Source organism: Staurois parvus, unplaced genomic scaffold, assembly GCF_062004578.1.
Source record: "Staurois parvus isolate SC_StPar_1 unplaced genomic scaffold, SC_StPar_1.0 ptg000194l, whole genome shotgun sequence".
Classification (NCBI taxonomy): domain Eukaryota; kingdom Metazoa; phylum Chordata; class Amphibia; order Anura; family Ranidae; genus Staurois; species Staurois parvus.
The window spans coordinates 1804016-1876104 of record NW_028317990.1 but is presented as its reverse complement, the minus strand read 5'-3'; positions in this window follow the sequence as shown (position 1 = coordinate 1876104).

The window sequence follows — 72089 nt, the reverse complement described above, 5'->3', positions numbered from 1 at the left end:
TGCATGGACCCTAGAAACATAATTGATAATCTCATCTATTCTGGGGTCTGCAGAATGGACCAGTAGGTCAGGCTCTTCAGGTTTGCAATACAGATGCTCTCTCTTCCTTTGGAATCCTTTCTGAGAGAGAATGTACAAGTTGCATAAGTTTGAACTCACAGCAAATATGGGCAGATTGGCTAGATTGCTTTGAATTCACCAAAAAGAAGCAAACCTCAATTCACTCAAAGAATTCCCTTTGTTTTCACAATTACACCAAGGGAATAAATATTCTCCCACCTAGAGTAATGCCCATCCTGCTGAATCAAGGGTGATGCAAACGTTCTATCTTTTATTCATCATCATTACTCATCAAGGCTCAGTATTCATGTTACGATAAACCATGCTGAAATGAGCTTGGTCTGCAGTATTAGTCCATATGGATGTTGCAACTTACATTCTTTTTATAATGTATTTTTTAGATTAAATAAAATCTAACAGAACAAACCCAGAATCTGGTTTCTCTATCACAGAGTGCAATGATAAAGTGACTGCCATGTACAATTTCCACTCTGTGTTGTCTTTATTTTGGAAACACTGGTAGTTTAAAAACATTAAGAAAGGGTTTTTTTTGGACTGCTCTGACAACCCAAGCAGCATTGTCAGCCCTGCCTGAGTTTTCCTTTGCAGAACTATGTCAGCACACTATTCTCCCAGTCTCCTTAACTATTTCTTGGTTAATTTTTAAACACCCCCTTGTCTTCTATTCTGACTGCTACTTCTAACCATCTCATGCTATTGCAGCACAGTAGTAGCAGTGTTCCTAGCCCATTACATGAGTTTTGGAGCCAACTGCATCTCTGGCAGGATCATAAGGTATTTTTTTCGGACCTGCTACATTTTTAAAGAGGCATACCGTGGAGAAATGTGCATGCATTGGAGAGCTTTGCTATACACGCTATAGATTTTTTCCACACATACTTTTAGCTGACATTGATAGGTTTTTTTCATAAAGATTCTATTAAGGTTTGAATTGTTACAGAATGGCCATGATGGCGTCCTTATACAAAACATCATATATAAAAATGCAGCGCTTAAATGAATATAATAAATATCATAAAAGAATAAAGATTGGTGTAAATGTGACAATAGGCGCAAACTGATGCGCTGATATGTGACTGTGGAATTGCCTTAAAAAGGCGAAATTTATCGTGAAAACACTATATAACACATAAATACAAATGACATGAGTCCATAAAGTGTGTCAGTGATTCAGATAGGAGATTTGCAATCAATCCTATTCAGCATCCATCAAGTAATCAGGTGCTCGTGACTTCTGTGACAGATAATATAGGGTGTGCTTGCACTCACCGGACGTATATCAAATATACGCATGTAGTATATAGATACTGGTGACCAACTGGAACCCAATGCAGATGTAGTATTTAAATGACACTCATACCGTCTATGGATGTTCTCCAGACCTCTTATTGGACCCTCTTGGGTGATGAGAACCACTCACAATTGAAGCTATTACTGGTCATCAAAGATATGCATCATCCCAAAGGAATTCACCTTGTGAGGCTTTGAGCAGTTTTAGAATCATGCAGATGCCTTGTAGATGAAGTCAGCTGCCCAAATGAAAAGCATAGTTAACAGAAGGAGGATCTTCCTATGCATCCTACTTTGTCTATCTCTGACTTACTTTTTTTATGTAAAGTCTCTGATAGCCTCACAAGGTGGATTCCTTTGGGATGATGCATATCTTTGATGACCAGTAATAGCTTCAGTTGTGAGCGGTTCTCATCACACAAGAGGATCCAATAAGAGGTCTGGAGAACATCCATGGACGGTATGAGTGTCGTTTAAATACTACATCTGCATCAGGTTCCAGTTGGTCACCAGTATCTATATACTACATGCGTATATATACGTCCGGTGAGTGCAAGCACACCCTATATTATCTGTCACGGAAGTCACGAGCACCTGATTACTTGATGGAAGCTGAATAGGATTGATTGCAAATCTCCTATCTGAATCACTGACACACTTTATGGACTCATGTCATTTGTATTTATGTGTTATATAGTGTTTTCACAATAAATTTCGCCTTTTTAAGGCAATTCCACAGTCACATATTAGCGCATCCGTTTGCGCCTATTGTCACATTTACACCAATCTTTATCCTTTTATGATATTTATTATATTCATTTAAGCGCTGCATTTTTAGATATGTATATGTCCAAGGATTATAGAGGTTTCCTCATGCTAGCAGCTTATATTTAGGATTGGGAAGCACTCGATTTATGTTTACATACATTATACAAAACATCAGAGAAAGAAATGAGGGCAGATAAAGATACAATGGGGTTGATTTACTAAAGGCAAATAGGCTGTGCACTGAAAGTACCGTTGCTTTTGATCTGAGGGGAACATGCAAGGAAAAACAGCATTTTTGCTTGCACATAATTGGATGAAAGAAATCAGCAAAACTTTGGCTCACTTCAGAGCTTCCTCTTGTATATAAAGCAACTGCACTTGCAGTGCACAGACTATTTGCCTTTAGTAAATCAGCCCCATTGTGTCAATACAATGCTCATAAAAGGAAAAACAGAGTATAATAATACAAAAGATACTGTATATGTTAAGTCCTGTGTACAACAAGTATAGGAGATCACTTCATGCAGGCCTTAAGAACATAAACCTTAATACTGAGGGAGCAAACCTCACTCATAATTAGAGGGTGTAGGGAGCCAAGTTCCTGGTGCTGCCTAAGAGGTTTCAGTGCCAAAGTGTGCCAGCTCTCAGGGGAACAGGTGGTAATCAAGGAGCATATGGGAGGTTGATAAATGAGCTGGTATCCCCCCCCCCCCAGGGGATTTGAGGGATTAATCAAGAGTTAATCAAGGGGAAGGGGAGGGAAAACCCTCATGTGGGATGGCTTTCTGTCCTCTCCTCCAACCCCATCCCCCCAAGCCCACCACCTAGAAAACATGAGGAGGGCAGCCAAGTACAAGCATTATCAACAAAACACGAATGTAAGGGAAGACATCCAATAGACAAGTATATCCTATTGTTGTTAGAAAGTGGAGCCAACAGAACTTTGTAAATTGTACAATTTGAAGGGGTAATTGTAGCCGTATTAGTGCACTTGCAACAAGAACAGTTGAATACTGTTCATGATAATTTTTTTATTATTGTACAATAATAGTGAAAATATAAAAAGCATCATGGACAGTACTCAATTGTAAATTTAGAAGGGTTATCATGTCAAATATGCTATATATGGAATCTGCTATATTGTGGAGTCTGGAGAACCACTCCTGGATGGTCAAGGCCTGAGCTGAGCCCCAGAGTGGGGGAACACAGAGCTTGGGGTTACTTGCCATGTGTATCGCCAAGGATTTAAGATAGGATCACTTGGAGACAGAAGTATGGTGCAGGACAAACTGGGCTGGGGTTGATGTCTAGTCCACACTAGACTATAGATGTAGTGACCATAGATGTTAGACAGTGGACTTCGATACTTTATCTTTAGTGCTGAGGGTGTAGCCATGCTTGAGGTTGAATACAAACATGTGTTTTTAAATAAAAAATCAAATAAATAAAACACCTTACATCCACAGGACCCTAAACACAATTTGCTCTAACAGGGAAAAAAAATCTTTGGATAAGCCAAGGATTACCAATATACAATTTGGCCAATATTTCCTATAAATATGAATCACATTTTTGTCTGTGCACTTAGAAACACATCCACCTCTGTAGAAGAACCCTTTTTGTACATGGATGGAAAACTTTAGAGATGCATTTAAGTTTTAAGTGATGTTACAAAACAGTGCAATTCTCACAGAAAGCTTCAGCAATACCATATATGTCATCGCACGTTTTGCATGTGTAATAAATTGTTTTTATTTTACATGAATGATTGGCTAAAGTGCAGCAGCAACCCCATCTGATTCACTACATGTTTTTTTTTGTAGTGTTGGTTGTGACACCTGATTTTTTTTTTTTTTTTTTTTTCATCAAGCAGTAATACACCTGAATTGACAGGTGGAAGTAGCAACCACAACAGATTTAAAATCTATAGGAAAGTGTATTGTTAAAATAATAAAGCTAGAGCCTTTAGCATCATACTAATTGGTCATTGGCAAAATGGTTTCATATTATAGTTTGTGAGCTTTTTATTGCATAAAATGTGGTGCAAAAAATAATCAAGGGGGAGGGGAGGGAAAACACTCATTTTTCAATTAATGTGTGTGGGGTACCCCTACCAGGGTGTGGACAGCACCCAGGTGACACCTGCCAGAGGGGAGACACCAGGGGGTTTATTTACTAAAGCTGGAGAGTCCAAAATCAGACTCCCTTCTGCATAGAAACCAATCAGCTTCTAACCTCAGCTTGTTCAATGAAGCTTTGGCAATGAAACCTGGAAGCTGATTGGTTTCTATGCAGAAGGGAGTCTGATTTTGGACTCTCCAGCTTTAGTAAATAAACCCCCAGGTGTCCAGAGCTCTAGGTCCTCAAAGGCAGCAGTACGGTGCTCAATAACATAGGCACCTAGGGCTCCAGCCGGGGCCCTGTGCCGTTCTATGTGTAAGGACCCCCGTCCACCTCTCCTCCCTCTCAGTCCTAGCTGTGTGTTATCCAGCAGCCAGACTCACTGCCTATGCCTGCCCCGGTCTCCTCATCAGTGCATATACTCAAGATCATGGCAGTCCTTGAGAGCGCCCCTTAGTTTGAGGCAAAGCATCCATATGGTGAGTTAGAGGAGGGGGCCAGCCACTGGCTGACACTATGCGGGGCTCACACCTGCAGCCACATCTGCCAGGCCATGGGTATGTTGGAGGGGTGATACAGGAAGGTGGCTAAACCCACTAAATTAGCTTGGGTTCTTGGGAGAATACTCAGAAACTGGTGGGGGGATAAAGGGGGTAGCAGACTGACTGTGCCTGGAAGCAGCTGTAATGTCATATGTGTAAGCAGTGTACAGAGAGGGCTGTACACTGACATATTTATCACAGGGCTGGACTTCTGATGTCATGGCATAGGGAATTACTTTTTTCACATTTAGGCTACATTAACACCAGTAATCAAGACTGAGACAACTTCTTCTGATTCCTGCTGTGGCTCTGAGGTGGCCCCATTCACTAAGACATTAACTCTCTGCACAGCCAGCAATTACCTGTGGTGATCACTGCAGGATGTAGTTTGTGTGCGTCCAACAGTGATCACTGCAGGTAATCGCTGGCTGTGCAGAGAGCCGCAAATAGCTGTGGCTGACGGTGACCTGTCATAATGAACGGGGTGGTGGCTGCACCAGAGCCACAACAGGAATCAGAAGATTCCTGCCATTCCAATTCGCACCAGCCTAAATCACATGTGTGAATGTAGCTTCAGCATTGCCACCTGTCTGGTTCATTGTATGCAAAATCATGTGTAACTAGAGTATTAATTTTGAAAAATGATTGTGTAGAGGTTTATACATTTCTGTGAGAGTCCTACATGTTGCTTAGCAATCTACACAAATTTTATGGGTTCAAGAATTGCTTAACCATGTAATTTTAAGCCTCTTCCACTGCTAAAGCAATTTGCTCACACTCACTGTTTGCCATGGCATACGTAGCTAAAGGGTTTAGGTCTGGATTCAAGATGACAACCCTAGTACCAAGGCTGGATCCAGGTGGGTGCTGGTCCGAAACTATTAAATGGGGGGTGTGGCACCATGTTTTACAGCACAATTTGATACCAACTTTAGTGACACCACTGACTCCTACGGAGTACCCCTACTTATTCCCCCTAAAAACAATTTCACATAGAAATAAAGACACCTATATTTTTGATAAATCCTTTATTAAAAATAAAAATCCTCCAAAAGCTATCTCATTGTAATCTATTGTTAATCACATATCCCTCCAACTAACCTGGAAAAAACTGATCTCAATGATACACCAGCTAAGTGACTACTCCTCTCCCTATAAGGGAAGGGGTAGTAATTACATCATTGACCAAATATTGCCAGTGATATCACTGCTATCCGTACTCCTTAGTTAATTGTGAGGGACTGCTTGTGACATCAGTGGTTCCTAGGGATGCAGCTGGTAGAAGCATCTGCAGATTCCTTAGGAACCACTGAGAGTTCCCAACATTGGTTCCCACCGAACATGAGGCCAAGCGAGCAAATGTTTGAGCATTTGTCTGAACAACCATTCAGTCATCCATAGCTAGGAGTGCATGTAAGTGGGCAAGAAAGTGGCTGCAACAAGGCTGCAGAAGATCCGCAGTATTTATATGAAAAAAAAGGTGAAAGCAATATTTTACTCTATTGAAAAATGAAAGGTGTTTTTGTTGCACAATGCTTTATTGATCTAAATATCATCCACTTAGGGTTTACACCTAATAGAAAAAAAATCAGGGCACTCCTGGGCACATAAGTGGTTGAACTAGATGGACTTTTGTCGTTTTTCAGCAAAACTAACTATCTAACATCGGCAGCTGAGCCATGGCAAATATTGGATCAACAAAATGTGGCTAAATACTAGAGATTATTAATCAACATGCCAGAGCTAGTCTGTTTATTTGACATATAGGATGGGATAGGTGATTATGGGTTACTGTACGTGGGAGTCAAACTAAAAGAAAGTCAAATGCAATATGGTCTTAGGAGCTTTCAAGAAAACATACATTTTTAATCTTTGGCATGTTATTGTTTGCACTTAACTTGTAAGAATCGAAAAATTAGCCTAGAAGGCACAGAAAGGAAAATGCAGAAATAAACACAGCTCCATAAGATCCAAGTAAAAATTTGAGCTAGGTTGTGCTGATGAGTTCTAGACCTGATTTGTTGAGCGGTGACAAAATGACAGTTTTGGATATTGGGTAAGGACGTCTTAAAGGCTTAGGTCCAGAGGGGTATGAACTTCTTTATTGACCAAAATGCCTCTTCATATTTGGTGTAGTACACATCTGTATCAATAGGTGCCTTTGCTATGTAGGTCAGTTCAGGATGTCCTGCTGCATACACCATCTAATACTACCATCCTACCATTTAGTACTACCATCCTCATGCTGTACTCACTCAGAGGGACCAGAGCTTGGCTCTTCTTCAAGTAGTGATAGCGACCAAGGAAGAATAGAAATCTGCATGAAGACAGATACAGACACATAAATATATTCTACACAGGCTCTTGCTCTAGGTTTCTTTACCATCTACATGGTTTATTGCAACCTTTTCTGACATTCAGTGTGATTTTTTTTTTTCTGATTCACCTTTCTTATCAATATCATACTAAAGCGTAATAACCTATAAATGGCTCTCCTACCTTCTCCTATTTTTCTTTTGAACTCCCGATCTCATTTCTTGAGAAAGACCAAATATTAATATTCAAAATTCACCTGCTGCACTTCAAATTATACAAAACTATTTCACAAACATAGGTAAGCAGCAACCAACAAGTGTCCATGTACACAGACACTAATGGGGCGATTTACAAAAACTGGAGCACTCAGAATCTGGCACAGCTGCGCATTGCAGCCAATCAGCTTCTAACTTCAGCTTGTTCAATTAAAGTGATACTAAACACACTGTTTAATTTACATTGTCCCTTATCTTTATGTATGTTGATGATGGCACAGTAATTATTTTAATTAAAAAAATAAAAAAAGAATACATCTAAGTATCTTTTTCCTAATTGATAAACAGCCGTCACATGACACAAATCTTTTCCAGCCTATCTGCAGGGAAACATAAGCAGGAGGAGCTTCTAGTCTTCTGCTGCTGATCACATGTTCAAATTGAAAAAAAAACAGCCTTTGGGATTCAGAGTAGAATAAATAATTATAATCAAACTTTTTAAGTGTCATACAAATATATATTTAAAATCAAATCTTTATTGTTTTTTGCAATAACATGGTGTGGGTATATTTCAGCTTCTCACAGGTGTTGTCATGTCCCTCCAGCCTGTGTTTTAAAATAACAGGAAGGTGAAGCCACCATCTATCAACATGTAATATCCTACCCCATTGTGTTTGGATGGTTAGTGGTCATGGAGGAGGAGGGAAGGAGGGAGTGTCATTTAACACTTGTATACACCCACATGTGTGATTCTTTAGTCACATGGGCTACACAGATATGATAGGGAGAATATGCTCAGGATATAAACTCACTGGAAACTGAGCATGTGCTCTAGCTGCTAACACTGCTTTGCAAAATCCCAAAGTGCTTTGTGGACATGGGCAGAAGGTGTAGATAGACAAAAACAGGATCAACCAGGTTTTTAACAAAAAACAGAAAATGAATCCCATATCAAATGAGTATGAACACCATGGAATACAGCATTTATGTATAGTTTTTTTTATAATGTGGGTTTAATGACACTTTAAGCTTTGGCAATAAAACCTGAAAGCTGATTGGTTTCTATGCAGAGCAGCATCAGATTTTGCACTTTCTAGGTTTAGTAAATAACCCCCTAAGTACCCATTCACACCACTGTGCTTTAATTGCATTAAAAGTGTGTTCACCCCAAAACAGCAGAGAAAATAGTTTCCATTATAGTCTATGAAGCTCTGCATATCAGTGTGTTGTCTTACAGAACAGTGGTGTGCTTTTCTAAAACAAATTCCTGCATATATCTTTAGTGGGCCTTTGAAAGAAATCGCATAGTAACATGTTAAAAATACATGACTTTATAGAAGGAAATATTTTTTTGAAAAGGAAGGAAAATATACCCAAAACACTCATACCTTGTGTTACATAAAATTTGAATGCATTAAAAGATCAATATGTGTTTTCTATTGCCTTGGTGTGAACGGACCTAAGGCCCATGACATACCAGCAACCCCTCACCTGATTCTACAGTGATGCAACCTTACTTGCCAGGACAGGGAGACATTACTCACTCACTAGTGAGAGGTATTCTACATACCGTAGAAGGAGAAAAGTGTTCTGTCTAGCAATCCTGTTGCTAATGAGTTGTAGACAGGACACCGATGTTATATAACACCCTGCCGTAATACTGGTTGCAGGATGTTAAATGGACAGAAGATGGCAGTGTTCTGCAGCTCAAATGTACAGACCCTGTTGGAAAGCTTTGTGGGACTCCTGGGTTGAATTGCAGGACTTCACTATTTGACAGTGGGCTGGTAAACTACACTTCCCAGAGGAGCTGGAGGATGGGCAGGGGAAAATAAATACAGAAGCCCAGGAACTCAGGGGAGCAAGTGGACAGGGTGAGCAAGAGAGCAGGTGTGACGAGAGGACTGTGTGGAACGCTGAAGGTCCAAGTGGGGCCTAGCTGCAAAGACTGAAGGAGAGAGAAAGAGAATGACTGCCATCACTGCTGACAAGCTCAGCAGAAAGCCCTGTGAGCAGGCAGTCCAAAATGCTGTTGTCCAGAGCGATCTCTGACTGAGAAACCATGAGCACCCAGTGGATCCCCATCTACAGGCATTCACTGCCTGACCGAGGCCACGGATCAGGTGAGAGAGTCCCAGATTCAAGTTAAAGTGTACAAGACATTACCAAATTCAGCTACTTTCTACGCAGTTGACTGCTATCATTTCTCATGTTACACATTTTAAGGCCTGGGTTGTCCAGCTTACTAGTTAGCACATTTCCAGCATATCTAATCACAAGAGCCTACTGTGACATCTGCCCTCTGTAGGTTAGGCTGTATTCTTGCTTCCATTGCAGCCTGCTCCATTCACCAAGGAACCCTCTTATTGTTACAGTTTGCCACTGAGATCCAAAGGGCAACTTCTCCCTACAGCAGCTCATTTTGGTAGTCCTTTAATCTTTATTCTTCACCTAGTCTTACATCTCACCCCGTGTGTGATAAAGGGGTACTATTCAAAATTCAGTATCACTTAGACAGGCAGTTCCAATCCCTAGTTTCCAAATGCACTAATACGGCTACAATCACCTCAAGCACTCTACATTAAGAAACTTCTATCTTTGCTGCAGGGAAGATTTGCATCCTCATGTGCACCAACTAGGGCCCCATCGAGCACACAGAAGAACAGATACTGCAGTTTAAAAAGGGACATTGACTTATCTAATTGAAGAGCTCTTCTTTCTTCAGAATCAAACTCAGTCGTACATCAATGAGACCCCAACGTGAGTGAGCCTTTCTAATTGTTAGTTTTTTTTAGTAGCTCACTGGGCAAGAAACATCTCAGGGCTGGGCCTCATTTAAATTTTTAACTGCAGGACATCTAAAACTGATTGAGATTGTGCTGTTTTGTGACCATTACTTAGCGTGACAGTAAGTATTTCATGCATATAATTTTCTGTTGTATTACTGTGCCCATCTTTGACTTTAATACAATCAAGATATCAGTTTACTCTAAACTGTTTGTGAGTCTATTTTGTGGTTGCAGCCAAAGAGTTTGCCTAACCAGAGGCTTAAAGTGATGTCAGCAAGGGTTGGGCTTCCAGAGCGGGGTCAGGAGAGACAGGAAACCTAAAAATTAGAGCAAATAAAAATTGTATCACAGACAGTCCTCAATTGTTCTTTTTTTCAAATAAGTGGTCTGCTGTGCCCATGCAGATGTGAGTTGCACCACCTGCACAGATCTGATCCCAGATGTATTATGTTTGTTTGTTGATGTTGTTTGTTGCTTCTTGAGGAGTTTTGAACCATACATTTGAAAAAATGTGAAAATAGCACCTTCCTTTTTTTCATTTTCTTGTTATTTGATATTTATATATATATATATATACATACACTAAAATACAAAGCAAGGAAAAAAAAAAAAGGATTACCACCATTGTGAATTTGTACTTTTTAAATTTTGTATTGTGTAAAAAAAAAAAACCCTAACTTAGACCTATGCCTCTACAATTAATAAACTCTTACTCCTTGTTGATTAGAGAGCTGGAGCTGTGATTTGACATGTCAAACTTCTGCAGAGAGGCCACTGCTTCCACACAGGAAGCAATAGTCTTTCTATGCAGCATTCTGACAGGGGACAGGCTTTTCTACTCAAGAAAACAATGTGTAATGTTCCTGGAATGTATTTAGTTCATTCAGTCTGCATTCATATGATTTTGGCTGGTGATTGTCACTCAATTTTGCATGTCGCATAGGGCAGCCCATTGTCTTGAATGGGCTGCCCCTTGCGCATTTGTCGCTCAAAATGCAGCTCCTGCTCTTTTTCAGGCGGCAAGCTTCACACAATTTTGAAAGGTGTGGTTTGCTGTGATTTGGGGTACTCTGGAAGGGTAATGGGACCCAAATACCTGCAGAACATTGTGCTGCAATTGCCAAATAATTTGCGATTAGAAGCAGAATCACAGTGATTCTGACTGCAGTCCCAAATGGCGAGATGTGAATGAGGCCTAAAGGTTCATATAGGAGTTTTGCATTTTTTTTTCTACTACCTGTAGAAGCAGCTCAATGTTATTGTGTGTTCATACACACTAGAGGGTTTAGAGGCATATTTTAAGAGGAGTTTAGAGGCAGAAAATAACATCACAAGTGCATTTTTGAGAGTAATTTCCAGGCAGAAAAAAACGCTAAATGCTCATAAATGCTGTGTTTAGGGGCGTTCAGCATTTTCAAGTGCAACTGAAATGAGCAGACTGAAATGTTAAAAAAAAAACGCTTATAAAAGTGAATGCCCATAAACTCTTCTAAACTCTGGTGCAATGTGAGCCATTGAGCATTTTTATGCCGCTTTTTCTGTCAGAGGTTTCGGCATTTTTTTCTGCTCCTAGTGTGGACCTTTAAACTGAAAGTTCATTTTTGTTTTAATAATATATGTTGGAATGGATTCTTGAGTGGATGTCCTTTAGATTGTAAGCTCTATGAGCAGGGGCCTGTATTAAACTGTATTGTAATTGTTCTGTCCTCCTATATTTAGTAAAACGCTGCGTAAACTGTTGGCACTGTATAAAGCCTGTATTATAATAATAATAATGTTAAGCTGTGTAGTAAATGGCTAGAACATGCTTAATATTTTACTCCCTCGACAATTAAGCTCTTGTATCTTCCATATATAGGTATACAACATTTTATCTTAGAAAAATAGATCTTTGGGATGTTAAAATTAAACTGCATTAGTTGAAATAGCTCCAATTGGAGCTTTAGTGTTTTTACCATTCACACACTCACTTTATTGATTTTCAGCTTCATTTGGCTCTCTCAAGAGTTGCACTGGCTCCATCACAAACAGCGAGCGGTCTAATTTCCCTGGTGAGTTGGTATATTGCATGTATATGCACACATACAGGTCTATTATTATTTCACAGCAATCATTTGGCTATAGAATGTTTGTGTACTATATAATGCCATGAGTACTGTGATTACTAGTAATATACATTATAACAGTTCCTAGCATTACTGCTATGGTTAATACATTTTTGCTCAGTTTTTCTCCAAATTATTAAATCCAATGATCATATTTTTTAGGGTCAGTCCTTGGAAAAGTTCTTGTATTACAGTAATGAGGTACTGGATAATAAAATTTTAATAAGTTACTATAATAAGATTCACAGATTTTTGAAATATAATTTTTTAAAGAGCTAGTTAATACTGTGAGGCCAAAATTGGGTTGTCCGCTCACAATCGATTGGCCATCGTACACCCATAGCCTTTAGTAAGTAAGCTCTGCCGTATGACAATTTAACTATTGAAACCCTATATTACACATGGCTTGGTGTTTAATCTCAAAAAGTGTTTTTATTTGCAGTTCAAATTGCCACATTTTCTGCTCTCCTCAATAGGTACTTTATAGAAATTCCAAATTAATACCAGCCAAAAATGAGTGGTACTTTAGGGAGCTATAACCTGTGATATAATCTTTATGAATTGTATTAATATAAAAACATTGATAACATGCATGCAGTAAATTCAGATGTTCCATGCAATAAAACCTATAGTGAATTATGAACATAATTTCTGATTATAAAAAAAAAAAAAATAGCAAATAATAATGAGTGCAATATACAAAGGCTGTACCGAAAGTAATGCAAAAGTGGGTATAACTTTTTTAACCACTTCAACACCAGGCACTTTACCCACTTCCTGCCTAGGCCAATTTTCAGCTTTCAGTGTTGTCGCATTATGAATGACAATTGTGCGATCATGCAAACTGTACCCATAAAAAAAGTTATCATTTTTTTCACACAAATAGAGCTTTCTTTTGGTGGTGTTTAATCACCACTGAGTTTAAATTTTTTTGCTAAATAAACATAAAAAACCCTGAAACGTTTGAAAAAAAATGCGTTTTTCTTTGTTTCTGTTATAAGATTTTGCAAATAAATAACAGTTCAAAATGTATTCTGCTACACTGCTTTGGTGAAAATACCACAAATTGGTTTATATTATTTAGTCTGTAGGAAAGTTATAGAGTCCACAAACCATGGTATATCTGACATTTGATGAATCCAGATGTACTGACGACTTCATTTCTTAAGGCCCAAAAATGCCAGGATAATACAAATACCCCCAAAATTACCTATTTTTGGAAAATAGATAGTCTAAGGTATTTAGTAAGAGGCATGGTATGTTTTTTTTTTTGAAGTTGTAATTTTGTTAGAATTTTTTGGAAAATGAAGAAATTAAACAAAAATTCACAATTATTTATTTTTTTTAACATGTTGTCACCAGTTCAGTACAGCGTTATTATATAACTGGCGTGGCGGTGATTAGGGACACTTACTAGTGACGGTATGTAAAAAAACATTTTTATTTTTTTATTTTCTATAACACATTGTGACAAAAGCAATACAATGTTACCATAGTAACATTGAAGTACTCTGGGCAAGTGGTCATCATCATCAATGTATGATTGTTAATACCAATGTATTTCATTGATATCTGCAACCATTGTTACTGAATGAAACTGAATGTGATTAGCTGATTGGGCAAAGCTCATCACATGATACAGATGGGCTGTGATTGGCCCTGTATGTACCATGTGACTGCTTTGGCCACAACACAATTATATACAATGGATGGCATGAAAGGAAGCCATCCATTGTATACCATTGTCATGGGGTCTTCTGTGATTGGTCACAGTGGTCACATGACACTGGCAAAGGGCCGGTGTAGTGATCTGTGTCTCCTGGACATAGCAGGTGAGAGATCGTGCTTCTGTGCGGCCCCTTCTGACAAGACGTCATATTACGCCCACTCAGAAGGAGGAGTGTCCCGCCCCGCCTATAACAGATTGAAGGTGTTAATAAAGCGGAACTATACTCATAGCCAGTCCAAGACCTAGGCAGTCTTTTCCCCCCATTTGCTTATGTGGGGGCGCTCCCTATATCTCTCTATGATGGACTTTTGCTGTTACGCCAGTTCCTTCAACTAGAAGTTATATGAGACGGAGTTGACTTTTATATCTTTTTAAAGTACTGTAAACTGCTTTATGGGTTCCTAGCAAAATGGGTGACATCCAAGTCAAGCATAGATGGGCTCATTCATGTACCATAAATTACAGGTTAAATTCACCTGGTGACCTGAAGATACTTCTGAGGATACTGTACAAGTTATATTTTTTTTCTGTTTCCTGTAGAAGTCCACATATGGACCAACAGTTGGTTGCATAACAGCTATGTTTATAGTTTTCATGTTAGATTTCAATTTTCCTGGTAGCCCTGAAAGGTAGATATTTTACAGGAGTGGTTTCTATATTTAAATCCTCAAGGTACCTGAGTGTCGGAAGGAATATGGGACCTTAAAGAGACTCTATCACTACAAGGGATTTCTACAGGTTTAATCTGTAGATACCTAAAGCTTCCTGTATATACCTGCAGTAGCCTCCCAATTATTCCTGTCATGGGATGTTCTAATAGACAAAGCTCCAGTGCTTCCAAACTTGACTACAATAGTTTGTAATGTATTTTACTTCATTATCAGATATGGGGCTAATTGTACCCATCTGACTTTGTCTTCTCATTGGACCCTTAACTTAAAATGGTTCTTAAAGCCTGAAGGCTTTTTACCTTAATGCATTCTATGCATTAAGGTAAAAAAAAACTTCTGTGCTGCAGTATCCCCCCAGCTCCTGCTTATACTTACCTGAGTCTGATCTTAATCTAGCGATGTGCACAAGAGCATCAACTCTCCTGGCTCTTTCTCCTCACTGGGCAGACTGACAGCAGTGGGAGCCATTGGCTACTGCTGCTGTCAATCAAATCAACAGACACAGACAGGGAGGTTCGGGATCAAGCCCACACTAAGTGCCCCTATAGAAAGAGTCTTTCTATGGGGGCAGTCACTGAAGAGGGGGAGCCAGGAGTGCCAGCAAGGGACTCCAGGAGAAGAGGATCAGGGCTGCTCTGTGAAATATCATTACATTAAGTATGATGTTTATGATGCTCTCTCCTGATTCTCCTCTTACCTTTGTCAGCGCACTTTCAGTGTCACATACAACTCCTCCTCCTCCGCTCCGCTTCCTCTTTCTGTTGGGGTAAACCAAGGTTCTGTTCTTGGGCCCCTCCTTTTCTCTCTCTATACCTCCTCCCTAGGCAAACTGATAACCTCCCATGGCTTCCAATACCACCTCTATGCTGATGACACCCAGATCTATTTCTCCACTCCCCAGCTCACCCCCTCAATCTCCTCACGCATCTCAAATCTACTAAGCGACATATCAGCATGGATGTCAAATCACTACCTTAAACTCAATCTTTCAAAAACTGAGCTTGTAATATTTCCTCCTCCCCGATCCCCCACTTACGACTTTACCATTAAGATCAACAGCACAACCATTGGGCCTTCCCCTCATGCCAGGGTGCTAGGCGTAATCCTAGGCTCTGACCTCTCCTTTGGGCCCCACATCCACTCACTGGCTAAATCCTGCCACCTCAACCTCCGAAACATTTCCAAAATCCGCCCCTTCCTGACCAATGACACCACAAAACAACTTATCCACACCTTGGTTATATCCCACCTCGATTACTGCAACTCCCTCCTCACTGGTCTACCGTTACACAGGCTATCCCCCCTTCAGTCTGTTATGAATACTGCTGCTAGACTCATATATCTTACCAACCGATCAGCGACTGTTGCCCCTCTCTGTCAATCCCTCCCCTGGCTTCACTAACCCAACATATAAAATTCAAAATACTACCCACAGCTTACAAAGCCATCCACAACACTGCCCCTAGCTACATCACCAACCTCATCCACAGATACCTCCCAAATCGCCCACTCCGATCCTCCCATGATATCCTCCTCTCTCCTCCCACGCTTGCCTCCAGGACGTCTCTAGACCCTCTCCCATGCTCTGGAACTCCCTACCACAGCATGTCCGGTCAGCCCCCACCCTGTCTGCCTTTAGGCGATCTTTGAAAACTCACTTCTTCAGGGAAGCCTACCCCACCTTCACCTAAAAACTCTACTTGAATCACCTCTACCAGATCATCCCCCGCAGCTATCACCTTTTGTATCACCTCCCCCTTCCTTTAGATTGTAAGCTCCACGAGCAGGGCCCCCCTATTCCTTCTGTACTGAAATGTATTGTAATTGTACTGTCTCCCTTATATTGTAAAGCGATGCGCAAACTGTTGGCGCTATATAAATCCTGTATAATAATAATAATTTAAACAAATTTAAGTTTTAATACCACCTTAATATCATATTGACCCAAATGGCAGAAAATACTAAAGGGAAATTTTCAGCAAAGAAATATAACAGCTGCTATTGTTGACTTAAAATGGGCTGTCATCTGTGTCCTTACTATGTTCGATCAAGCATGCAGCAAGTAAAGTTCTGAGACATTAGGACATTGGCTCTCTAACATAAATGAAAAACATCAGGACACTATGCTCATCATGTATTTTATCATCACTGAAAACCAAAGCACCTTATGAGTCTAGCTTTCAAACTAGCACTTTGTAGTCATTGCAGATACATTTAAAATACCTTGTATCCTTAATATATAATTGTAACCAACTCCTGCCTCCCAGGCTGCACAATTTCCATACAAACTGAAAGCTCAAAGAACATCACACTTTAATTAAATAGTGTCAAATGTCATCATATTTTGTAACTACCAATATTAATCATGACATAACATGTAATCCATAGGTATATTGAAAGCAATTGCAAAATATAACATAATCAGAAAACCAATGTCCCCAGAAATTTCTTCAGGGAATTGGCAAAAATAAAAATAAAAATTAAATCCATCAACAATGAATTGATATCCTATATAAACTGAGCCGAGCAGGATCACAGACAACCAAACCAAAATTCCAGTTGACCTTGCATTGTATAGATGGCCCCCAACATTCTCCACATCTTCAGCCGAAAATGACTCTCTTTATATAGTTAACATTCACAACATGAAGACATGCCTAAAAACTTTGGACATACATACTGGGTTTCATTTATTAAATAAATAGAGGTTGTTTGCTTTGTAAAGTGAATATTCACTGAGTTTAGTAGATATGGTGGAGCTGTGTTTATTTCAAACAACCATACATGTGCCAGCAAAAATCATTTGTTTTAATTATTCTCACACATCATTAGGCAAATAAAATAAACACAGCTTTAACTTATTTACTTATCATTTACTTTGCAATGGGAACAAAATCTATGCCTTTAGTAGATTTTGTTAATCTACAAAATGACTATTGCGTAATGTACATGTGGGTGAAGAAACTTATAGGCTGCCATTCATGATCCCTCCTTCCAAACATGCTGATCACCCAACTTTGGATTTCACATTTTCTTGCCCACTGGCTAAGAACAAGCATACAGATAAGAAAACGTGACTTTTTTGTGACTTTCTTTTGGGGCATGATTTTTCCAACAATAATAGCCCCAAAATATTTTTTCTGATGGTGAATGTAATTTAAGTACATAATGTTAATTTAATGCAACATTCCCTTCCTGTAATTATTAATTACAATCTATTTTATTAAATGTGCAAAATCCACATCTACACATCTGCATTTAGCCAAGCAGGTGCAAAGTGCTGATATGTGTGGGACAAACTGGCTCACTAAATAAAAAGCATCAACAGGACCTCCAGAATTAGATTTATCTTGGGCACCATGTGGAAAGGAGAGAGATAACAGGAACCAAGAGGGCACTAGAGCTGCTGTCACGGTCTGGGTCAGGTTCAGAGACTAGTTGCTACAGCAGTGTAAGGCTTACCTGAAACCAGCAGGGTTGGTACACCAGCGGATCACCCTGGGAATGACGCAGGCTCACCTGAGGTGCAGGGTCTAAGTATTAGCCAGTTTTCCCCAGAGCTCCTAATGGTGGAGATAGATTTGGCTACGTGCTAATACCAGGTCGCAGATCTCAGGATCACCCCACCAGGGAATGACCAAGCTGGAAACCAAAAGCGGATCAAACAGATTAGGGATCAAACAGAAGCGGAGTCAGTCACAAGCCAAGGGTCGGTCACAAATGGTAGTAGATAGGATGAGGCAGAATCGTAGTCAGTAGCAAGCCAAAGGTTGGTAACGAAGATGTAGACAGCAGCAGGAACGGTAAGCGGAATATTGGCTGGGAAGGCACAATAATCTGGCAAGGAGGAAGTGCATGGACATGGCTTTTATAAGGAAGTTCATGGGAAGAGCAAGGAGTTCAAGGTTCAAGAGAAATCAAGGCACAAGGCAGGATTATCCAATAGATCAGGCAGATTGTTGTCTAGCATCCCAGGTAGCTTAGTGAGAAGAAACATTGCCTCTCACCGCAGAAGGCCCAGGTTCGATCCCAGGCTCTGACAGCTGCTCTTCATGAGTGGAAGCGGACTCTGGCAAATAACAACAAGGAAGATGCTTCTGCTGTATTCTGCTGCAGTATTGCAGGGGTTTATTAGGACACAAAAGTAAAAACACTTACAAGATATACATATAATATAGGCTCATCAGTAGTCTGGTTCCAGGCACTGTCACTCAACCAACCAGCAGTTGCAAGGAGGGTGGGATGTACAGGCAAGATGGCTGCCACACTTCTGGGAGAGGTGTGGAATGCACAAGCCAGATATGACATCAAAGGGGGTGGTAACATGTTTCGGAGCACGCACAGAGTCCCTTTCTTCATACCAACAGGTCTGTAATGGAAGATGCTAGATATAGCAAGTGAGGGCGGGAATGTTGGTGGTATTATCACTAGGGAACTAAGAAAGGATCCAATCAGAACTCAGTAGATGCAAGAAGGTTAACTCAATCATAGGACTAATTTTTGTATAGGCACCAGTGCAAACAGCGAAACCTAAAGTGAAAATAATTATTGCCTGTCAGAACCAGAATAAAAAAGGTGGATGTAAATAATATTTAGTAGCACAGCAAAATTTAAAAAAACAGTTAAGGCTTAGAACTGAATAAATGTATAATAATAATAATAATAATAATAATATATGACACATTATCACAAAAAAAAACATGTAACTGACAGTTTAGAGAAAATGATGATATAGATCCCTCCAAGTCTGAGGCTTGTTTCTTTACCCAACATCCCAGGTTTTCCTCTCCGATCAAACACACTATTTTAAGACCCAATCTAATTTCTATCCCACACGATCTAAAGGGCCATGCCTGGAAACTTTCTATTGCATGGTATATTCCGAATTGCAAGCCATGTGTGTCAGTAATCCTAAAGTCAAACGCAGGGATCATAACCTTTCTTTAGATAAACAGAAAGCCCTGGCATCTCACCACCATCCATGACTTGGTTATAAAATATGCTGATAAGGGTGGGGGTATAGTCGTACAAAATAGAGGTGATTACATTGCTGAGGCACTTAGACTATTTTCTAATAAACATACATATACCAAACTAAAACAGTGTCCTAAACTAGTCTTCACAAATTAAGCTAATATATTGGTCAATCAGGCTGTTACTGATAAGATACTGTAATTTCCAAAGCAGAAGCCTCCTTCTTAGTCAAAGAATTTCATCATACTCTATATTTCCACCATCTCCCAAAGGTTCACAAAAATACTACACATCCTCCCGGCCAACCCAAAGTTGCAGCTATAATTAGCATTATGAGTGGGTTTTCACAGCATCTTGACTTTTTTCTACAGCCCTTGGCTCAAAACTTACAGTCATATATTAGAGATGAGACCGATTTACTGGAACAACTTACCTCCTACCAGTGGCATCCCACTTATGTTTGGGTGTCTCTTGATGTTTCACCATTCATTCTAAACAAGCCATTTTCATCTTAGAGGACATTCTGTTTTGTCTCGCTCATAATTATTTTCAATTTGATGGAGACTTCTAAGAACAACTACAGGGCACTGCTATGGGGGACAATTTTTCCCTTTATATGCAAACCTTACCATGGGGGTCTGGGAGAACATGTATATCTGGCATAACAACCCCTATGCATCACATATCGTATATTTTGCTTGATACATCAACAATATTATCATCTGAGATCGGGAGACCTCTCCTATTGATGACTTTGTCTTTCACTGCAATAATGAGATGGGCCTATCTTTTACCTTTGTGGTGGACAAAGACCACTTAGCCTTCCTTGATTTGGATATGTATCATGAGAACAATCAGATTCATGCAAAAAATTATACAAAATCCACTGCAATTCCTTTTTTACACTATAAAAGTTGCCACCATCCCTGCTGGCTTCATAATATCCCTAAGAGCACGTTTTGCAGACTGAGACATAATTGTACTCAGCAAAATGATTACATTTAAGGAACAAATTCCTAGAGAAGGGGTATCCATCTGCTCTAGTTGATCAGGTCCACGCACTTTGCATGACTGGTTCCAATACATCTGATATTCCACCACACAACACGGCATCTGATATTCGTTTTATTACTCAAATCACAGTCACCATAAAGAAATGGAAAACGTTGTACGAAAACATTGGCACATACTACTACATGATCCACACCTCAAACACCAACTATCAGAAAAAAATAAATTTGCATATAGAAAAGCACCAAACATAAAAGGGAAAGTGGCCCCCCAGTAAACTCAGGCCCAAAGCTAGTAATACACCTCCCCTCACTTTTTCCCCTTTTATTGGAATATACCAGTGTACAAAACCACAGTGCTTGACCTGCAAGTTCATTCTCCATGGTCAAAAAAAGTTCACCATAAAAGGGAAAACATACAAAATAAAAGAAATTTGTACATGCTCCTCGGAATTCGTAGTTTGTTTGTCCTACCCATGTGTCTTACACTACGTGGGCAGAACCACACGTTCGCTTCAAAAATGCTTTGGTGATCATCGCCATCTTATAAAACATAGTGCACCCAGACATTTTTTGGAACAACATGATAAGTACACAGAAGGGCTCATAGTATGGTTCATTGAAACCATACCCTGAGACCTCTCTACTGCAGAACGAATCCAGCGGCTATGCCAGAGTGAAATGTATTGGATTTATACCCTGGATGTGTTAGTTCCAGGAGGTTTAAACGAGGAATTGGAAATTAGTTCAAAACTATAGCTTTGTGTTTTGTACCATCCTCCTATATTGATTTCCTTACTAATATTTAATGGAAGCAATAAGCACAACTCTGGTAGACAACAATAGTAAGTGCCCATAGTTATTAGCATAATATATAAAAATGTCAAGGTGATAATTATGCATTTGCCTTTCTTAGCTTCTCCATCTCCTGTTTTTCCTTTATTCAATATTTGCTATATATATTTAACTTCTTTTTCATTACAGTGCATCATTTTCTCTAAACTGTCAGTTATATGTTTTTTTGTGATGATGTGTCATATATTATTATTGTTATTTATTATTATACATTTATTCAGTTTTTAACCTTGACTGTTTTTTAGAATTTTTCTGTGCTACTACATCTTATTTACATCCACTTATTACTCTGACAGTCAATAATTTTTTTCACCATAGGTGTTGCTGTTTGCACCGGCGCCTATACCAAAATTATTCCTATGATTAGTCAACCTTTTTGTATCTGTTGAGTTCTGATTGGCACCTTTGTCAGTTCCATAGTGATAATACCGCCCACATCCCCACCCTCACTTGTTATATTTAGCAGCTTCCATTACAGGGCTATTGGTTTGAAGGAGCTTCTGTGCATGCTCCGAAACGCTTTACTGCCCGTTTTGACCTCACATCCTGTGTGTGTATTCCACACCTCTCCCAGAAGTGTGGCAGCCATCTTGCCTGTACGTTCCACCCTCCTTACAACCGCTGGTCGGTTGAGTGACAGTGCCTGGCACCGGACCACTGAAGAGCCTGTATTTTACGTACATCTTGTAAGTGTTTTTACTTTTGTGTCCTAATAATCCACTGCAATACTGCATTTAGAAGCATCTTCCCTGTTTATTTTTCATATGTGATGCAGACTGTCCATATCAGTAAAACTGGGCGCTCTGTTTTCTCAGGTACCCCTGAGAGGATTTTGTAAATGCTTGCTCATTTTGTAGAAAATTTCATAGGCACTATCATTTTACTTTGGTTTGATAGGGGAACAATATATTTCCTTTAGCTTGGTAGTATATTGATTTGTATGCAGAAGCTTAGGGAAATTATGTAAAACCTCTGCTTAGTATCTCCCACCCCTTCTAGCATGGTCTAGCAAGATGCACGAGAAGTCCAACTTTCTGGCTTGAAATACCTTTTAAAAGAGAGGTAAATTTCATGACTAAGTTATTGCAATGTATTACAGCTGTCATGACCTTGAATATGCCCCAATCCAACTAAATTCCAACCTTCCCAATAACCAGACAACTACAGACATTCTTTTGGCAGCCATTTATTAACAGCTTCCTGACTGCCCTTTACAGGTGAAACTCGAAAAATTTTAATATCGTGCAAAAGTTCATTTATTTCAGTAATGCAACTTAAAAGGTGAAACTAATATATGAGATAGACTCATTACATGCAAAGCAAGATAGTTCAAACCGTGATTTGTCATAATTGTGATGATTATGGCTTGCAGCACATGAAAACCCCAAATCCACAATCTCAGAAAATTAGAATATTGTGAAAAGGTGCAATATTCTAGGCTCAAAGTGTCCCACTCTAATCAGCTAATTCAGCCATAACACCTGCAAAGGGTTCCTGAGCCTTTAAATGGTCTCTCAGTCTGGTTCAGTAGGAATCACAATCATGGGAAAGACTGCTGACCTGACAGTTATGCAGAAAACCATCATTGACACCCTCCATAAGGAGGGAAAGCCTCAAAAGGTAATTGCAAAAGAAGTTGGATGTTCCCAAAGTGCTGTATCAAAGCACATTAATAGAAAGTTTTGTGGAAGGGAAAAGTGTGGAAGAAAAAGGTGCACAAGCAGCAGGGATGACCGCAGCCTGGAGAGGATTGTCAGGAAAAAGCCATTCAAAAGTGTTGGGGACTTTCACAAGGAGTGGACTGAGGCTGGAGTCAGTGCATCAAGAGCCACCACACACAGACGGATCCTGGACATGGGCTTCGAATGTCATATTCCTCTTGTCAAGCAGCTCCTGAACAACAAACAACGTCAGAAGCATCTTACCTGGGCTAAAGAAAAACAGACCTGGTCTGTTGCTAAGTGGTCCAAAGTCCTCTTTTCTGATGAGAGCAACTTTTGCATCTCATTTGGAAACCAAGTACCCAGACTATGGACGAAGAATGGAGAGGCACACACTGCAAGATACTTGAAGTCCAGTGTGAAGTTTCCACAGTCTGTGTTGATTTGGGGAGCCATGTAATCTGCTGGTGTTGGTCCACTGTGCTTCATTAAGTCCAGGGTCAACGCAGCCGTCTACCAGGAGATTTTGGAGCACTTCATGCTTCCTTCCGCAGACGAGCTTTATGGGGATGCTGACTTCATTTTCCAGCAGGACTTGGCACCTGCCCACACTGCCAAAAGCACCAAAACCTGGTTCAATGACTGTGGGATTACTGTGCTTGATTGGCCAGCAAACTCGCCTGACCTGAACCCCATAGAGAATCTATGGGGCATTGCCAAGAGAAAGATGAGAGACATGAGACCGAACAATGCAGAAGAGCTGAAGGCCGCTATTGAAGCATCCTTGTCTTCCATAACACCTCAGCAGTGCCACGGGCTGATGGCTTCCATGCCACGCCGTATTGAGGCAGTAATTGCTGCAAAAGGGGCCCAAACCAAGTACTGAGTACATATGCATGCTTATACTTTTCAGAGGTCCGATATTGTTCTATGTACAATCCTTGTTTTATTGATTGCATGTAATATTCTAATTTTCTGAGATTGTGGATTTGGGGTTTTCATGAGCTGTAAGCCATAATCATCACAATTATGACAAATCACGGCTTGAACTATCTTGCTTTGCATGTAATGAGTCTATCTCATATATTAGTTTAACCTCTTAAGTTGCATTACTGAAATAAATGAACTTTTGCACGATATTCTAATATTTCGAGTTTCACCTGTAGTAGAAATACTATTACAGGGCAGCACGGGTGCACAAAATGATGTGTATATATACGTGATTTTTCATTTCTGGGTAGGGGGGCATGCCCTACTGTCAATCAACGTGTCCCGGCCAGTGATCACTCGCCGGCACCCTGTGATTTCCAAGCATCTCCGATGGGGGGGAGAACTGTTTGTAAACAAAACAGTTCTCCTCCCTGTCAGCTCGTGCACACTGCTTTGGATGGCTGTGCAGAGCACAGCCCTGCAAAGCAATGTGCTTATAGTGAAGCACATGGACACAACACTTAGTAAAACAGCACACAGTTAACCCTTTGATCACCCCTCATGTAAACCCCTTCCTGCCCAGCGCAAATAGTACAGTATCAGTGCTTTTTTTTTTTTAACACTGATCTCTGTATTGGTGTCACTGGGGATGTCACTGATACCAAGTCAGTTCCCCCCGGTGTCAGAATGCCCGACGCAGTCCCACAGTCCAGATATGTCACTGATTGCCGCAATTACTAGTAAAAATTAAAAAAAAAATCCCAGTATATATACCACCATTTGCAAACACTAGCGTTCACATAAACCAATTAATTTATATGTATTGGGATTTTTCTTAGTAAAGACATGTAGCAGAATACATTTTGGTCTAAATTTATGACGAAATTTGATTTTGTAAATTTTTTTACTGGACATGTTTAATAGCAAAAGTCAAATATGCTGTTTTTTCTCACAATTGTTGGTCTTTTTTTTTATAGTGCAAAAAATAAAAAACACACAGGTGATCAAATACCACCAAAAGAAAGCTCAATTTGTGGGGGAAAAAAAGGATGCAAATTGCATTTGGGTGCAGCGCTGCATGACCACGCAATTGTCAGTTAAAATGCCATAATGCAAAAAATGACCTGGTCAGGAAGGGGGATACATTTTCAGAAGGGAAAGTGGTTAAATAACAAAATACAACCTTTATTACAACAAAAATACATTCTGCATTATCAAAATTATAACAAAGATATCAATGACTGACCATCTTATAGGTCTAGGGTCTTTGAAGGCACCTGTGTTTGACTGACTGGCTGTATCTGCCACAAATTCCACAATAAGGCCCCAAGCCGCTACTATACTGACTTGAGGACAATTTTACTATCATTATACTCTTGATACAGCCAAAAAACTATTAATACATTACTGCCTTACATAAATAGGAAAGACACACCCATACCAAAGATGGGCCCAACCCATTATTCTCCAAATTTTTAAACCATCCACTGCCTTCGAAAACCCTGAGACCCCTGCCAGCAGCTATGACAGCTCATGCTTATAAAGAAACAATCTTCATGAAAATAATATATCACCTACTATCCTTCACTTTAAACTGTATGAAATTTTGCTGAGAGAAAAGGCGAGTATGAAAAAGGGGAAAAAAACAGCCACTAAGGCCAAGGAATCAGGGACGGAGTGTGCGAGAAGTTCATCTGTCACTGCCCATCTCCCAGCTGACCATGAGGCTAAGTCACCTACCCATTATTACACCACTGTGGTCCCACCCCAATCCCTCCAATCAGTAAGACCTGTAACTATTCAAACAAAAGCTAATGTTAACCCTACTTTAACTCCAGCCTATCCTATAAACTTAGTCATGTAGGGCTTCCTTGAAAATTCCTTGGTCACTTTGGGAGGGAGAACTACAGGAATTTAAAAAAATTAATTAACATAAAATCACAGACAAATGGCGAAATATAGAATATAAATCCATATATGTTTAATGTCATCTTTATATTGATTTGCAATTATTGTCAACTACTCTTGCAATTTATAAAACTCTGCCCACATATTTATGGTTAACCAATGCCATCTTCAATATCATCTCTCCACCTCCAGTCCTCATACTGACAGTGAATCAGTGTCATTTCTTTTGCCCAATAGGCAGGAAGCTGACCCAGGAAGCAGCAAAGCTGAATGATGGAATGCAGCATTGTTCTGCAGTAAAAATATTGATTGAAAACATGACTTAGTGGCTATTGTTTTTAACGATCCATTAAAAATTTTAGTTTACTCAATCTCAGTTATGTTTCTTTGACACATGAGCAGATATTTGCTAGAACAATCAAAAACAATAAACAAAATTCAACCATGGCCTATTGACTAAATTGATCAAGAGCTCATTTAAACAATTGATTGGAAGGTCTATTGGTGGAGATTTTTATTCACTGTGGTTAGTTTAGTTGCATTAAATGATCATATCAATAAGTGTGACCTCCATAAGGAACAGGTGGCTATAAATGACGGTTAAGAAAATCGCACCTACTAACATACTTGCCAGAAGAAATATCAAAGTATTTAAAGGAAATGGCTTGTCTGGCACTTGGCTCTGGTGACAGTACAGATCAGCCCTGGACTTTGTTGTGGCATCATAAACAGACTTTTTGCTAATTCGCTCTAAAGCTGTCTAACTGTTCACCCCAGTGGACCTTTTATGGCCACCTTCCAACATATCAGGACATTTCCAGTTTGCCTGGATGCAGAATAGCATCATATCACATCTTTTCCAAAAGTATATATTGTGTTATATACAACATTGCAAAGCGTCAGATCTGCTGCATACTGCTATACATCTGTATAGCCAAGCTCAGAAATCTTGGAAATATCTTGTGCTGGTTGAATGTAAGCGTCATGCTTCAGGGATCTCAGTCCTAAATCAACACATTAATTAACACAATTAGCTATCTGCTTTGAATTATTGTCGCTTTCAGGGCTAGTAAATAATCTGAATGGGGGTCAGCACTTCACTTTTTCCAAGCTTGCATTTCTGGCTCATATTAACTATTCAAGTGCCAAAGTATATGCAATAATTTGAACGTAAGTGATTTATATTTTTACCCATCTTTTAATGACGTATTAAATCCTCCTTGAGTACTAATTATAATTTTTATTAGTGTGAAATAGATGTGACTTCCCCACTTTGAACCGTATATTTTTAAATTATAGGTACAAACATTTAAGCTAGATTCAAACTTTGTGCTGTTAAAGGTATGCAGCTAATATATGTATTTCCAAATGTTAAAGTGCATTTTCAATTCATATCAGTGCTAGCCTGAAAAAAAATTAATACAAATACATATACTGTAGATAGATAGATATTGTTCTGTTCTACTTTCATGTATTTTTTTTATGCCTTGTATTGAACCCTTTTTATGCCTTGCATTGAAACCTTGAAGCCTTGTATTCTTCCATGTTCCTGCAGTCAGTGTTAGTACTTCATACAGGCAGAGCTTAGGAAAGCCATTGTCTTCTCAAAGGCAAGGAAAACATCCTCTGTATTGCAATTATCTGAAGTAAAATTGTGCTGGATTCAACTTCTTATTAAAAAGTTAAGCTTCCTGTGGATGGTGACAAGTCAGCAGTTGACCTTACTGTATGGACAGTTCAGAGGAGGTATATCAAAGCATAAAGCAGCATTTGAAACAGAAAAAAAATAAAAATAATATATATATATATATATACTGTATATATTGTGGGGTATAGCTTCAAGTGGAGGGCTCGTAGAGAGGTAATCCACACAGAAAGTAGGTTAAGGGGCTTACTGCCCCTGTTTATTGGTCATCGTACAGCAAAAACAAGAAGGTTCCCGCGTAGGGGTAAGAATAGCAATCCAAAACAAAATGTCCAGAAAAACAGTTATTAGGCCTCGCTAGTAAATAGACCCCTGGTTCTCTTCAGACCTACAGACATGTTACCTCACAGCCTGTTTGCATCCTTCCCCAGCACAACCCATTAACACAGGGAAAGACAAATTATATCCCAGGTGAGGAACAAGATGTGGCCAGTGATTAACACCCTGCAGCCTTCTACGAACCTTCCACTGCCACCTATTTACCTCATGAACCACAAAATCCTGTGCGACAGACCTACTTCGTCCATAACTGACAGGGGCTGTTTGTTTTATATATATGTGTATATAAATATATATATATATATATATGTATATATATATATATCAGAATAGGAGTTAATTAGTGTTAAGGCCTTGTTTCATTTGAGGTTAATGTTGGGGTAAAGTGTTAAGGATTGACTTTGACTTTCTAGTCTTGGGTGTCAGAGGACCTTGTCACGGCACTGATTTTGACAAAGCAAGTGCAGGTAAGTAATCCACTGAACACTAATGTCTTCCACCAAAACCTCAGCACATACTAGTACTCCTGTCTTCCTGCGCAGAACATGGGTGCCCCTCTTTTCCCCCCATCAACTACTGGTTCCCCTTACAGAGCAGCAATGCCCCCTTCTCCCCTAGGTGAGCATCAATGCCCTCCACTGTCTTCACTGAGCATAAATGCGCCCCTCCCTCTCTTTCACTGAGTCCATTGACCATTGGTACTGAGCATTCTCTTCCTCCCACTGTCCACGAATTCAAGGCATTTTTCCTCCCATTAATCCTCAGCATCAGACATTGTTTCTCCCACTGTACCCCCCTCCCCCCCACCAACCACCAACACTGGGCATTCATTACTTGCCATGATCACTGATGTCAGACATTTTTCTTCCTCCTAACCATCAATGCCAGGCATTTTATCTGCCGATGACCATCTATGCTATTTATTTTCTCCTCCTGCTGACCACTAATATTGGTTATTTTTCCTCCTTCAGAACCACAGACACCAGACATTTTTCCTCCCCTGATCATCAATGTCAGACATTTTTTTTCTCCTGCTTACCACTGATGCCAGTCATCTTTTCCTCCTGCTGACCACCAATTCTTATTATTCTTACCCTTGACCATGAACACTGGGCATTTTTTCCTCTCCGTGACCATGCCATACATTTTTTTTCTCCATCTGACCACTAGTTCTGGGTATTATCTTCTGCTGCTGGCCAGCGATGGAAGCCAATTTTTTCTCCTTCTGACCACTGATGCCAGACATTTTTCCTCCACCTGATCATTAGTGCTGGATATTTCCTCCCACCGACCACCAATGCTAGCCATGTTTTGCTCCTGCTGGCCACTGATACTGAGTATTCCCCCCCCCATGACCACCAATACCAGGCATCCCCACCCCCCGACCACTGTTGTCAAACATTTCCCCCCCCGACCACCAATACCAGGCATCCCCCCCCCCCCGACCACTGTTGTCAAACATTTTTCCCCCCACCTGACCATCAATGCTGGGCTTTTATTTTATCCCACTGACAATATATGTTAGTAATTTTTTCCTCCTGCTGACCACTGATACCGGGTACTTTTTCTCCCCCTGATCACCAGCACAGGAGATTATTTCCTCCTCCTGACCACTGACACCAGACATTTTTTCCTCACTTGACCATCTTCGCTGGGATTTTATATTCTCCTGGTGACCACTGATGTCAGCCATTTTTTTCCACCTGCTGACCACCGATAAAGGTATTTTTCCTCCCCCTGACCTCCATCACTGGGCATTTTTCCTCCCCCTGACCCCTTATGTCAGAGAATGTTTCCTCCCTCTGACCAGTCAATTTTTTTTCTCTTGCTGACCACCAACACTGGCAATTAATGCTAGGGCTGTAATCAGTGGCCTGGTGTAATTACATCAGCGCCATTCTCTGCAACATTCTGCTGTGTGTGTACCCAGATGATGCACCCCCAGGGTATGGGTACATAGGTAGTGGGTTGAATGATGCTAGACTAAATTCAGCTTGGAAGAGGAATGATACTCAACCACAGAAAGCTAAGTTTTCAGGGCGACAGCACCAGGGAGAGGGTCAATATTCTGATTTTCTATTATTTTTAATAATAATTTTAATATTTACACAGTGCTATACAGTGGATTAAAAAAAAATAGAGTTAAATCCTAAAAGCACAATGTTAACAGCAATGATGATATGTACAAATACTCAGAGCTCACCTTTTAGCAGTTTACAACAATCAGAACAATAAAAGATAATTATGATTGGTAGCTATTGGTTATTGCATTCTGTCTATTGCATTTTAGATTATCTTTAAAAATCTTATACGTTAGACTGAAAGCATACTTTTTAAAAATAGTGAATAACTTCATATATTTTTTTGCAACTATATCAATGTTAATAAGGAAAAAAGGTGTTTCGCTTCTGACCAGCATACAAGCAGAATGAAACAAAAGGAACACAAAAACAATAATAATGATGCACAAAGCACAGTAGTCCCTGCAAATGAATTATCTTTCAGGTTTCTTATGTCAACTCACCAAAACATACATTCTGATTTTATTCAAAGGCTTTTACACACATTTCTTTTCGCCTTAGTGAAAAAGGTTGATGGTGGTTGTATGTGTCATGTGATAAAAGTGTATATATGCAAATGAATATTCAGGTACCTACTGCTGTCCTTATGCAGATAGTGGATTGCATCAGCAATTGCACTCTTCGTAACTGCATATTTATATCAGATCAAGCCAGATAAGTCAAGCAAATGCCAAGGTTATTTAAGTTAAGGACCTTAGAAATCCTCTTTAATATATAATATGTATAATTCAGCAAGCAACAGTAGGCAAAGATTGGTAACCGATAACAAAGTTAACTAAGGACACTTAGGTTTGAAACTGAAAGCAGTAAATCTATGGCAAGGGAGAAACAAAATCATTTTAAGAATTACATTTAAATGAAAGTTAGCAATGCCAAGCAGAGAAAGGAGACAAGGTATTTAATTTATGCATTTCATGAGATATAATATCTATCTTAAATAGCACATAATGCAAATGATTAAATGGTAAATTAGCTTTATAAGCTAGTAAAAGTCCACAGCTGGTTGAAAGTCCATATATGTTTATAAGACACCTGTTGTGGGATAGGGAACACTTGGAGATCCCATAATCATAATAGCGTTAAGGATGATAAAGCCTCTTAAGTTCAGGGTTTGTTGCACTCACAAGTCGGCAATATTACAGCCCCGCTGGCAGTGATATAGTTTAATGATTCCTGCCGCCCTCATTAATGGGACCCTGCTCCAAGCCTTGGTTACAGTGTAATGAGCAGAGACTGGGAAAGAGCTGGCTCATCCGGCAGAGAACGGTGGGGAGCTTTAAATGGAACTGACAAGGTATGGACTGGGGCATTAGTAAACCTCATTTACCTTTTCATAAAATGATCCCCTGCAGGAACAAATCACAAAGATGTACAAAATAGCATGCAAGCTGCAATGGAGGTCTGAGTAATTATACCCTAATCAAGTAAGCATGTATCATTTTTGTTTTGGTGGTGGTCATCAAATTTTATGTGTTATGTAGGTAGTATAGAAAAAGAATATTTTATACCGTCCTTGCTAAGTTGCATGCAATATTTTTCCAGTTTATCTTTGACCATTTGGCATTTTTCTTCTGCTACCGGTATAAATTTATTGTGTTTACAGTAGTGAAGTCTTTTATTAGCAGGCCTCAATGGCCAAATGCAACATGCTTTTGAAATAAGGCAAGCCATAGATGTGATTTTCTATACCCCAACCGTGGGTTGCAGGAAACTAAATCACTAGATTCCCCCATCAACTCAGTCAGTGCTGATGAGGCAATGCCTCCTGTGGAGCTATTGTGTTTTGCCAACAGGGAGCTTTCCCTGCCAGCAGAACACAATGATAGCAGCTACGTATAGTCAACGGCAGTAATCCCGACAGGCTGATTGAACTGAAGTCACTTGATGGTTCCACTTCAGCACAACCAGCCTGCCCAAAGATAGATCAAATCTTGGCTGGTCCCTGCTGAACCGGCTGAGATTTGATCCATCTATGACCAGCTTATGTTTCCTTCAGAATTCATTGTAAGTGCAATTGACATGCATTTGACCTACTTTAGCTGCTTTTGCCTTCCTATAGATCTGTATGGTAAGAGCAGAAATTTTAATGCGAACAAAAGCCAGTCAACACTAGCCTAAATACACAGGCATGCAGTTGGCCATTTAGAAGATAGGGAGTGGAGGGAAAGCAAATCAATGCAGATGGCCATTGTCCCCATGTCTATCTTGGGAGGCTTTATTGACCTGTTCATTCAACAGTATTACCCACCCCCATACCATAGAAGGGTAAGCAAAACCTATAGGCAAAACCAAACCAAAAAACTGGATTGGGTGTAAGTCCTGTCATGTTTATGAGCAGTTTTAGATGCAATGATTACTTTCCTGCAACACATTGGCTTCTGCTCACCCAACAAATAACATTCAAAATACTAACAATAAGCCATCCACAGCTCTGCCTCCAGCTACATCACCAATCACGTCTCAAAATACTCACCAAACCATTCTCCTTGCTCCTCTCAAGACATCTTGATGTCTACCTCTCTCTTCATCTCCTGCAATGCTGGCCTCCAGGACTTCTCGTCCATCCTCTGGAACTCCTTACCTCAATCTGTCCAACTAACTCCTACTTTACCTAGGTGATCCCTGAAAATTCATCTCTTTAGAAGCTTATTCTGCCTCCACCTAACAACATAACAACTTAACTTTTGTATCACTTGACCCTCCCTTTTTAAATTGTAAGTTGTAATGAGCAGGTCCCTTAGATTCTTCTTGTATTGAATCATATTGAAACTGAACTATCTGGCTTCATATTTTAAATTGGTTATAAACCCTTACATATACCCAGAGAAATGACTGGCGTCAAGTGATACACGGGATTTAAACAAAATCTCCTACATAAGTTGTATCTGTTTATCTGTATCCCTCTTCTCTCTACAGCTGTTCAAAGTGCCGAACTTATAAAGCTTACCTGAGTTGTCAGAAAGCAGGGGGTGGGGAGCTGAAAATAAAATCTGGAGATACCAGAGATAATCAGCTCTGAGATCTGATTGGAGGAAAAGAACATACCCCCTTCACACAGCACACAGAAACAGAGCTGAGGCTGTCAATAACAGGCTGTATGCTGGAACTCCCTCCTTGTCTCCTTTTTTCTGTTCATGTCAGTAAAACTTGTCAGAAGTGACTCATGCAGAGGAACAAGGCAAAAATGAAATTATAATTAGTACTCTGGATTGAGACAAGTACACACTATAGAATGATATGCTTTGTTAATATTTCATGTTAGAGGCTTACAATAACTTTAAAGCATTGTGAAACTGTTGATGGTATATAAACCCTGTATTATTGTTGTTATAATTATTATTATTATTATTATTAATAATAATAATAATAATAATAATAATATAATACCTTAAGAATATGTAAACCCCACATTTCATATTTCTGATATGTGCCTGCTGTACCGTATACTTGTATGAAAAAAGTATCCTTTTCTCTTTGTTTTGCTTTCTTTGTCTGAAACCCAGGTGTTACTGTAAATCCCTCTGCTTTCCTATTAAAAACTTACCACACTAACCCAGAGAACACACCATGGTCAGTTCTCTAGCTGAGCTGGGAACTCAGTCTGCTGTCCGCCAATGATCAGACTTGTCCTGACATGACCCCCCACAGCACAGCCATTCACTGGGAAGTTCAGTGTGTAGCTGTTTCTAATCCCCCGGCTCTTATGCAACTGAGAACATAGGGAATGTGATCACTTATAAAAATAAAGTGTTTCTAATGTTTTTTTTATATATATATATCTATACACAAATGTTTTGCCTTTCATTTCTGTTCTAAATTGAATGGGTTGTTGCACAAGGTAATGGTTTACATATGCTTAAAGAATGTATATAATTTACTTCCCAATTAGAGGGAACCTATAGTTTTGCTCAAATTATTTTTTATTTATACCTGTCAATGTGAAGACATTAATGTATATACAAGAAAATACAACAATACAAATGAAAAATAATTTTAGAATAATCAAAACGTAACCAGAAATAAAGAGTATGCATTGAAAATACACATATCTTCTTATTAATGTAGGGTTTAATCATATAGAGGCAAATTATACATCGCCCAGACAAACAACTGTTCATTCAACATGTAATGTCCACCTTTTAGTCCATGCTGGGTGATCTCCTAATAATGCAGTGCTCTCAAAGTTTTCACTATTACTCTATGCTGTTAGAAAAATTTTTTCTAACTACTGGATCATCAAGCCCAAGAAAAGGCCAGGAACTGGATGCGGAGCATAAATGTAAGGCCTGCATGACTGAGTTGGCTGGGAAGGCTACAGCTAGACATTTTTAATTGGTTAGTTTCAAATAGATAAAAGGCTTACCTTAATGGTGGAAGAAAGGTGGGCAAGGTGTGGCTGGGAGTGGCAGCAGTGGTCTGGTAGAAGGGAGGAGTTCCTTGAGGGTCAGTGGTAGCCTGATCAGCTTGCCCACCCAGCTTCCCATTTTTTTTTTTACTTTTATACTTTCTCTTTCTTTCTATTTATTATGAGGTCGTTAAAGGTCCTTGTATGGTTGTGTTTCTCCGGGAACCTTTAAAGGTTATGTGAGCTACAGGTTGGTTATCGTAGGTAGACTTTGTTTTGTCATAGCAGTAGACAGGAGTCTCAAGTTCGTGTAGGCCGGCATGGTCAAAACAGTATGTGGAGTGTAATGGGTAGGGCCCATTTCAGTATGGGTATACATTCCCTATGAAGTGACATCAGTTGGGGCTATCAGTCATCGGGCTGCATCGGGTGTCAGAAGGGTTAACAATTTGTCTCCTGAGCCGGAGTAACTGCAGCTAGGGGCCTGAATAGGTACATGGTGGGAAATACAGCCTATGTGATAGTAAAACGGGCCTTCATTAACCTGAGACAAAAAGAGATGGTCAGTTATGTACGATATTGTTGTAAAGTTTGTGTTTAAGAATTTGGTATTAAAAGTGATTTTGTTATTTTATTGTTCTTAATAAAAGGGCTGTTATGGCCATGTATATCCAAGATAAATGGCTGTGTAATTTTTTAAAGAAGCTGAATGGTACATGGGTTATGGTAGTAATGGGTCATGGCAGCCGCAACATCAGCAATACTTCAGTCATGAAGTCATACCCTGCAAATGCTTGTGTTCCATAATAAAAGTTCATACACAACTGTGCTAAAATCCCCCCCCCCCCGCAATTTCTTATTTAATGCTACTGGCTAATTAGATCTATTTTATTTTTTATATTATGTTTTATATCAATTGCCATTAAAAGAGAATGCTAAAGGTATAATTATAGCTTGTGCAATTTTGTCTATACATATTTTAGAAATTGAACACAGGGTGATAACATTGGGTTTGTGTTTATAGGCAATGTTTTATTCAAATTTTAAAAAGTGCTAATATCACATGCAATCAACTCATACACAAATAATGAAAAGAAACCTAACCTATGAAAGTTAACAGCAATTTATCATTAATAGCCTCTGTTGTAAGTGACTGCAACTTATTTATTATAGAAGGACAGATGTATATAAATACTGTTATGTTCATATCTTGTATACTCATTTTTCATTTGTATCCGGTGGATTTAACCATTCACCGCCAGTGCCTGGCACTTATAAGAAAGGTGATATTTCATTCATCGATACCATGCTAGGATCCTGGCTCAATCATTCTTTTTAATAGCTCCAGAGCAGCCAGAAAATAAAGTATTCATGAAGATTGAAGAAGATGGTCCTCTGAACCTCAATTTAATTGGTGCAAATTAAAACGATCCATCTCTCTGCACTGTCCGTCTATCTCCCATCATCGCTCTCTCTTCAAAACGACACCCTGATTACAATTATTTTTTAATAGGAAAACTTGTCAGATTTTTTTCTCTTTCTGATTTACATTAGCAAAAAGAAAAAAGTAATCCCATTAACATGTTCGTTGCCTGCTTTACAGTGCAGAGGAATATATGCCATGTATAGAGAAGATAAGATGTATTTAAAGAATTAAAGGCCTCATTATTTAATGAGGTAAGATATAGCATGTAAAATGTGATTTGCCTGCTGAAAATACAAATCTGAACTTTTCTTACCACAGTTCACCCAAAAATGTTATTTTTTGCACATCATTGCTTTTTCCACTTCCACAATGGATACGTCCAATAGTGTTTATAGTATAATTGAACATGTTGCATCACCATCATCACGATCAAATCGGTATTCCTGTAGGGGTTGTACAGAAAGCAGACTGAGTCATTCAGAACTCTCTGGGTCTGCCTGGGGGTTTACCATTTTAGATAAAGTAAAGAATTGATAAAACCCATGTCAGATTTGTTTCACAATTAAGAGATTTCCCTTCACTTCCTGTCTTGCAGGCACAAGAGAAAATAAAAGCAAATATTTCCAAAGTAAGGTAAATCTCCTCATAGACAGTTGTCACCATAACAGATGTCCTAATACAAGTGTCAGGACCTGGATCACCTGCTGGTGGCATTGTGCTTCCCAGAGCCGAAGGTTGTAGTTACAGTGTTCACCAGCTGGTCTCTCCCAGCAGCCAGCAGATCACAGAAATCAGTTTCCACCTAATACTGGCTGCTGTGAGGGTATTTAGGTCTTCCCCTAGTAGTGCCTCTCGCTCCAGTGTTTTGCGGCTGCCAGATTCAGTTTGCCATTGGCCCTTATCTTGCTCCTGCCCTGTACCCTGTACTCTGCTGCCTTGTACCTGCTCTCCCTTGTCCCAGTTCTTGTTCCCCCTTTCCATCTGTTCCCTGCACCTCCAGTTTTCCTTGCTTTGCTGTGTTCCCCACATTGTATATATTGTATATAGTTAGTTGCTTGTTAGGCTTTCAGTTTATTAGGTTGAATAGTTAGGTTGATCTGTTACTGTATTTTTGGTTCACTTCAATTTTTATGTTTGCTGTGTGGAGGTGTTTGGATGGATTTTGTTTAATTGAAAATACATTTTTCTTGAAGCATATACAAGCTGGTCCAATTTGCTGAGTGTAGCCATGCAGATCTGGCTGTCCCTGCTGTTGATTCCGGAAAACAAGATTTCCCAACTATTCATATTCTGGTGTCAGATAAAATGTTAAATTTAGCTTAATTTCATCCCCAGTGACAATAGTCACTAGGACAAGCATGGAGAATGAGTCTCTTTAGCAGGGACACAAACAGGAATAATACCCATACCTGACTATTTAAAAAAAAAAGGCAAGGGTGAGGGTTAGTTAGGGTGAGTAGCACCCCGAACCCTGGCCCCTCACCACCTCACCCCTCCTCTAGGGGCCCCCCTGCTCCCGCCAGCCGCGGCAACCCCCTCAACCTCATACCTGTGCCCCTCCTCCCCGCATCCATCCCCCCTCTCTCGGTTGCACTCCTGAACGCCCGCTCGGTCTGCAACAAGCTTACCGCCATCCATGACCTCTTTATCTCCCACTCCCTCAACCTCCTAGCCATCACCGAAACCTGGGTACAGGCCACTGACTCTACCTCCCCTGCGGCACTCTCCTATGGAGGTCTCGTCTGGTCCCATTCACCAAGACTGAGTGGTCACAAAGGTGGTGGTGTCGGCTTGCTCCTATCACCGCTGAGCACCTTCCAGGTCCTCCCTAACGCCCCCTCCCTAACCTTCTCCTCCTACGAGGCTCACTGCATCCAGCTCTTCACCCCCACCCCCCTAAGGATCGCAGTGATCTACAGGCCTCCTGGATCCATACCCCGCTTCCTGGATGAGTTTGCCCCCTGGCTTCCCTTCTTCCTCTCTTCTGAGCTACTGACCATCATCCTTGGGAACTTTAATATCCCCATCAACGACAACAACCCGGCTACTTCCCAACTCCTCCACCTAACCTCCTCCTTCGCGCTCACACAGTACACTCAATCCTCCACCCACATCAATGGGAACACCCTGGACCTCGTCTTCTCCCGCCTCTGTACCCTCAATCTTTTCACTACCCCCTTCCATCTCCGACCACCACCTCCTCACGTTCTCCATCTCCCCTTCCCCTAACTCCTCCCCCCCCAGAGCGCCAAACCATCACCAGCCGCAACCTCCGCAACCTGAACCCGGGCCCCCTCCTCTCGGCTGCCGACCACCTACACGACAGCATCCTTCCACTGTCATGTCCTGACCTAGCCACCACCACATACAACGACTCACTATCAGCTACCCTAAACTCTCTGGCACCCCTAACCACACGCAACATCAAACCTAGACCACTCCAACCATAGCAGAACGACCATACTAAATGCCTCAAACGTCGCAGTCGCGCGCTGGAGAGACTATGGCGCAAAACCAGGTCCCCTCGTGCGTTCTCCCTCTACAAATCTGCCTTCCTCACTTACACCTCCTCCCTCCACGCCGCCAAGCAGGCCTTCTTCGTAAACCTGATCAACACCCTCTCCACCTGCCTTTGCCGACTCTTTTCCACCTTCAACTCCCTACTCTCTCCCCCCCCTCCTCCACTCAGTACCTTGCTTACTGCCCACGAGATTGCCACTCATTTCCACAACAAGATTGACGCAATCCGTAAGGACATAGTCAACTCGCAATCTACCTCCCCACCTAGCCTCCCCCCCCCACATCTCCCCCTTATCTCTTCCCTCCTCTGACCTCGCAACCGCACTGCCCCCCACCACACCCAAGGCTCTGCTTACCGTGACCCCCCCAGCACTGCACTCATTCAGCCCTGCTACCACTGAGGAAGTCACCAGGGTATTCTCAGAAGCCCGCCTCACTACCTGCCCCCTGGACCCTATCCCCTCTCAACTCCTCCGGTCACCCCCCTCTTCCCTCATCCGCTCCCTCACCCACATCTTCAATCTCTCCCTCTCTACCGGCGTATTCCCCTCCCCCCTAAAGCATGCGCACATCACCCCCATACTCAAAAAGCCCTCCCTGGACCCCACTGACCCAAACAACCTCAGACCCATCTCTCTGCTGCCACTCACTTCCAAGCTCCTTGAGCGCTTAGTCTACGACTGCCTAAGCACCCACCTAACTGACAACAATCTCCTTGATCCACTACAGTCCGGCTTCCATCCCCTACACTCCATTGAAACCGCCCTCCTCAAAATCACCAACGACCTACTTACCGCCAAAGCCAAAGGCGACTACTCTGTCCTCCTTCTCCTGGACCTCTCCGCGGCCTTCGACATAGTTGACCACCCCCTCTTCCTTAATAAACTACTCTCCCTTGGCATCAGAGACACCACTCTCTCCTGGTTCTCCTCTTACCTATCCCGACGCTCATTCAGCGTTTCCTACAACGGTGCCACCTCCCCTTCCCTCCCCCTCTTTGTTGGGGTCCCCCCAGGGCTCCGTCCCTGGACCCCTTCTCTTCTCCATCTACACCTCCTCCCTTGGCAAACTCATACAATCCCACGGCTTCAACTACCACCTCTACGCTGACACTCAAATTTACCTCTCCACCCCTCACCTCACTCCCACATTCTCCGCCCGCATCATTCACATCCTAAACGACATCTCAGACTGGATGTCGCTCCATTTCCTCAAGCTTAACCTCTCCAAAACTGAGCTTCTCGTGTTTCCCCCTGCCCGCGCCCCCCCCTCCATCCTATCCATCACTACCAACAACACCCATCAATCCCGCCCTGCAAGCCAAAGTCCTTGGCGTCATTCTGGACTCAAACCTTTCCTTCCAACCTCATGTCAAATCACTTACATGCAGGCTCCACCTCCGCAACATCACCAAGATACGCTCCTCCCTTACCCCAGACACCACTAAGCTACTCGTTCACTCCCTGATTATCTCATGCCTTGACTACTGCAACTCCCTCCTCATCGGCCTACCCCAGTGCAGGCTCTCCCCGCTTCAGACCATCCTGAACTCAGCGGCTAGACTCATCCACCTCACCAACCGCTCCACCTCTGCCACCCCCCTCTGCCTATCCCTCCACTGGCTCCCTATTGCCCAACGCATCAAATTCAAACTACTCACTCTGACCTACAAAGCCATTCACAACACTGCCCCTAACTACCTCACCAACCTGATTCCCAGGTACCACCCTACCCGTACCCTTCGCTCTTCACAGGACCTCCTTCTATCCTGCTCCCTGGTCTCCTCCTCCCATGCACGACTGCAAGACTTCTCCCGGTCCTCCCCCATCCTCTGGAACTCACTACCCCAATCCATCAGACTGTCACCTTCCCTCCTCACCTTCAGGTGCTCCCTGAAAACCCACCTCTTCAGGGAAGCCTACCCCACCCTCACCTAACAGCCGTTCTCCTTCATTCCTCCTACCACTCCATCCCCCACAGCCATTTCCTCTTGTACCACTACCCCCTCCCTTCTAGATTGTAAGCTCAAAAGAGTAGGGCCCTCTAACCCCTTGTGTGCTGTTTGTAGTTGCTGTACTGTTTCATGTATTGTCCCCCCCCTCTATTGTACAGCGCTGAGCAAACCCTTTGGCGCTATATAAACTCGATGTAATAATGGTCACTAGGATGAGCATAGAGAATGAGTCTCTTTGGCAGGGACACAAACAGGAATAATACCCATACCCGACTATTTAAAAAAAAAAAAAGGATTTCCTTTAAATATATTTAAAGGGTTATGCTTTCAGGCTAGGGTGAGGGCTAGGAGTTACATTGAGATATATGTTTAAAATAAGAGGTTAGGTATATTATTTTTATGTTTTGGATTTGCTGCTATGATTATTTACAATCAGAAATAATGGGGTTGATTTACTAAAGGTAAATAGCCTGTGCACTTTGCTAGTGCAGGGACAGCACAGTGACTAAATGGTTAGCGCTTCCACCTGGCAGTACTAGCGTCGCTATTTTAAATCCTAACCATTGCACCACCTGCCTGGAGTTTGCATGTTCTCCCTGTGCATGCGTGCATTTCCTCCTGTCTAAATTGGCCCTAGTATCTGTATGTTAGTGAATTAGGGACCGTAGATTGTATGTCCCTTGAGGGTTAGGAACAGATGTGAATGTATAATATATATATGTAAAGCGCTGCATAAATTGACAGCACTATATAAGTGCCTGTAATAAATAAAAAATACATTAATATTGCAGTTGCACTAATTTTCCCCAGAGCTTAGTAAATGTAAGTTCTGCTGATTTTCATAATCCAATCGTGCAAGAAAAATGTTTTTTTATTTTCCTTGCACCTGATCGGGTATTCTTTACAAAAAGAAGCTTCAGCACATTCATTATGTTCTAAGAAAATTAGTGCAACTGCGCAAAGTGCACAGTCTATTTGCCTTCAGTAGATCAACACCTATGTGTGATTTAAGAGTAAGTGCCAAATAATAATAACAGAAAAATAATAAAAGAAAAATAATAATCATGTTCAGTCAGGGGCGTATCCACCGCGAGGCAAACAAGGCATTTGCCTAGGGCGGCATTTTTCAGGGGGGCGGCAGCGCCCCCCAGAAGAAGGGACGCACGAGGCAGCTGGCAGGTGACCGTTGATGGGGACCAGGTGAGTGCCGTCACTGCATGAGCTCACTCACTGGCTGCTACACTCCAGATAGGGGCAGCGCTTGGTGTCATAGAAGGTTTGCTCCTGGGCTGAGCCGGGTGACAGGTGAGAGATCCGCAGCAGCAGAGAGAGGGGCCAGCTGGCTGCAGCTATGACAGGTGCTGGGTGTCAGTGTTGTGTGTACGGAGGGGATGAGAGGAGTATTAGCAGAGAGAGGCAGACACCTCAGCAGGAGACAACACAGCAAGGAGGAGGATGGAAGGATGGGATCTGCTGCTCCATGGAGTCAGGGGAGATCACAGCTAGGGAGGACTACAAGTACCAGCTGTACCCAGGATCCTGTCTGCTCTGGCCATGGAGTCATAGATCTGTAATTGTACTACATGCATATTGCATCTACTGCTGTTATATACTGTTATAGTGAGCAGATCTATACAGCCTGGAGGACTACAAGTACCAGCTGCACTGGGAATCCTATCTGATCAGCCTAGTCTCTCTCTCTCTTTTCCTCTCTCCCTTCCTATTTATCTTTCTTTCTCTCCTCTCTTTATCTCTATCTTCCTCTCCCTCTTTATTTCTCTCTCTCCCTCTTTCTTTCTATCTCTCCCTCTTTATCTCTTTCTATCTCTTTCTCTTGATCTCCTTCTCTCCCTTTTTATCTATCTCTATATCTCTTTTTCTCTCCATCCCTCTTTCTCTCTTTATCTTTTTCTCTCTTGCCCTCTATTTTCTATCTTTCTTTCTCTCTTTCTCCCTCTTTATCTCTCTCTCTGCCTTTGTATCTCTTTCTCACTCTCCCTCTTTATCTCTCACCCTCTTTCTTTCTCTTTATATCTCTCTCTTGATCTCTCTTTCTCTCCCTCTCTCTTTATCACTCACTCTTTCTCTCTCTCTATATTTCCCCTTTCATTCTTTCTCTCCTATCTCTCTTTTTCTCCCTCCCTCTTTATCTTTCTCTCTATTTCTATCTCTCTCTTTCCCTTCCTCTTTCTCTCTCTCTTTATCTTTCTCTCTCTCTTTCTCTCTCTCCTTTCTCTCGCTTTATCTCTCTCTCTCTCACTTTATATCTCTTTCTCTCCCGCCTTCTTTATCTCTTTCACTCTCTTTATATCTCTCTCCTTATCTTTCTATCTCTGTCTCTTGATCTCTTTCTCTCCCTCTTTATCTATATTTTGCTGTCAATTTAGATGGGAGGGGGCGCAGATGTTAGTGTTGCCTAGGGCAGCACAAAACCAAAATACACCACTGTGTTCAGTCTAATAGTGCCTAACGTGCAAGAGCTGAAAGTTTTCACGTTGGTGCTTACGACCCCAAGCACAACTGCTGCAATTTACAAGGCACCTGCAGACTACATTACACAATTACACAATCACAAGAAGTTACATTAGGTAGACTTCACCAGCAGACTAGTAGTAATAACCAGTTATTACTTAGTTTCAGTCATTCAGCTTAAACTTGACATAAGATGACATGCCATAATTGTTAACTTTACATATCAAAAGTATGTAGAAAAGTGTAATGCATGCAGTCTTTGTAGATATGTAATAAACATTAGGAGTATTGCAGAAAATTGGAAGTCAAATAAAAGTGATATTTTCTTTCCTAAGAAACCCTTTGGAAAGTCAGTCTGTCTTCTAAAATTCACAGACCCAAGAATTGTTTTTGTTAAGTAGAGTCAGCCAAGTCCACTTGGTCCCGTGAAAAATTAGACTCCTTTGGACTGAGCTCCGGGGAGTGTCCAAGATGGTGAATGGAGCGGCTGCTTGATCACGAGCTCTGGCGCCCCACGATATAATCCGCTGCCATCCGGGCGGTGGAGGGCTCAAAGCAGCCACCGGAGGTCCTGCGGCCCCTGCCTGACACCTGAGGAGGGGTGCTGGGAGCTTCTGTCACTTCCGCGGAGCTCCGGGAGTTTGCAGCCTACCTGGAGGCCCAATACGGTAGATGGCAGGCCCCCATTGGGCCTGGTGGTGCCCTCTTTCCTTAGGAGGCTCCTGTCCCCCCTCTGGGGGGCTTTCATTGCTGCCGTCCACCTGACCTGGCTGCCGCAGACCCACACGCCCCTCCTGAGACTGAGATCCTGGGGCCAACCCCCGCTCTGCCTGGGACATCATCACCATAAGGAAGGTATCATTACAGTTACAATTCCAGCCTATACCTACCCCTCAATTGTGACAATTTTTTCTACAATTTAATGGCTATGGCGGGGCGCATGAGGTGTTCCGCAGCAATAGTCTTTATGTAAACGCAACCCCACTGGGGGACACGCACGCGTAGCCAGGGAGGATGGCCATATGATTTCCCTGCGCCGCGCCACCGGAACATCTACCTCGGCAATAGGGCTTCTACACCCCTGCATATAATCCCAACCGGTTGTAGGTGCTTGTGAAACGCCTGGGTTTCACCTAAAAATGCATCGTACTCCACGCACCAAACATCGGGCCCAGCAGCAATCTCCTCTGAATAGCCACACTGATAACGCCCAGCCCCTCGGAGCCTGACGACGTCACGCAGCTTACCGGGGATCTGGAGTCGGATGGCGATAGTCAGCAACAATTCCCCTCGGGACTTACCGGCCCCCTTGAACAAAACCCTGAAGCCTTACTACACAAGTTCCGTGCGCGGGGTTCCTGAGGTAATCACTAATCTACAGGGTACTGCTACCGCTCTATTCCAGGAACTGGCTCCTGAGATCCCCTTGGAGCGACTGGAATTCGACCGCATCCATAGAGCTTTAGCTCCTAAACCCTTGGAGGGCCTTCCCAGGGACATAATCATTAAATTTCACTTTTACCGCACCAAAGCGCGTCTACTACAGGCGGCTCGGAATCGTCCGGCTCTGGAATTTCAGGGTTACTCCATTCAGCTGTATGTCTCCAGTCACGATTGCGAAACGTCGTACCCTGAGACCCTACCTTCAGATTCTACAATCAGCTGATATCAAATACAGATGGGGGTTCCCTTTTAAGCTCTCGTTCTCCTTTCAAGGTCGTCAGTTCCAAGCTTCTTCACCTGCGGATCTTCGCCACCACTTTCAGGAACTGAAACTGGAATTACCACGCTCCCCGACTGAGGAGGCTACAGTTTCCACAGGCCCGCGGGGCTCCCAGTCTTCACGTAAATCATCTCCTCCAAGCCAGAGTAGCTCTCAGGTTCTTCGATCTTTACAGGCCCAGTGTTTCCAGGAAGTTTCTGCGAGTTGACATTCTGTGTCCGGTTGGGTACTCACACTTGTTTTTTCCTTCACTTTTTGAGATGCGGGCGACACTGCCCTCAGGTGTTCCTGGGCAGCTATGCCGGGTGGCACTTTTTTCGCTGCAACTAACACCTAATCAACCATGTTAGTTCTGTATAAATGCTTCTATTTACGTTATTGTTGATAGGCAGGACTGGCGGTGGATGTCAGGCCGCAGGTGTGATTCTGTTCAAGGGGCGGGCCCGTGGACGGCCTTGCTAATTGTGGAGTTTCCTCTTTTTTGAGGTTCTAGCTGAGATTCTTATTGCCTTACAAGCCTCTTATAGACCACTTATTCGTGGGTGTATTAGCCTAAGTTGTTTGCTTAGTATTTCCTTGTTTTCACTAATGTCGAGTTGTTCCGGTGGACTATTGTGTCCTCCTCCGAGCTGGCTAGTGGTCTGGATTTGTGTCCTGCCCGCTACCCAGCCTTTGGTGGGTATTTCACCCACAGTTGATTATTACGATGTTTGTACTAATCTTACTGTTTCACATGCATAATGCTTGTATACCAGACGGTTTCTTGTTTGATTCCTTTTTTTCTACCTTCTTTTCTTTGTCCCTTGTCATGTGTGTTTTGTGGTTTTATAAAAAAAATTTCAGGGCTCTCGGGGATCGTGGCGGATCTGATCTTTTTTCCTACCGATCACTATGTCGTTGAACTGGTTATCTCTGAATGTTCAGGGAATGAACACTCCGTTTCTCCGGGCTCGCCATGTCGACATTGCTTGTCTGCAGGAAATTGATTTCTCAACTACCTCCGCCCCAAAATATTTTGATGTACGCTACCCTCAGGTATTTCAGGCTACTGGCCCTACTAAACGAAGGGGAATTTTAGTTGCTTTTCACAGCAAAACTCTGTTTGTCTGTGTGAAGCGTATTGCTGACCCCAGTGGCAGATATCTTTATTACAGGGCACGATTCAGGGTATAGATGTCACAATAATGTCCTACTACGCTCCCAATGTCAACCCTGGACCCTTTTTATCACATATCTGCTCCCTCTTGGCTATTCATCAACGGGGTACCCTTTTGATGGCAGGAGATTCCAACTTAGTATTAAATCCCTCACTAGAGAATTCTAATTCTTCCGCGTCAGCGAAATCCTTTACGTGTACGTTAAGTACCCAAGACCTGGTAGATCTATGGCGTGAATTTCACCCCCGGGGCAAAGACTATACTTACTACTCTCACCCTCACCATTCTCATTCCAGAATTGACCATGCTTTTGTATTACGCAAACATCTCTCTTTGGTTCGCTCCGTCTCTATCCTCACGGTTCCATGGTCTGATCATGACCCCATTTTGGTGGTTTGTCGATCTCTCTTCTGTAAGCCAGCCTACTCCTCTTGGATTATGAATGACTCCCTACTTTCGCTAAAGGAGATTCACTACAGAACTACAGCGCAAATCCCAAGAATATTTCCAGCTAAACTTGGGTTCTGTCTCTTCTTCGGTAACGTTATGGGAAGCTTACAAGACTGTTCTTAGGGGCCATATTATTCAGATAGCATCGAGGCAGAAGAGAAATAGACAACATAAAAAGTGTCAGCTGGAATCAAAGCTAGCTTCCGCATCGGCTCAATTTAAGCAGGTACCTACCCCATCAAACTGTAGATTGCTAGATCAGGCCCGTCTGGAACTGGATCGTTGTTTGACAGATGAGGCTGAGCGTTCTTTGCGTTGGACGTGACAGAAGTGGTATAGTCAAGCAAATAAACCAGATTCCATGTTGGCACGTAGATTACGTTCTTTTGCACATCACCCCAAACCGATTTCTCTACGCACTTGTCAGAATGTTCTCACAAGTAATCCTGTAGCTGTATTGGAGGAGTCCCAGCATCGACTTGCCAGACTTTATACGGATCCTACACGGGCTGACCCTCAGTCTATTTCTGACTTTTTATCCCATTTGTCCTTGCCTACTTTGACTCAGGCTCATAAGGACCTGATGGACCGTGATATCCAAATATCAGAAGTTCTGCAATGCATTGCAGATCTGAAGACGGGCAAACGCCCAGGTCCAGATGGATACACAGCTTTATACTACAAGAAATTGGCTGATGTGCTTGCCCCTCACCTTGCTGCTATGTTCAATGCGGTGAAGGGAGATTTGAACTTTTCCCCTGACTCTTTGACTGCTAATGTGGTTAAGATCCCAAAACCGGATCGAGATCATTCCTCTTGGGCAAATTATAGGCCTATTTCTCTTATTAACATTGATATGAAAATCCTCACTAAGATCTTAGCCACTCATTTGAATTCTTTCCTTTCTCGTCTGATAAAAAAAGACCAAGTGGGTTTTGTCCCTCACAGACAAACCGGAGATGCCATCAGACGCATTTTACAGTTACAACATTTGGCTCATACTCGCAAAATTGATATGATGCTCCTTTCTCTAGATATCAACAAGGCCTTCGACACTTTGTCTTGGCCTTATCTTCTGTCGGTCCTTCACCGTTTTGGCTTTGGTCCCTCGTTCTTACGTTGGATTTCTTCGCTATATACATCCCGTCAAGCAAAACTCAAATATTATGGATTTGAGTTTTCAACGTTCCCGATTGGTAGGGGAACTAGACAAGGGTGCCCACTTTCTCCCATACCATTTATCTTGGCCTTGGAACCTTTGGCAGAAGCCATTCGTATGCATCCTGATATTAAGGGAATAGATGTAGCTGGCTCCCAACATAAGTTATCTTTGCTGACGATATATTGTTGTCAGTCACGAACCCAGGGGTTACTTTGCCAAATTTACTTGCGGTTTTGGATTCCTTTGCAGTTTTCTCAGGTCTCCATGTCAACCCTGCCAAATCTAAGGCTATGTCAATTACTCTCCCACCATCACTTTTGGCTACTCTGAAACATTCTTTCCCTTTTCAATGGCTCTCGGCTCTATCGTATTTAGGAATTAAGCTCACCCGACTTACGAAGGACTTTACCGGGCTAATTTTCCTGCCATCTTTAATGAACTGAACGAGCTGCTGTCCTCCTGGTCTCACTACCCACTTCCGTGGTTCGGTAGAATCAATGCGATCCGTATGACCTATCTTCCCAAATTACTCTATGTGTTTCGCATTTTACCTGTCCCTGTTCCTTCGCATATATTGCGTATTCATCAGCGAAAACTCCTGTCTTTCATTTGGAGTTCTTCTCGACCCAGAATTAGTAAACATATTTTATTTGCTCATAAGACCGAGGGTGGGCTATCTGTCCCAAATCGTCAGTCCTACTATCTGGCGGCCAATATTGCCCCCTTAGCCAATCTTCATGCATCTCACCATTTCCCCTTGTGGGCTACTGTAGACCTGATGGACTCCCACCCGATACCACTCTCTTCTTTGCTGTGGCTTCCTTTTACTCATCGACCTTCACCCCTTAGTCCGACGCTGACGTTAACGCTTCGTCTTTGGGATTCCATTAAATATTCCGCTGGCCTCATCTCTGCCCACCTACTATTTGCTACATAACCCATTATTCCCCCCAGGGCGTGATAATCCTGGACAGTTTGCCTGGTGGCAAGCAAATGGCTTCCAGGATGTACATTCGATGCTCCCACTCGAATACTCACCTTTGAAACTCTGCGCTCCTCTCATGATATCCCATTGCGGGAACATTTTAGCTACCTTCAACTCCGCCACTTTATTAATACACTAATACGGACACACTCGGGACTCTACAGGTTGTCCCCCTTTGAAAGTCACTGTAGACATAGACCCCATGCTCTGAGCCTAATCTCTCTGGTCTACTCTTCCATTATCTCTTATAGAACTCCTCCAGTCCGTTCCTATCATCAGCGTTGGCAGTCAGAACTCGGGGGCACTTTGGATCAACAGGATTGGTGGACCATGACCCAAGCGTTATCTAAATGTTCTAGGAATGTTATCATTCTAGAAAATGCCCTATAAGGTTCTTTATCGATTACACGCCTGCTCGTCTAGCTAGTTTTATCCCTACATATTCTCCGACTTGTTTTCGGGGCTGTCAACAGATGGGTACTATGGTTCACATCTGGTGGACTTGCCCTAAGGTTTGTAGATTGTGGATCAGAGTTTATGCCCTTCTCCGCACTATGTTTCACACAGACATTAAGCACAACCCGTATGAAGCGCTTTTATTTAAACCATTAGTGGGCCTACTCCGTCCCGAACGGCAGCGGGCATCGCACCTATTCATGGCCACCAAGCTGACAATCGCGAGGGCTTGGAAGACTCCCCTCCTCAGCTTCGAGGCTGTCAAAAACCGGATGAACTTCATAATGGTTAACGAAAAACTGACGGCTATACTGTTGGATACCCACACAAAATTCCTGCAGACATGGCGTCCCTGACTTGATATCGCCCAACCATCGAGATTTGACCAGTCCCTTCTGACGATATAAAATTTACGTATTAGTTTATTTTTCTTTTTTTTTTCTGTTGCAATCACCCTGGAGCCCTCTTTGTTTTTGTTCTCGTCTCCTTACTCTTCGTCCCTCTCTTTTCTCTTGTCTAACCTGTTTTTATACTATTTGTACTGATTGTGATTATTGCTTTGAGTGCCGCACCCGCAATACTAAATCCTCATGCTGGAATCCATCGAGAGCCCTGCGTGTGGAATACCTATCTACATTTGGAGAGGTTCCATTTTATATCTTCTCCGCTTTCTGTATGCTGACATAATAGTAACAATTTTTCCTCAGAGTTTATATTGTCATTGGTCTCTAATTGTTTACTTATTGTTTTCTCCCTTTTTTTTTTTTTTATGGCACTTAAGTATACAGTTTATTTCTATGTCTCTCCACCAGTACATATTCTGTAATATTCATCGAATACCTTGTATGTCTTATTCCTGTTGGTCAATGCATCTGTTTTTGACTGATTCTTTGCTCTTATCTATTCTATAATAAAATTCTTTGTAAAAGAAAAATTAGACTCCTTTCAATATACTGTATAGTTTTTGATCAATGCAATCATCTAGCCTCTGATAAGTAAAACAGCTCATGGTGGGGCAAGGGATGGGCTGGGTTGCAGCATGATTGTTGTTTTAAAAGAACTGGTAAGCATTTATATGCTACACTTTTAGTTTGATAGAAAAAAATATATATTTTAGTGTATATGTAATTTGACAATAACTGCAGTTAGGATAAAAAAAAAACTTTAAAAATTGAGCACCATGTGTTGGTTTTGTACTTTTATTAAAGTATATGTAAACCCTCACCTTGTAAAAGAAACTGTTCAGTTTATAATGGAAATTAAAGGCAAAACATTTATGGATACTATTAAAAAAACAATATAAACACCTTTTCCCTGTTTTTATTAGTGATCTGATACCCAGATACCCTCTGTTCTCAGTTGCATTGAGGAGTAGGGGAGGAGAAACATCAGTCCACTGAACTTCCCACTGAATGGCTTTGTGTGTCAGGGCAGGTCTGATCATTGGAGGAGAGCACACTGAATTCCCAGCATAGCTAGAGAAATGACCACACTGTACTCTCCTGCCAAGTGTGGTCAGTTTTTAATAGAAAAGTAGGAGGACTGGCAGGAACATCAGGGAATTCGCAAAAAGCAAGCATTACAAAGAGAACAGGAGACTTTTTCTTACAAGCACATAGTGCAGCAGATTGGGTTTACTGTACATACTGTATTCTTTAATTAAGACCTGCAATAACAATTATACATCAGTTCACCACATATCAATGTAAGCCTTTGTGATATGTAGGTGGGATGTGCCAATTGCCTAGTGGGCAATTATACCAGCTAAATACAGACATCCTTAAGCTTGACCACTTTCTCACTGCTGACAGGTACTTCATAATTAGCCCAGATAATTAAGGCATGTACAGTAAAATTTGCTGTATACAAAATCACTACTTACAGGATCTGAAAATAGGCAGAATGTCTTGCTTAACCCCCTGGCGGAATTCCCGAGTGTAGCTCAGGGTTAACTTTCAGTACCAGCTACACTCGGGATTACCCTGCAGCGTTGCTCAGGGATTCCCTCCAGCACTTACCTTGTCCTGCACTCCTGCGATGTCCCCCCTACAGTGTCCCCAGCCATCTCCTCCGGCCGATGCCGGCATCCGGGTTCCATTCCCTGTAAGCATCGGTACGTACGGGGGACGGAACCGGCGGGAAATTAAAAAATTAAATAAATGTGACATTCACTCAATAGACTAAAATCTCATAGTATAACATTACAGTATCTAACCACTTCACATACATTTTGTCCCCAGTACTTTGTCTTGTGCCCTGCCTGTATTTTTACTGTTCTCTCTGCATGGAAACTGAGAAACGTCCACGGCATCCAAAAAGCGTCCCTTTAAGTCAAAAGCGGTTTTAGACCAGCTAGAGAACAGCGATAGTAAATTAGAACCACTTGCAGCATTGAGCGATAATTATAATGATTCGTGGGGAAATTCGTCATCAGACACTGAAAACGATTTTGCGACTAAGCTCAGTGATGTGCGAACTTGGCGCTCTATTTAAAATTTCCGTGTTTTTGGTTTTATTATCTTATTGAATTAAATGTATTATTGTTATATTATTATTTTTTATTACTATTTATTATATTATAATTTATGATTTCGTGTTTCAAATTTTATCATACCCGGGATGTTTGCTAGACTCTTGTTCGGACAGATTTCAGTGAGTTATTCCTAAGAATTACAGGTCTACAATAAAAAATCAATGTATTTCCATGCAAAAAAATGTACCACTTTGAGCACAGAAATACTGACATAATCAGACCACTAGGGCGGTTAAAGGGGTAGGCTTGGAGGTTAAATAGGTTTTGGAGGAAATGAGCACCAGGCACCACTTGAGAATGGGGAAATAGGCCACTCTATAGAAATAGGGCTTCATATACTTAACAACAGAACTTGTTCCTCTACCACAATGCAAAGAGGGCCTCAGGCTTACTTGTCTCTCTGACAGGATACTCATACAGAATGTAAGTATCTGCTTCAGAACTGGTTTGATTTCTATCATGTGCTGTGCCTTTGGGTATACATGCTCTTTTTCTTAGTGCCCACAGGTAGCATCCCAGTCTTTTCTGGCTGTCAAAGCCAATAGCACCTTATAGTATTAGGGTACGTATGCTCTACCATTTTGCTTTTTCCATCGCATTGCTATCATGTAGCTGGAGAAGACTGAGTAGCTAAAGGGGCTCCTCTGTACTTCCTGGCCAACATATGTGAAGGTAGTGACAGAGAGTGTGAGGTCATAGAGTGGCACAAGTGCCGGAGCTTGCAAACCAAGCTGAATCTGTATTGCAGCCAGATGAGTGGCACTGGAAGCTGAAGATTACTGAGTAGGCATCTTGAACAGGAACAACATGGTACCAGATCAAAAGGCAAATATTAGGAAATAAGGTAACTGCTGGGCAGCGTGGTATCAAATCATGAAGCAAAGACAAAGTCCAGGAAACAAGCTGAGGTTGGGAAGACAGGATATATAGCAGAAGGCATTAGCAGAGTCTGGGAAACCCAGGTCATGTGTGTTGAGGCAGAATCAGCAGGTCATGTCTCAGGTTAACATGGACAAGCTGAAGACCACTCAGCAACTTCCTTCTGCAGTGCTTAAATCTATATAGGCCACTGAGGGCCAAAGCCAGTGCTGAGTGTGCATGCTAATTTTTCTGCCTACACACTAATGCATGTCCAGAATTCCCCTTATGCATGGGGATGTGGGCAGCATAATGCCCAAATTCATATGCTCACCAGTTTCCTTCTGCTGAGAATACAAGTTTCCTTACAATTGCCCATGCATTGGAGGCAGTCAATGGGAGGAGTCCTTACATATTCCGTTGTTGATGGTGGATGGTTTACCGATAGATTAAACTGCATTGTGAACTACAATTTATTTGCTGTCCTAGACCCACATGGGATAAATGTTATCTCATACAAAAATATAGCTAAATTTTGTGTTTTTGTGTTATTTTCAAAGTCTTAAAAATGTATGCTATATCTATATCTATTACATAGCTTTGATATAGCTGCCGAGTGTCCCATTTTTTTGCAAGCTATGGCAGAATACAGGTTTCTCTCATAATAGGTTTCTTTTAGGACTGTTCCCACAAGTGGAGAATTCATTTGCTTTCCTTGTTCTCACTGCTCTCTCTTGATGACAATGTGTGTATGAAGAACTAGACAATTTAACAAGATTTTCAGCTATGTGAGAGATGATCCTATTCTATCAATGTGTTTTTAGCATTATGTGCTAATGATCAGGAACACTGTACAGAGAATATCACAGCTACAACCATATTTAAATGCCAAAGTGAAACTGGAGGAACAAAATGGGAAGCAGAAGAAAGCAAAAAGAAAGGGGGATTTGTAAGAATACCATAAGGACCCTCTCTCTTTAAAGTAGAGCTGTGCAGGGCATGTACATTCAAATATTAGCATATTATTAGCAAGCTGTTAATAAGCTTTAAAGCAGAACTCCAGTCAAAATATAGAAAAAAGATAAAAATGAATAGCCGATTAAAAGATTAAACAGCAAAATCAGCTTCCATCTAGAAATGTCCCCCACAATACTTTTTTCTGACCCTGGATATCCTTGGCCTGATGGCAAGCATCATTCAACCCACTTCCTCTGATCCCAGGTCATTATGGACCCACCATAACCTGTGAATTGACAATGAGACAGGAGCAGCAACACAGTGCTGCATCCATCTCTTTGCCTACATGTTCTTTGTCAGCATATGAACTGATTGGTTCTTTGTAGTGCTTCTTCCTTTTACACTCTGGCCCTTGTCAAAAATGGTGATTGTGTGGACAAATGAGTTCATATTAATCAATTATGTGCTTGTCATCCTAGGTCTCAACTGAAAATGCTGCAAAATAATGTCGAAGAAGATTCTTAATCAGTACCATAAGACAGGGCTCAAAATTTCAAGTCCTGAGCTACTAGCCAGGACTTAAGAGTTACTCGCCACCAGTTGCCCCACCCAACCCCTAACCTGCCCCGCCCCTAATTCTGCCCCTAAACACGCCCTCATAAATTATGTAATGAAATGGCACTGTTAAAAATTTTATGCAGAATGAAGGAAGGGAAGGAAGGAAGAAAGGAAATGTAAGGAAGGAAGGGAGAAAGGGGGGAGGTAGGGAGGGGTGGAAGAAAGGGAGAAAGGGGTGGCAAAAAGGGAGGGGTGGAAGGAAGGGAGGAAGGGGTGGAAGGAAGGGAGGGGTGGAAGGTAGGGAAATGGGAAGGAAATAAGGGAGGGGGGTGGAAGGAAGGGAGGGAGGGGTGGAAGGAAGGGATGGGAGGAGTGGAAGAAAGGGAGGGGTGTAAGGGAGGGAGGAAAGGAAGAAGGGAAGGAAAGAAGGGAGGGGTGGTTGGGTGGAAGGAATGGAAGGGTGGGTGGAAGGAATGAAGTGAGCGGTGGAAGGAAGGGAGTGATGGAAAGAAGGGAAGGAAGGGGTGAGTGGAAGGGAGGGACAGAAGGAAGGGAGGGATGCAAGGAAGGATCAGAGGGGACATAAGGGAGGGGTGGGTGGAAGGAAGGAAGGGTGGGTGGAAGGGAGGGGTTTAAGGAAAGATCAGAGGGAAGGGAGCAGTAGAAGGAAGGGAGGGGTGGGTGGAAGAAAGGAAGGGGTGGGTGGAAGGAAGGAAGGGGTGGAAGGAAAGAAAGAAGGGTGGTTGGGTGGAAGGAAGGGAGCGGTGGAAGAAAGTAAGGGGTGGGTGGAAGGAAGGGAGGTAGCTCAGACTCACATGCTCATTCAGAAGCATCAGAACTGTGGTCTGTGTTCCATTTCCTGCCCAAAAATCCTCTGAAGCTGCACAGACTGGAGTGTGGGTGGGCACAGGGGGAGGCAGAGCAGATCCAGCCTCTCTCTCCTTCTCCTGCCTTCTTCTTCAATGAAGCAGCTGGAAGCCATGGGAGGTAGAGGAGAAGAATCAACTTTCAGCTGCTTCATTGAAAGCCATACAGGAGATTGCTGCCTGTCACCACTGCACAGATCATACCTGATTGTTCTGTTTCTTTCCTGAAAGAAACGTGATGATCAAGTATGATCTGTACAGTGGTGACAAGCAGCGATCTCCTGCATAGCTTTCAATGAGGAAGCTGGAAGCCGTATCTCCTTCTCTCCCTCCTGCGGCTTTCAGCTGCTTCATTGAAAGCCATAAAGGAGATTGCTGCTTGTCACCGCCCCCACTGCCACCCCTCCCACACATCCCTAGTCCCGACACTGCTCAACCCCACTTTATTTTCACTCGCCCAATGCGAGTGGGCGAGTGGAAATTTCGAGGGCTGCCATTAGAGAATGTTGCTATAATGATTTTTATTTTTTTATCATATCTTTTATTAAATTATTCTAATACAAAAAGAGCATCGAATGCAAACAGAAATAAAAAGAACTTCAACAATACATAAATTCCATTTGCATCGTCTTATCCCCTGCCCCACCCTTCCTCTCACCCTCCCCCCCTCCAATTACCCCAGACCACATCCACGTTCCTAGTTCCTAGTGTGGTACCCAAACCATCTTCCCTAACGGTGCCTTACTCAGAATCCCTTCCATGTTCACCCAACCTTTCCCTTGAGAGTTAATAATCCAGTCTATTATTCATGATAATATCACCGCTTGATATTTCTTAACATTAGGCATTCTCAAACCACAATTTCCTTTTGCCCTTACCTCATGCCTAATTCTAGTTTCTTGTTTGCCAAAATAAACTTAAGTATTATCTTCCCTATTATACTGAAGAAAGATCCTGGTAGGTGTACTGGGAGCATGTGAAACTTCTACAGTATTTTTGGTACTATCACCATCTTTACCAGATTTATACGACCTATCCAGGAAGCTTCACGTTTTGACAGTCTCCCAGCTCCTCTTTTATTTGCCTCTTATAATTTGCCTGGTACAGAGCTTTTATTAAAAGAGTTAGTTTTATTCCCAAGTAGCCAATTTCATTTTCCCTCCAAGTAAATGGAAAGTCTTTTTGTAGACTCAGCTTCTCAACTTTTGGTATATTAATGTTTAAGATCTCTGACTTTGCAGGGTTTATTTTCAAATTTGACAGCTCACCATACTGTTTTAATAGTCTCATTAAATTAGGCAACGTTATTCTAGGATTTACAATGTGGAATAACGTTGTCTGCATATGCTGCCACCTTATGCTCCACTTCCCCTATCTTTATTCCTGCTATGTCTACACACTTTCTTACCCTCGCCAGGATAGGTTCCAGAGATAAAACAAATAATAAAGGAGAAAGTGGGCATTCTTGTTTAGTTCCTTTATACATTTTAAAGAACTAAGAGAGAGATCCATTGACCTTAACCGCCACTGATGGAGCGCTATAAAGCCCTTTTATCTACCTTAACATTTTAGGCCCTATTCCTAAGACCTCTAGCGTATCACTCATGACACCCCAGTTAACCCTGTCAAAATCCTTTTCGGGGTCAATTGATAGGAATAATGTCGGCAGTTTCTCTCTTTTTACCCTTTGTAGAAGTAGCAATGATCTCAGGTCATTGTCCCTACCTTCTCTTCCAGGAATGAATCTTACCTGATCCAGGTGTATCCACTCCGGCATCAACTCCTTCAGTCTGGTTGCCAGTACCTTAGCGTACAATTTGGTGTCAATATTTAGTAAGGATATGGGCCTGTAACTGGAACACTGTGTGCTATCTTTCCTTTCTATAAGTATAATCGTTATATGTGCCTGCATTGACTCCTCCCTCATTTCCAGCCCCTTCCCTATTGCATTCATATAACCACACATTTTAGGGACTAGGAGATCTCTAAGCTTTTTTTATAATAACCCACAGTGTATCCGTCCAGGCCAGGGCTCTTTACTTTAGATGTATTTTTTAAGGCCAAGATGATTTCCACCAGGGTAATAGTTCTCTCTAGGGCATCTAACTTTTCTTCTGCTACTCTTGGTAGCTCCACTTCATTTAAATATTTCTATCGGTTTTTCTTCTTTTCCTCCTCCTCATTTCTTTTTGGTTCATTGTACAGTCGGCTACAATATTTTTGGAACCTATTGGCAATATCAGTGGTGGCGTACACCATGTCTCCTTTGTTATCTTTGATTTTTTCTAAAGTTTTTGGATTTCTTTTCCTTTAGTTTCCTCATCAAGTATTTTCCAGGTCTATTCCCCCACTTATATCTTTCTTTTGAGACCCTGTTGAGTATCCTTCTTGACTCCTGTACCATAAGATCTTTTAATTCTTATCTTTTAATAATTCTCTTCTAATATACGTCTGTACCTGTCTTCTTTTTATGTGACTGTTCTAACTTGTAGAGCTCCTCCATCACTGTCTTTATTTTTTTCCCTCATTCTTTCTTTTTAGCGGTTCCCATCGAAATCAATATTCCTCTGATATATGTTTTATGTGCCTCCCAGATTTTTGCCACCGACACCTCCTCAGTCTCATTGAGCTCAAAAAATTGCTCAAGTTCCTGTCTTAATCTTTTTCTCTAATTGAGAATTCTGTATAACCACCTCATTTAGTCTCTACATTTATTTTATCCTAATTCCCTCCTACCTGTAGTCTCATTGTGACAGGAGCATGATCAGAGATAGACATAACCTCTATGATGGCACTAACCAGCAACTCCAGTTGTGTTACTATAATGATTTAACATTGTGATGTTTCTCTCGCAACATCCAAATGTTCATATCTCAAGTCCTATGCAGTTTTATTGGTTCTACAAATTATAGCAGAATACCATAATAATGTGGTTAACCAGCTGATGTCTAGCATAGGTGGATAATGTAAATAATTAATTGATAAGAATACATATTAAAAGTATCTATTTCTTTAATACAGTAGATCAAGATTGAAGGCCCAAACAAACCAGATCGTTATTTGGTAAAGATGCGGATGACTACCAAGGACACAGCGATTATTTGGATGATCTTGATCCTTGGTGTCCAGTTCAAGTCTGAACCTATCATTGAACTGGGTTCATCATCAGGAATTATGTTACAAAATGTTCCATGATTCTTACTTATAGAAAGAAAGATATTACCTCAGAAGGTCTTTGTGAGTTTGGATCCAAAGATATCCATTGAAAGGAACTACAACATATCCCACCTACAACTTGTGGTAATGCAAGAATGGTATACTGTACACGTAAACTGAGCTGAAGCAAGAGTGTGGGATATTTTGGAACACGCCAGGAAACCATTCATTACTCAACCAATGTCTAAAAATGAACAACCAAACTCATCAGTTTCTTGATTGCAAGCTTTGTATTCACAATGTTGGGTATGATGGTGGCAACAACTACTTTGCAGTTAATTTCATTTATGTTAAGACACCACCATTCTATTATCTATTTGGATGAAAAGAGGAAAACAGTCCTCAATCCAGGTTGAAAAAAGACCTCACTCTCTAGAGTAAATGACGTATATTCCAACCTTTTTGTCAGATATAGCTTAGGTTTTTCACCTGAATACCATGCGAAAAAGGGGGGGGGGACATGTCAGAACTGTTCTGGGCTCACAGAATTAAACCGGAAGGCCTGAACTTATCATCTCTATGTGGGCATGCTGGCAGCTATTTTGTTCTTTATATTCTATTTTCGTGGATCCTGAACAAAGGTTCTAACAGCAAACATTCCCAGTTTCTTTGAGCGTACTTTCCCAGGTTATAAATTTGGGAGGTGGGGGGGGGGGTATAGTGGTATCAGACAGCTACAAGATAAGACTGAACATGCTACCAAGTTGCAAGATTAATGGACAAGTTCATGTCTGGATAGAACAAAAGACAAAGAACTATTCACCATGATTTTTTTTCCATGAATGTCTGAAAAAGAGTTCATATTAAACGTTACATTGTATATGGTGTTATTAATTGATAGGATTATTATAATCAAAAATATCAATTGTATTGTTGCACAAACTTAATACTTGCTTACTTAAGTAATTCAGGTTTTATATTACTATATTCTAGTTCCATATACATATATATGTTATCTATATTAATTGGTTTTATCAATGAATACATATTGGTATATTGTGGATATTATGTTTTTAACGTTTTAAATAATTATGTTTGAGTTTATGCTACAGAAGACATGAGATAATAAGAAACCTCAGTACAATACCTCAACAAATGTTTGTTAGATATATAGGTAGATTTTTTTCTCTTAGGTAATACAGTGACATGGGTCCCACTCTGAAATTTGTTTTAAACAGCGCTCAACAGTGTACACAAATTATCCAAAGTATTCAAAACATATATATAAACAATATGCAAAGTGTCCAAATAGACTTTCATCCATGGTGATATAAATGTGATTAGTTGAAAGTGCTCTGTGCTCAAATAACATACATTCACAGTCCTCTGTGGAATATGTATGTGTGTGTGTGTGTGTATATACAATATCTCCCAGCAGTGAGTCCACCTCTCACATTTTTGTAAATACTTTATTCTATCTTTTCATGTGACAACACTGAAGAAATGACACTTTGCTATAATGTAAAGTAGTGAGTGTACAGCTTGTATAACAGTGTAAATTTGCGTCCCCTCAAAATAACTCAAGTCACAGCCATTAATGTCTAAACCGGTGGCAACAAAAGTGAGTACACATCTAAGAGAAAATGTCCAAATTGGGTCCAAAGTGTCAATATTTTGTGTGGCCACCATTATTTTCCAGCACTGCCTTAACCCTCTTGGGCATAGAGTTCACCAGAGCTTCACAGGTTGCCACCGGATTCCTCTTCCACTCCTCCATGATGATATCACAGAGCTGGTGGATGTTAGAGACCTTGCGCTCCTCCACCTTCCGTTTGAGGATGACCCACTGATGCTCAGTAGGATTTAGGTCTAGAGACATGATTGGCCAGTCCATCACCTTTACCCTCAGCTTCTTTAGCAAGGAAGTGGTCCTCTTGGAGATGTGTTTGGGGTCGTTATTATGTTGCAATACTGCCCTATGACCCAGTCTCCGAAGTGAGGGGATCATGCTCTGCTTCAGTATGTCACAGTACATGTTGGAATTCATGGTTCCCTCAATGAACTGCAGCTCCCCAGTGCTGACAGCACCCAAGCAGCCCCAGACCATGACACTCCCACCACCATGCTTGACTGTAGGCAAGACACACTTGTCTTTGTACTCCTCACCTGGTTGCCGCCACACATGCTTGACACCATCTGAACCAAATCAGTTTATCTTGGTCTCATCAGACCACAGGGCATGTTTCCAGTAATCCATGTCCTTAGTCTGCTTGTCTTCAGCAAACTGTTTGCAGGCTTGTGCATCATCTTTAGAAGAGGCTTTAGAGAGCCATGCAGACCAATTTGATGCAGTGTGTGGCGTATACTCTGAACACTGACAGGCTGACCCCTCACCCCTTCAACCTCTGCAGCAATGCTGGCAGCATTCATATGTCTATCTCCCAAAGACAACCTCTGGATATGACGCTGAGCACGTGCACTCAACTTCTTTGGTGGACCATGGCGAGGCCTGTTCTGAGTGGAACCTGTCTTATTAAACCGCTGAATGCTCTTGGCCACTGTGCTGCAGCTTAATTTCAGGGTCTTGGCAATCTTCTTATAGCCTAGGCCATCTTTATGTAGAGCAACAATTCTTTTTTTCAGATCCCCAGAGAGTTCTTTGCCCTGAGGTGCCATGTTGAACTTCCAGTGACCAGTATGAGAGCGTGAGAGCGATAACATTAAATTTAAAACACCTGCTCCCCATTCACACCTGAGACCTTGTAACACTAACGAGTCACATGACATCGGGGAGGGAAAATTGCTAATTGGGCCCAATTTGGACATTTTCACTTAGGGGTGTACTCATTTTTGTTGCCAGTGATTTAGACATTAATGGCTGTGTGTTGAGCTATTTTGAGGGGACAGCAAACTTACACTGTTATACAAACTGTACACTCTCGACTTTACATTGTAGCAAAGTGTCATTTCTTCAGTGTTGTCACATGAAAAGAATGAAATATTTACAAAAATGTAAGGGGTGGACTCACTTCTGGGAGATAATGTACATACATATACGTCTTCTTAAAGTGCTCCATGCTTCAAAAATACCAGTAGTGACTGGGGTGCTCTTTAACCTCTCTTGCGGTATGATTATGTCAATATTTCTGTGCTCAAAGCGGTAAATGTTTTTGCATGGAAATATGTGTTTTTTTTATTGAAGGCCTGTAATTCTTAGGAATAACTCACTGAAATCTGTCCGAACAAGAATCTAGTAAACATCCCGGGTATGATAAAATTTGAAACAAACAAAATCATAAATTATAATAAAAAATAATCATAAAAAATAATATAATAATACTTTTAATTCAATAATATAATCAAACCAAAAACACTGAAATTTGAAATAGAGCGCCAAGTTCGCACATCACTGAGCTTAGTCGCAAAATAGTTTTCAATGTCTAACGACGAATTTCCCTACGAATCATCACTCATTTCTGCAAGTGGTTCTAATTTACTATCACTGTTCTCTAGCTGGTCTAAAACCGCTTTTGACATAAAGGGACGCTTTTTAGACGCCATGGACTTTTCTCAGTTTCAAGGCAGAAAGAATGGTAAAAATGCAGGCAGGGCACAGGACAAAGCAGTAGGGACAAAATGTATGTGAAATGCTTTGATACAGTAATGTTTTACTATGTGATTTTAGTGTATTTAGTGAATGTCACTTTTTAAAAATTTTTAATTTCCCGCCGGTTCCGTCCCCCGTTCGTCTCGTACGTCCCGACTCTCGTAGGGAAGGGAACCCGGAAGACGGATGCCGGCATCAGCTGGAGGAGATGGGTGGGGACGCTGTAGAGGGGACATCGAGGGAGTGAAGGACAAGGTAAGTGAAACAAGGATCCTGGAGCAACGCTGCAGGGTAATCCCGAGTGTAGCTCGGGGTTACCGCTTGGTATGAGTGGCGAGAAGGTGACGTTAGTGATATGAGCGGTGATAAGGTGTCGTTAGTAGTATGAGCTGCGAGAAGGTGCCAGTTAGTGGTATTAGCGGCGATAAGGTGTCATTAGTGGTATTAGCGGCGAGGTGGTGTCATTAGTGGTATGAGTGACTAGAAGGTGTCAGTTAGTGGTATGAGTGGTGTGAAAGTGTCAGTTAGTGGTATGAGCGGCGAGAAGGTGTCAGTTAGTGGTATGAGCAGCGAGAAGATGTCAGTTAGTGGTATGATCGGCAAGAAGGTGTCAGTTAGTGGTATGAGCAGTGAGAAGATGTCAGTTAGTGGTATGAGCGGCGAGGTGGTGTCAGTAGTGGTATGAGCGGCGAGGTGGTGTCAGTTAGTGGTATGAGCGGTGTGAAGGTGTCAGTTAGTGGTATGAGCGGCGAGGTGGTGTCAGTGGTATGAGCGGCGAGAAGATGTCAGTTAGTGGTATGAGCGGCGAGGTGGTGTCAGTTAGTGGTATGAGCGGCAAGGTGGTGTCAGTGGTATGAGCTGCGAGGTGGTGTCAATTAGTGGTATGAGTGGTGTGGAGGTGTCGGTGGTATGAGTCAGTCACCTGGCAGTCTCTCTCTGGTCAGTCAGTATATATGGTATACAGAGTAGCAGGATGGAGATCACCGAGGGGGGGAGCCATGTACTGCCGGTATGTATCCTCCTCACAGCCGCATTTCCTTTTCCTCACTGTGACAGAGATCCCTGCCTCCGCTTGACACTGCCATCCTCCGTTATCATCACTCAGCTCTGGCTCCCCACCGCCATCCACTGCAGAAAGCTCCGCCCCTCAGAGCAGCCTACAGCCTGGCCGGGCACACTGCATGCTGGGAGTTGTAGTCCTTCCCCCGCACACACCCTGCCGGGATTGTAGTTCGCTCCTGTGGAGGCGGCTGATCAGAGGCGGGGAAGGACTACAACTCCCAACATGATGTGCGCCTGGCCAGGCTGTAGGCTGCTCTGAGGGTTGGAGCTCCTGGAGCTCTTCGCAGTGGATGGTGGTGGGGAGCCAGGACCGAGAGATGATCCTGGAGGACCGCAATGTCCAGGGGAGGCCTGATACTCCTACTCCTCACTGGATTCCTTTGTTGTAGTGATATCATGGACGTCCCTTTTTCCGAGGAGCAGCGCCCCCCCCCTGAAAAGTGCCGCCCTAGGCAAGTGCCTTGTTTGCCTCGCAGCAAATACGCCCATGCTGGGCTGTAGGTTATGTGGAAGTTAAACCTGGAGAAATATAAAGCCCATCTAACCTGTCGAGGTCTTAGGCGCTTGGCGGACCTTAGATACTCCAGATTTTTATGATCTGTGAAAATCATAATTGGGTGGCTGGCTCCTTCCAACTGATATCTCCATTCTTCGAAGGCTATCTTAATCGCTAAAAGTTCCCTATCACCCACATCGTAGTTCCTTTCGGCTTGGCTCAGTTTTCTAGAACAAAAGGCTATTGGGTGAAGCAGAGCCTTTGGGCCCTGGCGCTGGGAGAGTACGGCTCCTGTAGCAACTTCAGATGCATCCACCTCCAGGATGAAGGGGAGTGTTGGCTCTGGATGCTGTAACAAAGGAACGGAGGTGAACTGATCTTTTAATTGCTCAAACACTTTTTGAGCTTCCTGGCTCCAGCAAAAACGTGTATGCTGCGGGTGAGTTGAGTAATATGGGGAATGATTGTGGAAAAGCCCTTAATAAATTTCCGATAGAAGTTTGCGAAACCCACGAATCTTTGGACCCCTTTCCTGTCTGAAGGTGCAGGCCAATCCAGGATAGCAGATCCTTTCTGAGGGTCCATGGAGATTCCCTCGGTGGAAATTATGAGCCACAGGAACTGGATGGACCGCTTCTCAAACTCACACTTCTCCGCCTTGGCGTACAAGCCATGCATCCTTAGAGTGTTTAGCACTTTCCTAATGTGATGATCACGATAGAGTTCCAGTGAGGTAGAGAAAATTAGGATATCGTCCAGGTAGACAATCACAAAAAGGTCAAGGTACTCTCTAAAGATAGCCCAAACGGCATCAGTAGGTACTCAAAATGTCCGAAACGTGTTCTGAAGGCGGTCTTCCACTCATCGGCCTCTCTTATACAGACTAAATTGTAGGCCCCCCGTAAGTCCAATTTAGTGAACACTCGGGCTGTTCGAAATCTCTGAAACAACTCGGCACCAGATGAAGAGGATATCGGTTTTAATGGTAATTTTATTAAGTTCCCTGTAGTCAATGCAAGGTCTGAGAGACCGATCCTTTTTTTCTACAAAGAAAATACCAGCCCAGGCAGGAGAAGAGGGGCGGATGAATCCTTCAGTGAGAATCTCATCTAGATAGTGCCGGAGGGCTTCCAGTTCACGTTCTGACAAGGGGAAAATTCGTCCAAATGGTATTTCTGCCCCTGGGAGCAACTCAATTGGGCAATCTTAAGACTGATGAGAAGGCAATATGTCGGCCTTCTTCTTGTCAAATATGTCAAGGAAGTCGTGGTAGGCGGAGGGAACTCATTGACTGGCCTCTGGTGAAAGGTGGACTGAGAGACATACAGAAGAATTTGTGAGAGCAGGGGCACCACAGTGTTGTAGACAATATTCTGAAGAAAAGAGGACTTCCTTCTTTGGCCAATTGATCTGTGGGTTGTGGGCTTGCAGCCAGGGTATTCCTAGGATGGCTGGAAACATGGGGGATCTGATCACGTCAAAACGAATAAACTCCTGATGGCCGGAGTCGGTGGTTGCAAGAATAGGAATGGTTTCCTGGGTAACAGGTCCGGAACTCGGAGTAGTGCCATCCACAAATAAGATATCAAGTCTCTGTTTCTTAGGCAGAAGAGGGATGTGTAAGTCCTTGGCCAATTGGATGTCTAAGAAACAGCTACAAGCTCCCGAGTTAACGACTGCCCGCATTTGACATCCCTTCCAGCCACCTGCAAAGACATGGGGAGAATGACATGGGTGGTTAAAGTCCCAGATAGCTGAAGGTACGAAGGATGGGGCTGGCTGGACTTACTTGGTCATACTGGGCAGTTACACGGGAAGTGGCCCGTGGCCCCACAGTAAAGACAGAGGTTGGCTTGCTGTCTGCGTAGCCTTTTTTCCGGAGTTAGGGCAGGTCGGAGAAGGCTGATTTGAATAGGTTCTACCTCCAAAGTGTTGATGGATGCAGAGCAAGGGCAGGAGCCGTTGGCCCTGGAACTTTTGGCAGAACCCAAGTGGGCCAAAAGGTCTGAGTATGCTCAGCGCGTCTTTCCCGTAGACGCCGATTCAACTGAGTAGCGAGCAGGATAAGCAGGACAAGAAGGAGGGAGCTTCCACCCTAGCTAACTCACGCTTGAGGAACTCGGAAAGGCCTAGGCGGAACTGGTACTTCAATGCTGCATTGTTCCAACTGGTGTCTGCAGACCATTTACGGAACTCCACTATGTAGTCCTCCACAGGCCGCTGACCTTGTAGTAGAGCATGGAGGGCGGACTCAGCAGTGGAGGTCCTCTTGGTATCATCGTAGACGGCAGTCATGGCTTCAAAGAATTCACTCACTGAATTGAGTGCTGGGCTCTTTTGTTCCATAAGACTATGTGCCCAAGACTGAGGTTCTTCAGACAAGAGGGAGATGATGAATCCGAGCTTGACTGCTTCCAGAGAAAAGGTCCTGGGTTGCAGAGCAAAATATAATTCACAGGAATTCTTGAAAGCTCTGAACTTGCGTCGATCCCCAAGAAAATGTTCAGGACTATGAACTCTGGGTTTCGGAGGTGGTAACACTATAGCAGGAGTGGTAGCAGGAGACTGACTGGCAGGTGCGGCTACTGAGTTGGAACTGACGGAGGGATCCTGGTCCGAGGAAGTAGAGAGGGAGTGAAGACGCCCTTCTAGCTGGAAGTATCCTTGCTATAGATCCTTCACTGCTTAGGTAAGTGCCGTCATCTGTTGGCACAGGGCCTCTAGTGTGGAAGCTCCTCTCTCGGCCTCGGACATAGTGGCTGGATGATATTATCACATACCTGGTGATGGAGGCCAATGGAGAGAGGGCTTCCCTTGCGGCTAAGTTCTGGACTCCCCTGAGAGCGACAGCGGGAGTCAAGCCCAAAGTTGCACAGGTCGCCTGTAGGAGTGCTGGTTGGTGGTCCACTCAGAAGCACAGCTGGTGCACGGATCTGCAGACAGGACGAGCCTGTGTGTGGTATGCAAGCCCTTCCGGGATTTAGATGTTTACTGGGTAGTCGGTTAAAGCCAAGGTCAGGTAACAGGTGGGAATCAGAGCAGACATAGTCAGATGGGATAGCCGAGGTCAGACACAGAGGAGCAAGAAAGAGAGTATCCGTAAGCCAAGCCGAGGTCAGATCAGGAGTAAATCAGAGTAGACAGGTCCAGGAGCAAGCCGAGTTGGTATCTGGAAATCACAGGAAACAGGAACAAGGCACGGTCAGCTAGAGATCATGCAGCAACTTGAGGAAGTGATGAGCCTCCTTATAAAGACCGTCTGGCACTAAACTGAGGCTGATGCGTGCTTCTGCAGCCATGCAGGGTACTGGCAGAAATGCCAGATCTTCCAGAACTTCTGCCATGGACAGGACCCTGACACATACAGACTACACATTGCTTTTATTGCAGTTGCATAGTGGTTTCCAAACTATATATACATTTATTTTTATCAAACTTTATTTGCCAAATGTTATTGTTTGTGATAGAAGCAAAGCTGAGTTAAAAAAAAAGCACATACACATTAATGCTTTACTAATAGAGTTGAGAATCTTCACACAATAAATTAGGTGGCTATTCCCTTTAATTATCCAAATATTTGAAAAGCTAATTCATGTTCACTAATTTCATCTGCACATGATTGAACAACTGAAGTAAATATTCACAAAGTTTATTGTTGGAGATCCTAACTTTATTTTTAGTAAATCAGCTCAACACTTACATACATGCCTATTGGGCAATACGTATTAGATATCTTATTCCTACCCTATGCTAGAAGTAGTAGTAATGTTTAGGACCACCATTTTGGTTTAACCTTAAAGTGTTGGGCTGTTAGACTGTCTTTACACCTATGCATTTCTGTAATGCAAAATGCATGGTTATGTACATGGTGCGGTACTATTTTTTGTGAATAGCAACCCAGTGCATCTTCCATATGTGAATTGTATGTATGTTTCCTTTCCTATATTTAATGATTTTAGGTACATCACCTAACATAGTTAACCTGCATGTGGTAATGCACTGTAATATATTGAATATTTGTTAGGGTGTCATAAACATTGTTAATGCATTGAACATTTACAATTTTGGGTATTGTAGTTTTTTTTGAGGTTTTGCAAGTGCATGAAATTTGAGGCTAGATGTATTTTTTATTTATTATGTTTAACTGTCTCTTATTTTTTGAATGTTTAAAAGACATATAGGCCCTGACTTACTAAGAATTGAGTCTACCAGCAGACTCTGAACATTCAGGCAGACTCAATTCGATCAATCTAGACCTGTCAGTCATCAGAAACGTGTCTAGCAAGCTCACTGAAAAGAGTCTACTTTGTAGACTCCTTCCTGTTAGTAAATCCGGAATCAAGTCAGGCACATTTCTAGATGCAATACCGGATATGTTCGCTAGGTGGTGCATAACCGCAGGCTTTGTTCCGTTGGCGTTTTTCTGTTTGCATATGAGAATACTTATAATTTAAAATAAAAAGCACACCTATATTATAATTTTTTTTTTTGTTTCTCCAAAAATGATCGGCCAGCTAATGCATTTCCTGATGAATGTCATACATTCTATTATCAAATGTCAAACATTTTCACACTTTAATCTCACATAATTTGAATGTATAGTTCTAATTTCCCAATATAATTATATTTCTTCCTTCTCTTTAATCATGTAACTATTCTACATTCCAGCTCAAACTCTGTCTCCTACAGTGGCTTAGTGGTTAGTACTCAGGACTTACAGCACTTGGGTCACGGGTTCTAATCCCAGTCATGGCTGACCTGTCTGGAATTTGCATGCTTTCTCTGCATGGGTGTGTTTCTGCCAACACTCCAAAGAGATGGTGTTAGGCTAATTGGGCCTAGTAAATGTCTGAGTTTCTGGCTTTATATTGTAAGCTCCTTGACATTTGTGAATGCCCAAAATATAGAGATCATTTTCCAGGGTTCTGGCAGTGCCAGGAATATTGATCAATCAATGGGATTGAATCTTACCTGCGTCCTGTTCTTCTGACAAGTTTTAAACTTTCAATTTTCCTACTGTTTATATTTCATTACAACTTTGTTTCTCTTCTCTTAGGCTACATTCACATTAGCTTTGTCAGCATGCATCAGACAGGCATTTGGGATGCGTTTTTAACGCTTCTCAAATGCCTATGAAAATTCTGCACATGGCAAGCACACAGTGCTGTTCACACTGAAGCGTTAGCGTTGCATCATGGCAAAACTGGCGCCTCATGTCGAGTCAGGAGGAGTTGAAGCCTCCCATTCAAGTATATTTTGCCGCTCCTCAAATGCCTGTCACAGGGACCGGAACACAGGAGCCGGATGCTGGCATCAGCCAGAGGAGATGGCCGGGGACGCTGCAGGGGACACATCGCGGGAGCGAAGGACAAGGTAAGTGCTGCAGGGACTCCCTATGCAGCGCCGCATGGTAAGCCCGAGTGTAGCTCGGGGTTACCGCTTTTGGTATAGACATTTTACCCCGAGCTACACTCGGGAATACCGTTAGGAAAGTTAATAATGTTTTTAGTGTATTTTTACCATAAATATAATTTGGATATTTTCTCTGGCGGTGGGGGGCTGTCAGGTATGCTGTACGGGGCCCCGTGATATCTAACAGTGGTCCTGGGTGTATGCTTGTGTCTGTGCCACCTGTATAGTTAGGAAGAACAATAACTTCTTCTATGGAATACCTCGAACCTCTGCTATGTACCTCAATGTACCTAGGATTTGGACATGTTTTCAACTGAAAACACAACAATTATTAGTAATGTTTCCCCTGCAAATGAGGATCTTGCCATGTCCAGATGTGGTCTGGAATTCCACAAAATAATTCACAAAGCCAAAAAATAGACTTGCAAATTACCACTAAACTCTCCTAACTACACTCCCATCCATTAACACTCCCCACTACCACTTCCAGGTGTGTGCAAACGTCCCGCAAACGTGATGACGTATTTCCGGTATGACAGCTGCTCTAGCGCCTCCTCCATCCATCTTGTGCACCATAGCAATTTTCCATGCGGCTCCATTGTGTATATGACATTCGCAAATATATGTTTGCAGTTCTGTTGTGGATTTGGCATTGGTGAATATATGTTTGCAGCTCTACTGTGTATATGACATTGGTGAATATATGTTTGCAGCTCTACTGTGTATATGACATTGGTGAATATATGTTTTCAACTCTACTGTGTATTTGGCATTAACGAATATATGTTTGCAGCTCTATTGTGTATTTGGCATTGGCAAATATATGTTTGCAGCTCTATTGTGTATTTGGCATTGGTGAATAAATGTTTGCCGGTAAAGGCCCAAAGTCAACATAAATTGGGGGCCTAATTTATTACTGTTAAGAGGATTTTAGAAAAAGAATAGCTAGCTGCACATTGAACACAACCTATTTATTGGTACATAACATGGTCTTGTGCTGCAATAGGGGGCTTTTTGTTTGTTAGTTTGGACATGCTTGCATATGTGCACTCTTAAAAGCTAGATTTGGGCATATTATATAGCTCGCAAAATATAAGTCTTAGGGGTGCTAGTATATTGAACCTGAACATGAAATAACCCCCCAAAAAATAAACATAGTCAAAACGTTTATTGATCAAATACATATTTCACATTTATTTGGACAGCAGCAACAAGTAGGTAGTCAATTTCTTGGTGGGAAAAAAATAGCAGGATTGATTTTGCTAAAATAGGACGGTCCTGCTCATAAGAGTTTACAATCTAAAAGATTATACTTCTAATGAACTGTGCTTTTACAGGTTACAGCAGGAAACAAACGGTTAATATGTATCGCTTAGTAGGCTTATCTATCCACAAAACAGGCTGCAGATAAAAATATCAATATAAAAATACATACGTGCCAAAATAGCAAACCCCTCCCACCTCCCCAAATCCCCCACACATACATTTCTCATCAGGTGTGTCCGAAAACTGCATTTCAGTCTAAATAAGCAAGCAAACTATAGCCAAGTGCAAATTTGGAAGAGCAGAGCAATTGACATGTGTTAGGATTACAATGCAAATATAATAAACACACAATCCTTGTACAATAACACACAAACTCACCTTAGAAGGAAAAATAATGCAAAACATTTACAGCCCACATCAAAACACAGAGTGAGTGTGGTCTGGGGCAATTCACCACAATATCTCTTCCTCCCCAAACCACCACAGGCAAGGACTTGCTGAAAATAACCTGGCCCTTTACAAGGAGAAAATCACCCACTACTGCAACTCTGAATATTACATAGACCACACCCACCACTGTCATTCATTTGGTCAGAGAAGGTGTTTGCACCTGATGAATCCTCTTCCCACCTGCTTTAATCCTTGGTGTACAGGCCCCACAATTCCCAATAATTGTGCAAACATATAAAAGTTCCAAAAAAATTGAAAGTTAAAAAAAAAAACCCAAAGAATCCCCCATCCGCATGCGGTGTGAATATTAAGTGATACAGTAGTAAATCTTCTTATCCATAGCAATTCTCTGTGGGTAGTGCTCCAATTAGTGCTCCCCCTGCAGACCCCCACTCACCACAGATAATTGACCATCTGGAATGGTAGGTGAAATATCGCATGAGATGTTGCACCGCTCTCCTGCAGGAAAGTTGGCCATCTGTGCGGTCTTGACACCTCTATACACTGATGACAGACTCCAGTGAAAACACTGCTAGATCAATCGTTTGTGACAAAACTCCTCTGGAACCTCCACAGTACTCCTCCACCATAAAAACAGCAAAGGTAAATTTCCATAGCGTAACACCATATTTATTAGGTAAAAAACTATTAAAATTGCACTTACATAAAAGCCATGTTAATGGCACTTTAAATCCCAGCAATTCTTTCTCAGAGGACAAGTGTAGCGCTATCAAGCCCCGCTCTACATGTTATGTTGTATGACGTCATCAGGGGCATGACCTGTTTCTGTACTTATCCAGTTGGTCTGTGGGAGCCTATATACTGGTATAGCTTTTGGCCTTCATGTTTGACTCCAGAGCATAACAAAAAATGTGGGATATATTCTAATTTTTTTCATTTTTCTTGTTTTCTGTTTGAGTTTAATTGGAATGTTTCAGTGTCCCCCAATGATCCATAAAACACACTGGCTAGCGCAACCTTATCCAAATGTTTCTTTTCACTGTGGAATGTGTTCCAGTTGGGGCAATGAATACAGTCATCATATCCCAAAAAAAGGAAGAAAGAGGACACCTTCTCAAAATGATAGGAAATTCCAGCTTGGCAGTTGTCATAGTTAAGATTTAACCTTACCTACTCTCAAATAAGTTAATACTACTGATATCATGTCTTGCATGTCATCCAAATGTTTGACACATTGTTCCCTTCAAAATGTCTTTTTTAGCATGCCCTTAGACTTGATGATGCTGGCCATCATTCCTCTAGCAAGACTGGTACCCAAATAATTGATCTGCCTCTAAAAATGTGGATGAAAGATAAGTATTGCATCCTTTTTCACTCAAGATTTAATCAAACTCCACACATTGTTCAAATTGAAACTTATTTGGAAAATGTATGAATCTTGAAAGTGGCTGCATGCAGTGAAAAAAAATTATAAAAAAAAAATTAAAGAAAAGAAATAAGGACAAAAGACAGAAGTACTGCAAATCTCATAAATTTGGAAAAAAAACAATTTTAATGAAGAAAAATAATGGGGGGGGGTGTCTGATGTTGTTGTCTCCTTCCTGCTATGCTCTTCCATAGGTCTTTTTTTCAGGGGTTGTCATATGATAATGCTGGAGCTGGCTGGTTTTCTTAGGCTGAAATGGAGGATGGGAGGAGAAGATTGTAGGTGTATGAATGGGGATGGAGGATGGAGGGGGGGGGGAGTGATGGTGGAGTAGAAGGAGGTTTAGAGAAGAGAGGGCTGTTGGTAAGGAGTGGGTTTGGTGGTAATACTGGGGGGTTGCAACATAGGGTTTAACTTTTTGTTACATTTACTTGTTTAACAGATTTGAGGTTTGAGGAGTTGCTCCAGCATAATTTCAAACAACCTCAATATAACTGTTCTAGAGGCAACATGTACGCCGTTACCATTAGCGAGGAAATAGCAGAGAATTTTATGTCCCCTGAATGTGAGGTTTCCTGGCAAGAACGGTTTGCCTAGCTTGTGAATGTTCTGGAATTCCTTTTCCTGTAATGTTGAGTATTTCTGCTGTTGTGTTTTATGCATTCTTTATTTATACATATTCAGTACAAATGCCAAGAGGGAACAATTAAAAAATAGGTCAATCAAACAAAACAAAAACTACATGTAGCACACTTGGAGCCTAATAAGATACCATCTACAAAAACAGGCCTACAGGCCTCA